General features: G+C 47.6%; 1 protein-coding gene across 2 annotated transcripts; it reads left to right on the plus strand.

Moving 5' to 3' along the window:
- The first annotated feature begins 8,743 nt into the window (after window positions 1-8,743).
- LOC135981239 (obscurin-like) lies at window positions 8,744-43,459 on the plus strand. 2 transcript variants are annotated; one of them, XM_065582598.1, is made up of 19 exons: window positions 8,744-10,290; window positions 10,977-11,037; window positions 12,733-12,810; window positions 12,968-13,140; window positions 14,086-14,112; window positions 14,741-14,893; window positions 16,566-16,611; window positions 17,761-17,838; window positions 19,203-22,413; window positions 25,734-25,844; window positions 26,041-26,208; window positions 27,347-27,469; window positions 30,392-30,562; window positions 32,542-32,659; window positions 33,923-34,162; window positions 35,490-35,713; window positions 36,533-36,608; window positions 39,052-39,201; window positions 39,356-43,459. In XM_065582598.1, the coding sequence occupies exons 1-19, from the start codon at window positions 9,995-9,997 to the stop codon at window positions 39,531-39,533; spliced, it is 5,682 nt and encodes a 1,893-aa protein (XP_065438670.1). In that variant the 5' UTR covers window positions 8,744-9,994; the 3' UTR covers window positions 39,534-43,459. The 2 variants fall into 2 exon arrangements, with proteins under 2 accessions (XP_065438670.1, XP_065438671.1); XM_065582599.1 differs by lacking the exons at window positions 8,744-10,290; window positions 10,977-11,037; window positions 12,733-12,810; ... (1 more) ...; window positions 14,086-14,112; window positions 16,566-16,611 and having other exon boundaries at window positions 14,752-14,893.
- The last annotated feature ends 17,489 nt before the right edge of the window (window positions 43,460-60,948 follow it).

Below are 60,948 nucleotides of genomic sequence, written 5' to 3' on the forward strand. Positions count from 1 at the left end.
GCTGAGAGAAGATACGATTATTCTTTTTAAATACATCAGGGTGTGAATTCCAGAGAGGGAAAAGAGCTATTGAAATGAAAGGACAATGTCTACTTTCAGGGGGGTCAGGGCATGAGTGTTCAAGCCTACAGGTCAGTGCAGGAGTCAGAGGCCAGATGCCGGAGTCAAAGAACAGAGCCAAAGTCAGAAGTTGGAGTTGAGGGTCTGAACTGGTGTATCAGGAGTGTGCCAAGGCTGGGACCAGAGCAGGAGACCAGGGTCAGAACCAGAGTCAAAGGCCAGATGTCAGAGACCAGGAGCAGAGACAAGGGCTAGGAACAAGGCAGGAGCAAGGCTGGTAACGAGCAGTTACCATAGCAGTCATGAGCAAATGCATTGAGCAGTTGCTAAACTTCTTGTATTTTATGGCATAGGAGACTCACATTCTCAATCGGTAACCACCAGGTGCTGGATTTCATGATATATACTTAGCCTCTCCCTTTTCCTGGTATTTTTAAAAAATTGTAATACTGAAGCCCATTTTCCTGCTACTCTTACTAGGTATTTTAGTATAAACTTTGTCTCTTTTAGCTGCCTGAGTTAATCAGACAAAAGCCCCTATCAATATTACACTCCCAGAGGATGCGATCCAATGTTTCTTTGATTTTGCATGTCTCACACAGAGATGTGTTTATTAACTAAGGGCGAGTTACTGTTTAAGCCAGTGCCCAGCAAGCATTCAGAGTAAAGCTCCCTCACTCTTTCTCTCCGGCTCTTGAAGTACGTCAGCATTTTTCATTCTAGAGGATACTTATTAAATCTTCCCCCCTTGTTGCCTTTGTCCATACTTTTTGAAGTTCCCTCCTACAGAAGTTTTCATTTAATATCTAAACCTCATCTTCCTCCCACCCCTGCCAGTACTCATGAGTCCCTTTAATTATTTTTTCCCCCTTAGGCAGATTTCTATACTCTCACTTTCACCATTGTTAACACTGTGGACTAGTTCTGCTAGGGCTTCTGCTTTTTCTTCGCTAGAGCTTTTACTCCCTTTGCCGTCTACCACGAGGCCTGGTATAGAATTGGCCTCACCCTGTATTGCATTCATGACCCTAAGCTGCCTATATGCCTCTAACGTTTCAGCATCTTTATTTATTTTTCCCTGGTACTTTCTCCAGCTTCCTTCTTTTACCTTTTGAGCAGTCATTTGTACAGTTGCCTTGTTTCTTTTATATTCCATTAAGTCCTCACTATTCATTGTATTTTTTGCTTTCTCATACGCCTTGTTACTTTCCTTAATTGCTTTTCTACACTCGTCATTCCACCGTGATACGTGGTTTCTACCTTTTTGCTCTACCTAAGATATCAAGTCACCCAACTTTAGTGCCATCATGATTCCCTTATCATCATGGTTCCCTTCATAACATTCGTGTTTAAATAGTTCCCAGTTTGCTTTATTTATATTCCAAGTAGGAGGCCTTTCTCCATCCTCAACATTGCATTTACTTCGATATACTGTAAGTACAGGGAAGCGATCCCTCCTCTGCATTGACTTCCCAGCTGCATTTGCTTGCTATACTACTTGACCCAATTCCCAGGTCTGAATAGGAGAGAGTTCCATTCAGAGGCAACGCCTTGGAGGGGCAGGGGGCGGGGGGCAGAAAGGTCACATGCCCCTCACTAGATGTCGGGGGGTGGGGCACATTCAGCAGGGAACTGCAGCGGAAAAAGGAGCAGAATGTGGGGCTGCCAGCTCCTCCAGTGCGGCTTTACCACCCTCAGCCCTTCCACGCAGCTGCGTCTCCTGGGGTCTGTACTGCCCCGCCGGAGGACAGGGCTGGGGGCAGTACCGGAACAGCTGTGCCAGGGAGCTGCTGGTGTGGAGCCACCAGGCGGCCCCATATTCTGCTCCTTTCGCCACTGAGGTTCCAGAGAGCCCTGCGGTTCAGAAATGTGTATCCGGCGCAGCGGGAGGACAGAGTCCCCACCCCCAGGTAACATAGGATGAGGGGGGGAAAAGACAGCGCGGGGGGACCAGGCTGGGGATGGGGACATGTGGGGGTCATTTGGAAAGGTCACATGCCCCCCTTTAGCTGGTGCTCCCCTTTTTGTCCCTCCCGTGACTCACCTCTGGTTCCATTGGCTGCATTAAACCTAGTGGATATACCATCATTCAGCATCTCTACATCATTTTCATCAATGAATTGTTCTAGACATTTGCCGTTCTGATCACTTTTTCCACATCCCCACAATCTGCTACGGCTGTTTAGGTCTCCACGTAGAATATAGGTGCCTGTTGCATCTTCAACTCTCTCCGTCCAATCCTTAATCTTCAATTTTCCACCGGGGTTGCATACATTACATAGTCTCAGAGATGCAGATTTATTTTGCTTTGGAATCTCACTAGCATTATATTCTATATTCAGTTACTCATAGACTCATAGACTCATAGACTTTAAGGTCAGAAGGGACCATTATGATCATCTGGTCTGACCCCCTGCATGCTGCAGGCCATAAAACCGTCCCTACCCCTTCCCTGGACTCTGCTGTTGAAGTCCCCAATCCTGTTTTTAGTGACTGCAATTGGCAGAGACCCTCCTGCTAGAGATCCCTGCCCCATGCTGCGGAGGAAGGTGAAAAACCTCCAGAGGCTCAGCCAATCTGCCCTGGAGGAAAATTCCTTCCCGACCCCAAATGTGGCGATCAGTAAGACCCCGAGCATATAGGCAAGAGTCTCCAGCCCGACCCCGTTAGCCATTATACTATTTACCCACCATTGCTTGGCTTTCCTTGACTACTATGTTTTACCATTAAACCATTCCCTCCATAAACTTATCTAACTGTATCTTAAAACCAGACAGGTCCGTCGCCCCCACCGTTTCCCTCGGTAGGCCGTTCCAATATTTCACCCCTCTGACGGTCAGAAACCTTCGTCTAATTTCAAGTCTGAACTTCCCCACGGCCAGTTTGTATCCATTCGTTCTGGTATCCACGTTAGTACTAAGCTGGAATAATTCTTCTCCCTCCCTTGTATTAATCCCTCTAATATATTTAAAGATAGCAATCATATCCCCTCTCAGCCTTCGCTTTGTCAGACTAAACAACCCAAGCTCCTCTAGTCTCCTTTCGTACGACAGCTTTTCCATTCCTCTGATCATCCTAGTGGCCCTTCTCTGCACCCGTTCCAGTTTGAGTTCATCTTTTTTAAACATGGGAGACCAGAACTGCACACAGTACTCCAAATGAGGTCTCACCAGCGCCTTGTACAACGGAAGCAGGACCTCCTTATCCCTACTAGATATACCTCGCCTAATGCATCCCAAGACAGCATTGGCTTTTTTCACCGCCACGTCACATTGTCGACTCATAGTCATCCTGCGGTCTACAAGAACCCCTAGGTCCTTCTCCTCTTCCGTTACTTCTAACCAATGCGTCCCCATCTTGTAACTAAAATTTTATTAGTCATCCCCAAATGCATCACCTTACACTTTTCACTATTAAATTTCATCTTATTTCTGATACTCCAATTCACAAGCTCATTCAAGTCTCCCTGCAGGATATCCCTGTCCTCCTCCGAATTTACAACGCCTCCCACCTTCGTATCATCTGCAAATTTTATCAGCCCACTCCTGCAATCGGTTCCGAGGTCAGTTATAAATAGATTAAATAAAATGGGTCCCAAAACCGAACCTTGAGGCACTCCACTAGTAACCTCCCTCCAACCCGACAGTTCACCCTTTAATACAACCCGCTGCATTCTCCCCAGTAACCAATTCCTTATCCACTTCTGGATTTTCATATCGATCCCCATGTTTTTCAGTTTAACCAATAATTCCTCATGGGGTACAGTATCAAACGCTTTACTGAAATCCAGGTATATTAGGTCCACCGCATTTCCCTTATCTAATAAATCCGTTACTTTCTCAAAGAAGGAGATCAGATTCGTTTGGCACGATCTGCCCTTCGTAAAACCATGTTGTAATTTATCGCAATTGCCACTACCCTCCAGGTCCTCAACTAGTTTCTCTTTCAGAATTTTCTCTAACACCTTGCACACTACAGATGTTAGACTAACAGGCCTGTAGTTACCCGGATCACTTTTTTTCCCTTTCTTGAAAATAGGAACCACATTAGCTATTCTCCAGTCTAACGGGACCACCCCCGAGTTTACAGATTCATTAAATATTATCGCTAACGGGCCTGCTATTTCCCGCGCCAATTCCTTCAATATTCTCGGATGTAGATCGTCCGGTCCTCCCGACTTAGCCCCATTAAGGCGTTCAAGTTTTGTTTCCACCTCGGATACGGTAATCCCCCATCCCGAATGCCCCTCTATAGTGGTGCTAGTATCCCTAATACCTTCATTGGCCTCATTAAACACCGATGCAAAATATTCATTAAGATATTGCGCCATGCCTAGATTGTCTTTAATCTCCTCTCCGGCAATAGACTTCAGCGGTCCCACTTCTTCTTTCTTTGCTTTCTTCCTATTTATGTGGCTGTAAAACCTCTTACTATTGCTTTTAATTCCCCTCGCTAGGTCCAACTCTACACGGCCTTTGGCCTTTCTCACTCTATCTCTACATTCTCTGACTTCACTTAGGTACATTTCCTTACTGATCCCTCCCCTCTTCCACTCTTTATACGCTTTCTGTTTTTTCCTAATCGCCCCTTTGAGTCGGTCGCTCATCCAGCTCGGTCTAAATCTCTTGCTTAGTAATCTTTTTCCCTTTTTTGGAATACAGGCCTCCGACAGCTCATGCATCTTTAACTTAAAGTAATCCCAGGCTTCTTCTGCTTTTAAATCCATTAATACGTTTGCCCAGTCCACTTCCCTTACCAGTCCCCTTAGTTTGTTAAAATTGGCCTTTTTAAAATTATAAACCCTAGTCTTTGATTTAATTCTGTTACTCCTTCCATGTATTTTAAACCGAATTAGCTCATGATCACTGGTGTAAGCAGAGTCAGGATGAGCTCTACCCTGACATCTGGTGGTGAATTATGGCGAGTGTGGAAAAGAACTCCAGGGGCTGATCTTGTTTGCATAGGCACACCCACTCGCCTGGCAGGAAACAACAGCAACTCAAAGTGGTTACTTTGGCTGGTGTGGGATCCCCAGTTTCTCTGTTATTGGGGCAGGAAGAATAAAGTTTTGTTACCCTGATTCTGTGAATCAAGGCCAGTGGAACTGGTGTATGACAGAAGGACTGAGTGAGTCATTCACCATTACCTAAGTAGCATCTGCTTGTCAAGGGGCATGGGTTACAAAACCCAGTGAATTGAGAGAGGTTGGGGGCAGGTATTGGTACCTGGTGGTGTGGGTCCCTTTTGTGGGCCTGAAACACCAATTGCACCTCCTCCTCTCTCCACTGTTGAATGTCAGAGCTAACTTTGATTCCCTTAGGAGTCTAGTTACAGACTGCTGAGCTGAATTCACTCTGGGCCAATAGTGCACCAGCACTGGGGCTCCCCTACTACTAGCTGAAATCACTAAGAGCTGAAATCACAAAAGAGCTAAAGCTATTTAAGAGCTGAGATCACTGAGGCTGTGTTAACTAGTGGGGGAGCCTGAAGCTAACTTAGCTTAGCGGGGGCGAGCGGAGCGGCTCACAGGTCGGTGAGCGGAGCAGCTGGAGGAGCAGCTAGCAGAGCAGAGCCTTGTGGGAGCGGCCCAAGGGACGGCTGGAGCGGAGCAGTGCGGCTCACAGGTCGGTGAGCGGAGCGGAGCAGAGCGGAGCGGCCTGGCTCACAGGTCGGTGAGCGGAGCGGAGCGGAGCGGCCTGGCTCACAGGTCGGTGAGCGGAGCGGAGCGGCGCGGCTCACAGGTCGGTGAGCGGAGCGGAGCGGAGCAGAGCGGAGCGGCCTGGCTCACAGGTCGGTGAGCGGAGCGGAGCGGAGCGGCCTGGCTCACAGGTCGGTGAGCGGAGCGGAGCGGCGCGGCTCACAGGTCGGTGAGTGGAGCGGCCTGGCTCACAGGTCGGTGAGCGGAGCGGAGTGGAGCGGCACGGCGCGGCTCACAGGTCGGTGAGCGGAGCGGAGCAGCTGCCAGAGCAGTTCGTGGGACGGCAGGAGTGGGACTGCAGGTGGAGTGGAGCAGTTCGTGGTAAGGCTGCGGTGGAACCCCACGGAGAAGCAGCCGGGTTGGCCTCAGATCACGTAAGGTGCCCCTTAACACCCTGCTCACACACACCCCTTTTGAACTCTGGGGCTGCACTGATCAGGGACAGAGACTTTGGGGGGTTGTCGGACTTTTGGGACTTTTGTGATTCTCGGGTTGCTGGACCCAAGAGACTTTGGGATCGGTGGACTTTTGGGACTTTGGTGATTCTAGGGTCGCTGGTTTCAAGAACCAACGGGAGAGGACACGGCCCAATTTGCTGGGGTGGGTCTTCGCTCATGGTTTGGTCTATGAACTCTAGTTGTGGTGTTTTCCCAATTTAATGCTATGTCGTTTACCTCATGTTATTAAACATTTTCTGCTACACCGAGGCTCTGTGCTTGCGAGAGGGGAAATATTGCCTCTTCGAGGCGCCTAGGGGTTTGTGTAAGATTTTCCCAGGTCACTGGGTGGGGGCTCGAGCTGGTTCTGTGTCACGCTGTTGGGAAGGGACCCCTATGTACTGAACCCGGCCCTTGCTGCTATCAACTTGGCCTGGCAGAAGGGTTACACTGGAGCCCAAATTGTCCCCTACTACCACTTCCTCAACAAGGTCCTCACTACTTGCCAGAATCAAATCTAAAATGGCCTCCCCCCTCGTCGGTTCAGTTACCACTTGATGGAGGAATTGATCAGCAAGCACTTCTAGGAACATCTGAGCCCTGTTATTGCTACTAGCGTTTGTTCCCCAATCTATATCCGGGAAGTTAAAGTCCCCCATAATTACACAGTTTCTGTTAGTAATTACTTCTCTAAACACATTAAATAGTTCCTTATCCATATCCTGGGTCGATCCCGGCGGTCTATAGCACACTCCAAGCACTATCCCCGGAGAGGCTCTAGTAGTCCTATTACCCAGTGTGAGTATTGCCCAGACAGACTCTGTGTTATCTAATCCATCCACTATTATTTCTTTACAGTTTATTTCACTATTGACATACAAGGCCACCCCCCCACCTTTACCTTTGTTCCGGTCTTTCCTAAACAGCGCATACCCCTCCATACCTGTGTTCCAGTCTTGACTGCCATTCCACCACGTTTCCGTTATTCCTACGATATCCGGTTTCAGTTCCTGGACCAAGAGCTCCAATTCCTCCATTTTATTACCTAGGCTTCTGGCATTGGTGTATAAACACCCTAATGTATGTCGTTTAGCCCGTCTCCCATTAGCAGCACTATATGTTGCGGGCCTCCTTGTGTCCGTCCCCCCTGTCCTTCCTATGTCCAATCTCATCTCCCCGGCTATGTCTCCTCTCCTTTTACTCACCTTTTCCATACTGGAATCTGGCATGGAGATTAACTGTGCATCTCCCAACCGTCTCCCCAAACTTCCTAGTTTAAAGCTCTTTTGATTAGATGAGCCAGCCTCCCTCCCAGAAGTCTATTTCCTTCCCTACTCAGGTGAAGCCCATCCCGCGAGAACAGGTGTCTGTCCCCGAAAGCCTCCCAGTGGCCATACATCCCAAAGCCCTCCTTATAGCACCACTCCCTTAGCCAACTATTTATTCTCACAATCCTATCAGCCCTTTGCTGCCCTTCCCTCGGAACGGGCAGAATCCCACTAAAGATAATCTGAGCCTCTATCTCCTTGAGCGTCTTCCCCAGCCTGGCATAATCTCCCTTGATCCTCTCTAACGAGAACCTAGCCGTGTCATTCGTTCCCACATGAAGGATTATCAAGGGGTTCTTACCTGCTCCTTTTAGGATCCTTTTCAACCGCAGGTCCACATCGCGTATCTTTGCGCCCGGTAGACAGCACACCCTTCTGTTCTCCGGGTCCGCCCTGGTCACAGGCCTGTCCAATCTCCTCAGTAAAGAGTCTCCAATTACATACACCTGCCGTTGCCTGGCAACAGTGCGATCTAGTAATCTAGTCTCCGATCCCTCTAGTCCTGACCTGTGCCTGTTCCTATCTTCCCTTATGCTCCCCCTTATGCCTTCCTGAATCCTCCTGGGGCCCAGAATTGGTGCTGTCTCCATCAACTCCTCCCCTCTCTCTCTTGGACTAGCTGCTCTTCTCTTCTTCCTCACCCTTCCACCTTCAGTCGCCACCTGCTGCCCCTCCACCTCGCTATCCACACACTCGAACCTATTCCTGAGTTCTATTCCCCCCTCACTGGCCCTTCTTTTCCTTGGCCTGCTTCTCACAGTCACATGCTTCCACCTCCCATGTTCTCCCCCCTCCATTCCCCTCTCACCGTCCTCTACCTCTGCCTCTACCTCCGCCACAGGGCATTCTCCTTCAGCCCCCCCTTGCCTTTCCTCCATCAGCTGCTCAAACCCCCGCCTAAACTCCACCAGGGTATCTACCTGCATCTGCAGCCCCTTAATCTTTTCCTCCAGTAGCACTATCAGGCGACACTTCATACACACATACCTTAGTTCCAGGTCTCCTGCTAGGACTATATACATACCACAGCTCCCACATGTCGCCATCTGCATTCTGTCTGCTGCTGCTGCTTGGCTCATGGCTGCTGCAGTCTCTGCCCACAACACCTGGGGACACAGAGCACAGAACACACCGCGCCCTCCTGCCTCCCCCCTTACCTCCCCCTGCAAACTCCCTCTCAAACTCCCCTGTTAGCCGCCCTGTTTGCTGCTGCAGCTTTTCTTCAAGGGACGAGGGGGAAATGGGGTAGCCCATTCGTGAACCAGTATTAATCCCAGTCTTGTGACAGGGAAGGTGTTTCCCTTCCACTCACAGGAAAATTCATATAATGCAGCTAATGGGAGAAACAAAGCAGAATACACGATGGTGTGAGGGGCTATGAAACCTGAGTCTGGAGTGACCACCTAACTTCTGAGAGGAGGCATGAGTGAATTGTGCAGGCCTTCCCAAACACGTGCCAACACATTCTGCGCATCACCCCAGGCTATCACTTATTTTGTTATTCACATCTTGTTTTATTCATTCCTATTTTTAGTTAAGCATCCAGGCTGCATTCAGGTTTGGCACAAGTGTGCAGAGCTCTCGTTGACTTTCTTCTCTTGCTGAGCCCACTTATGCCAGGACTTAATTTGACCCACCTTTTCTTTTTGCCCACTTTGCAACACAGTAAAACATGGCTGAAATCCTAATCCCAATGATGTCAATGACAAAACTCCCATTGACTTCAGTGGAGTCAGGATTTCACTCCATGCCTTTGGTATTGTGGGATCTCAGTGGCTTCCACAAGTGCAGTATAAATTCACTGGTCTGCATTTTTCCTTCACTTCTATGCATGCAACTGAATTGGATTTCACTTGAATACCATTGACTTCATTGGGTTTATACCCAAGTAACTGAGGGCAGAACTGTGCCCAGTTTTGTAAAGTTTTGACATGTCTAAAGCACGGGAGTTGATGGGATTGTCATCCCTGCTCCATGAGATTTTTTAATAAAGGGTGGAAGGGACGATAAAACAATCTCCGTGTGTACCCCAAAGTTGGATGAAGTATTACCATGTAGAGAAAACAGCGTTGATAGGCCATATTCTGTCTTTGGTCACACCCGTGCAATTCCACTGACTTGCTTTGACACTTGTGCAACCCTGTTGAGTTCAGTGGGGCTGTACAGGTATAATGGAGGGGAGAATTTTGCCCCAAATACGTTATTTTGGCATTATCTTGGTGTGACAGATCCATGAATGTGTACCTACAGACACCATGTCTGTCCACCAAGAGTGAGCCTGGGGCCTTCAGCACACGCCCCTAACACTGGAGCTGAATGTGTAACTGTTAACTGGCAGTGAAGAGCAGGCTGTTCAGTTTTGGGGGGCCAGTCAGCAGAGGGAGACATGATCTCACACACAATAAAGTCAGATCGTTACATTAGACTGCATTTAAGGTGAATGTGGAGGGAAGGCTTTGAGAGAGGATTGCATGGGGGTAGACAATGAACGCAAGCGTCGTGAATCTGACATGCAGGAGGATGCAGGGCAAAACCTCAATGTGGTATATTTTTTGATTCTGTACAGGGGTTCTTTCAGCTTTGTGAAACGGGTTGTGCACAAAGGGAACAGAGTATCCTGTGCTGCCAAGTTCATACCTCTGCGAAGCAAAACGAGAACCCAGTCCTATCAAGAGAGGGATATCCTAGCCACGCTCTCCCATGATAAAATCGCCCAGCTGCTGGATGAATTTGAAACAAGGAAAACCTTGGTTCTGATTTTGGAATTGTATCCTTTTCTTCCCTTTTTTTCCTCAGATAATGCAGGGAAGTGCCAGTTCAGGGAAACCCATGTCAATATAAATATAACCATTTATATTTTTCACCTGAGATAAAAGGACACATTTGCACAACATAAACATATTAAAGATTGTAAGCTGCTCAGATACAATGGGAATGGGGGCCATATAAGTACAAAAGATGGGTGGATTCACAATTGAAAAATCTGTTTTAGAAAAATACCTCTTGCACCAATTGATTATATAGCACCAAACACTTTGCTGAAATATATGAAAGATGAGGTCCTTGCCCCAATGGGATTATAGTCTGGATGGACAATGTGCAAGCACAGTGGAAAGATACTGAGGTGCAACCAACCAACATGACTAATGGGAGAATTTTAGCACAAAGCAGCTTGTTAATTCCATGGATTTCATTTAATTTTTAAGGAGCAAAGATTTTCAGCAGTTGCGTTTACCATTTCCCATAGGAGGACTGCCCTAGCTCCTTCTGGATTGGAGGTTTTTTATAACAGACCTTCAGACAATTCCTGGCAAAGAGAGAGGATTTAACATCACCCATGCTGCCCTCTGGGATCTGTTCTTTTTTATTATCAAAGATTGTATTTGTTGCAGAATGCTAGTAAATTATAAATAATAAACCAATGGTCTTTGTTTTCCTTAACGTCCTTGCTAGGTGCTCCAATGAGGAGCTCTTGGACCGTTTATTCAGGAAGAGTGTTGTTACTGAAGCAGAGGTACCAATTTCTTGTCATTTTAAAATTTCAAAGTACGGTAGGTGCACTCCAAAATTCATTCTGGTTCGACAGAATATGGCCGTTTTATTTATACTACCCATCTTAAGTCTAGGGACTATCTCAGAAACATGTGCTATCCATCAAGCCAGAATGAATTGTTTAAGTGCCCACCCTGAAACTTTCATTCCCAGTGATAGCTTCTCAACGGAATAAAATGAGAAGCCAAGGGCTTTTGATGATAAACATGTGCTCAGCCAAATTTTATATTTCTTTGTTGGACCCAAGAACATATTGTCTCCGTAACTCTACCACTTTCCCACACCACAACTTCTATCATGTAGCTTCCATGTGTTTTGACTCGTGTAATAATTTCATGTTCACTAGGCATTGTATTTTTCTTCACCTCCTTGCACTCCCCAAGCCAAGAACTGAGATGGTATCCTCTGAGTTTTTACAGTCCATTCTAGCTCAAAATATAAGAGCCATGTACTCTGTCTCTTTCTGGAACACAAGTCTCCTACATTCCAATGGCTACTTTTATTTTTCTCAGGTCTCGGAGGAATCATCAGATAAAACTGTAGAGGCAAGGCTAAATTACCTTCTAACTTGGCCTAGATATTAAATCCCCACCCGTCGTGAAATTTTACTCATATTAGGATCTGTGCCTGGTCTAAAAAATGGCTTTCTAACACTATTTAAAAATGTGTTTGCCTGGTCGACACAGACCAAACTGTGTTAGACAAGGGCCTGAGACGTAATGTTGAAATCTGGATTGGAATTTCCCCCAAAGTTTGGGGGTATTCATATCCCCTGTTAAGTGCATCTCTGTTTTTAAAGTTCAGGCTTCCTAACATCTGGAAAACTCTGGTGTGTGGAAGGGACCATTTAGGGTATGTCTGCACAGCCCATGTCAGCAAGAAACTTGTAAGCCTAGGAAATGGGGATGGGCTTCAGAAACCAACCTCCAGCAGGAGCTGCAACTACAAAGCTCTGTCTACACAGCTATTTTTAGAGAGCTAGTATGAGCCCTGGTAGACCAAGTCTGTCGACCTGTGCTGGGAGGCTTGTTGCCACGGGCTGTGTAGACATCCCCTTAGCTGCTGTGTCTGAATTCCATGTTCTAATGTTTGGTTCCCCGTCTGTTTCACATAAAATAGTCTCACTTTAAAAGTTTATTCCTTTTTGTAGAAGTGTTACCATTAGAGTTGGCTGGAAATTTTTTCACTAAATATATCCGTTTCTCAGATCTAGAATGGAATTTCACTGGTGGGGATAGGTCCATATCCAGGTCCCACTCCAGAATAGCCAGTAGACGAGAGGTTAGGACACTGATCTGGAACGTGGAAGACTGAGGTTCACGTACTCCCTCTGAGTAACATAATCACTGGGCTATTGGCTATTCTGGGGTGGCTGGAGCTTTATCGGTTATGGCGGGGGCGGGGTTGTGAAAAATTTCAAAAGGTCTCATTTTTAATATGCACAGGAAGGAAAACAACTTTTGAAACCTGGAAACTTTTCACAAAATGGAATTGTTTTCCAGTCAGCCTTAACGATCAGTTCAAGCTGTATTCCCCATATTACTTATAGGAAATATTTCTGGAATTGGTAATCCCACTGAAATGTGAATTAACTTTTTAAGTAGACCCACTGTACTATTCAAATGAAAATGTTTTGTAACTGATTTTGATTTTTAAGGTCAAATTATATATCAAGCAACTTTTGGAAGGACTCAGCTATCTCCATAACAATAACGTACTTCACTTGGATATTAAGGTAACCCACAAAGGAAAATCCACCTTATCTTAGCCATTATAGCTTGTAGGTCAGGAGACCGATGTGCTTTATTCAGACTATATATTAAAGATTTACTTATATCTAAAAATAATGCCCTTTTGCAAATAAACTTTCTCCATGTTTTCTGATTCATTAGCCTCCCAATATCCTGATGGTTTATCCTGAAAGAGAAGACATTAAGATCTGTGACTTTGGGTTCGCTCAAAAGATAAATCCATCTGTGCCTCAGTACAGCAAATACGGGTCTCCAGAGTTTGTCTCCCCAGAAATTATCTCTCAGTCACCAGTGTCAAAAGCCTCTGATATTTGGTAAATTGTCACTTTAAAAAAAAGTTATAGCACCTAACAACATAACTTTGGGGCTTCAGGATGAATTGATTGATACATTGGGAACATTTACTGTAGAGGGTTAAACACACTCTGTTGGAAACATGTATGTATTTTAATTTTGCTGTACACTTTTGCTCTGGAAGGGCCTTATCTTGTGAGTTGCTAAGCATCCTCAGTTCTGCGGAAGTCATGGTGGTGTACTGAATGTCTGATATGTAGAAATACACAGTGTTGATCATACACAAAATATTTCCAATGCAACATCTGGCTAATTGCTTGAAGAGGTAAAGAAATTGGGCTTGTAATCTATTTATGCAGTGTAAAGAAGTGTTGTTTTTTTTAAAAAAGGATGGTAGGGGAATTTCCACCAGTGCTTTACTGCAGAACTGGTACAATGATAGGGACAACGTAGAGTTAAAAATGAAAGTTGAGCAATTTAGAGGGTAAGGGGACTTGAGCCAGAATGTTAAGAACTCTGGTTTTTCTCTGTTTTTGATAAAATGTATTAAACGCTAATGGCAAACTATAAAACAAAATCTGTGTTTAAGAGATATCCGGTAGGTAGTCCAGCAAAGCCAGGGAAAGCCAGAATTGACATTCCTGATATGTTTACAGTAAAAAAAAATTATCATATTTCTTCTTTATACGTAATAAAGAAAAAAAATGCACACAAACCTGATTTTTAAAAAATCCTTCCTAAGTCACCTTTAAATAAATTGTGCTAAAATTGTTTCCTGTGCTGTTTAAAAGAAAAATCAGGACTAATGCAAAGGGACAGTTAGAATTTGCCTTTAAAAAGCTAATCCTTATAGGGCAGGTACAGTTATTTGGATTATTGTCACTTGAAATCAGGAAGCTATATGGTGAGGTAGGGGGAGAAGCAAGAATATCTGTCTGATATAAGTATGTTTCTTTTCTTCTCAGGGCCGCTGGAGTCATCAGCTATTTAAGGTAAACAATCTGCTTTAAGGGCCCTATTTAGCTTTCCTTAATCCTGACTCAGGTAAAACTTCCAATGACTTTAGTGGGAGTTTTGAGTGAGTAAAGAGTGAGGTGGTGGTGATTGTTATTTAGTAATTTATTTCATGTGTATGTTACCAACAGCATGTTAAGCACTTTCAGTTCTAAAGATGATGTCCCTGTTCCAAAGAGCTGACAGCTTCTATGAATATTATAGTCAGAAACCGTCAGTTCATAGCTTTGGGTTAAGTATTTCACAATGACCCATACGATCTTATGGATATGTATTTTGGCCTTCCCTAATGTAAAGGTATGTGTCCACGTTTACATAGCTAAGTTGCAAGGGCGGTTTTGAAAATCAAACCCTTAATTTTTCTGTTCTTCAAATGCCTTATCTGTAAAATGGGGATAAATAATTTTGCAAAGTGCTTTGCAAACCTTGGCTGGAAGATGTTATAAAAGTGCAAATATTATTATTACTTGTGCTGTGCGTCTCTCATTTAGAATCTGCCTCCTATTTTAAAACCTTTGTCATGCATTTATGCTTTTGGAGGGTTGAGCAGCAATCAAATACTTACAAATCATGTCTCCTTTTATTTTATAATGTTAATACAATAAGCTTAACCTGCAAGTCTCCATTTGCTGGGGAAAATGACAGAGCAACCCTTCTAAATATCCAGAATGGGACAGTTTCATGGACTATCCCTGACTTTGTTCACCTAAGTGAAGAAGCGAAGGATTTTATCAGACAGATATTACAGCTCTCTCCTGAGTGAGTACATTTCTATTGTTCTCCAAAAATATTGTCCCAGATGTTTTGGGGATGAGCTGCCAATTCTCAGCCGGTCAGACCTACATTCACTGTGAGAAGTACAAAATTTGGACAAGTTGGTATGGTCAGTTAGCGAATCAGCCTTTCACCTCTGAAGGCAGCTGGGTTCAAATCCATATTTATATAGTCACCAGAAAACTATCCTGAAGAGTTTATAATCGAAAGATAAGAATGTGTATAGCGAGTGAGCAAAGTGTCTTGTTGTTAAGTATCAGACGGGTAGCTGTGTTAGTCTGAATCTGTAAAAAGCAACAGAGGGTCCTGTGGCACCTTTAAGACTAACAGAAGTATTGGGAGCATAAGCTTTCGTGGGTAAGAACCTCACTTCTTCAGATGCCACATCTGAAGAAGTGAGGTTCTTACCCATGAAAGCTTATGCTCCCAATACTTCTGTTAGTCTTAAAGGTGCCACAGGACCCTCTGTCTTGTTGTTATGACTCATAGGCAGGTGGGTGTTCAGAAATGATTTGAAAGAGAAGCTGGTTACTCTGGTGACGAGGGCAATAGAAGAACCTAAATAGAACAGCACACCATGTTAATTAGGTTGTTCTAGAATGCAGCTAAATAATAATAATGTTCCAAGCATGGGAGAAGACAAGAAACTGGGCGCTTCATTTTCTGCTCTGCATGGCTGGTGCCTCCACTGTTTAGGCTTATCCCAAACAGGGCCAGTCAGAGGAGGGGGCCAGGAGGGCCATTTGACCTGGGCCTCAAGCTCAAAGGAGGCCTCCAATTTAGACACTTGTTACTTTTTTGGCATTTGATAAGTTTTGCAACTTGTTTTTATGCAAAATGTGACGCACGCTCTCAGCTTAGAGCTGCAAATTTAAGCAAATAAGAGATGGGATTTGGTAAAAGACATCCATTTTTTGCACAGAAAAAGGCTAGAAAAGCATTTGTTAACTAAAAAAAACATTCAAATTATGTCTCACTCTTTTTTTGGTGCCGTATTTTGTTTTCATGTGTCGTCATTTTTTATTTTTATTATGGTGAGGGGCCTCAAAAGCTGGAAGTGGTACAGGCCTCTCTGGACCTCTGAGAGGGCCTGATCCCAAATAGCTACCAATGGGGAAGACTAAGCCAAACCCACTGTTAAAGGCGTCCTCTGTGACCTGTAATGCAGCCTTCCTTATTAGAAACAAGTCAGTCATTTCTGTTTCGGCAAAGACTGCACTGCAGAGACTTGAGTCAGGTGCAGTGTAGACCCATGAAGCGTGGTCTTCCCCTGTGGTATCATGAAGGAAGGCACTGTAGGCCCTGCAGAATGCTGCGGTAACTTCCATAGTCCCTGACTTGAGGGACCTGCGGGAAGTATGAGCATTGAAAAACATACTATAGGTTGAAAGAGAAGACGTGTTTTACTGTTTAGGAGAAAAAATTGGCTTAAAAGGGATCATTCTGGTTGGCTTTACTGCCCCATAACAGAACCTGGCTGGTAAAGGGCAATCTGTAGAACCCTGCTGGTATTGTTTAAAGTGACTTCCAGCTCAGATGTCTTAAGGCTCTAGCTAGAGAGCCATCTGGGTGGCACTTGATCTGCAAGGAAGCTACATCCCTTTGGGTTTGTCATGCTGATGATGACAGCTGAAATGTGTCTCTCTTCTATCATCAGAGCCAGACCTAGTGCTTTGCAATGTCTCTCACACGACTGGTTCTTGGTAAGTTTGTTTGGATTTTACCCAATCTCTCTCCCAGTCAGCTAGCAACTGTGTTTCTCTTGTAGAGGCTATTTTGTACATATAGATGCTGGGAAACCGTCCCGCAGAAATAAGCAACGTTTTGGTGTATGGTCATTAGGGTCTTTTCTTTTCAAAACATGTAAAGAACTCCCATTAACATTAACAGGCAAAACACATTTGCACTGAGAGGAGATTATGCCCTTTTGTGGAAGGGGAAATTAAAATTCATATTTGGGTGCCTGGAACCCCTAATGAAGGAGAAAAGCTGAAAGGAATGAAGAATCGAATCATTGTGTGTGTGCACGTCTGTGCGCATATGTGTGATGACTGGGACATGGGCGGCCTGACCTAGTGGTTGGAGCATGAGTTGAGGGTCAGGAGGCAGGCTGGGTTATATATTGGGAGATCAGGGTTAGACAGCAGGAGCAGGTAGCACAAATGAAGCAGTCAAAGCAGGGGAAACCCAGTTGCACAGACAACTTCTTCTTCCTCTGCTTGGTTTAAATAGAAGCAGGGAATGAGTCGGGACCCCTAGAGTTCCACCAGTCAAATCTCAGCATGGACTCCTCTGTCAGTGCTGAGTTCGTAGTTCTGGCAACCATTAATAGGTCACTGGGTGGCAGGTTGGCGATTACTGACGCCTAAGCGCCCTGTGACCCTGCGTTTGGGACCTGCAATCCTTGACACTGTGTGTGTGTGTGTGTGTGTGTGTGTGTGTGTGTGTGTGTGTGTGTGTGTGTGTGTGTGTGTATATATATATATGAATGATGAGGGCCTGATTCTAGTCTCATTGGAAATTTGTTCCAGATGTCTTCTTATTGGTCCACAATGGGAGATAGAGCCAACACCAAATAAGGATTTCAAGATCTGGCCAATTGCAGTTAAACAACTGGACTCTTCCTTGAATTAAAATATGCTGTGTCCCCTGGAGAGTGAAATCTGACCAGGATTATCGGAAGGGGTTTCCTACAATAGCAGAGGACAGGATGATAGGAAGGGGTTTCCTACAATACCAGGAGGTCCCTTTTAGTCCTATGTACCTGTGTTTCTAAATCTTAACAAACGCCACTGAAAATATCATTGAGATTTTGTGACCAACATTTTTTTTCTCATTCTTCTTTTTTGCAGCGTAATCTCCCGCTAGAAGAAGCTCATTTTATTAATACAAAACAGCTGAAGTTCACTGTGGCTCGAAGCAAGTGGCAGGTCAGCAGACCTCAGTCTATTTTGCTCTTTCTGTCTAGTTATTATTTTTTAAAAAGTCTCTTCTTTTCAAGACTGCAGCACAAGTGCAGGGTGTGCAGCCAAGGTCTCCTTGGTGTGCCTCTGAGAAGGGAATATTGTCAAAGGGAAAAGGTTCAGTGGATGTGGCAAAAATAAGGTATCCAGGCTGAAAAAATACAGGTCTTCCAGCTCTCACCAATATTCTGCTTTCTGTGGCATGATCCAGCCTAGGGCACTGAAAGAGGGAAGCCCCTTCTGGACATTGAGTAAAGACACTGAGCCTGAGGTCACCAATGACTTCTGAATGTTAGATGACTTGTCTCGTAATCTACAAAAACTTTCTGTGCTTCGATGCACAAAATGCTGAGAATACTAAAGACCGAGAGTGAAATCCCCATACAAACATCAATGGGAGTTTTGCCACTGATTTCGTTGGAGCCAGGATTTTACCTCATCAATTTGGATACCTGTATTTTAATGTGTTCTTAAGATTGATCTGAGGATGGGGTTGGGACTCAGGAACTTCTGATTGCTGATCTCCTCTCTGAGTCTGATTTATTCTGCCAGTAGGAACAAGTTCTTACCTCCCAGCCTCACGTATTCCATTTGCATAAATTGAATAACACTGGCTATCTCAAGGGTATGTTGTGATAAGCTCATTAGCTGATAGGTGTAAAGCACCTTGTAGATTAAAAGTACTATGTGGGTGCTTATTATTATTAGCGGAAACCTCTGATAATCCGTCTTTGAACTTCGGGCCATTCCCCGATACCCCTTTGTATTATATAACACGTGTGGAATATGGGTATTTACATGTATTTAAATGTTTTATTCATTTTAAGGCCTACAATCAATAGCAATACAGAAACAAAAGGGTTCCCAAAGAAACAGTGAAGTACATAATAACATAATGGAGCACACCGGGGTCTGGCTTCTCTGCTGATATATATCAGCGGAGCTCTACTGATTACAGTGGAGTTACACCATTTTACTTCACCTAAGGCTCTGGCCTCGTATGTTTAATTAAGAAACTCAGTGAAACAATAGAAATAAGGGACCTGTGGCTAAATCCCCTGCACTGCTTTGAAAATGTCAACCAGCAGCCTGGTTCTCCACTCCCACAGGTGTAAATTAGCAATACCTCCACTGAAGTCAGTGAGTGAGAGGAGAGTTCGGCCCAGAATGAATCTGTCAATACAGAAAGAAATAATGCCAGTATGCTATGCAGCTATTATTTGTATGATGTTTCTGAGGATATATAGTGTAATTCTTGCTGTGCATGTTTACACCACTCTCATCACGAAGTTGCTTTTTGGTTATGTTGTATTTTTGTTTTCCTTTTTCAGCGTTCCCTCATGTGCTATAAGTCTATACTGGTAATGAGATCCATTCCAGAAATCCTACAGAGAACTCACAAAAACACATCGCTAGGCATCTCCCGACACCTGGTTGAAGAAAGTAGTTCTTCCACTACTACTGGCTCCTCTTCAGACAACGAGAATGCTTCCTTCCCCAGGAGAAGGCACTTTGGCTCTACACCAGAACTGCACTTGTCTGTGTTCGATGCACCGAGTTATCAAGAACCTCTAAGTTATGCGGCAGAAGAGAAACATTCCAAGGTCTTGGTGCCTCCAGTAAAACCCATGAGACGGAAATATGCTTTAGTGAAAAGTGAGCTGGGTGATAAGCCACCTACAGAAAGCAAAGTGCTAACGGCAGGTGCCTTTGCTCAGAAAGCAGAGGCGGTCAGCTCAGAACTCAAAGATGAAAGAGCAGTTCAGTCCCAAGAGGGTGATGCAGAGCAGCCTTCATTGGCGAAGGCAGCCACCTTAGATACATCGGACGTGGCACCGCCAAAAGAAAAAACAGGCACGTTATTACCTGACAAAGAAAGACTTGTAAAGGCTGGAGATGCAATGGAGAAACCACCTTTGTGTGTCCCCAGACAGAGTGTCATTAAAAGCACATTCTACAGCCAAGCGTCTGAGGCTCCTACACGTCTCCCTGTCTCACCGGGCAGAGACTACAGAAGGCACCTTGACAGAACAAGAAGGGCCTTCAGGAAATCAGGGTATTTAAAGGTACCCTTGAGTGGTCTACGGGAACCCCTTCTAGAACACTTTGAATTGAGAGAAGAGGAGGAGGAGGAAGAAGAAGAAGAAGGAATGTCTGGTGATGAAGAATATGGAAAAAGCAGAGAAGGTGCGACAGGCCCTCTGACCAAATCGGCTTCCTTTGATACTGCTAGGAAACCGTCACGTCACACCTTCCAGGTGTCCAGCAGAAGCCGTTCACTGGATGATTACAGACTAAGAGCCATCAGTTTAGCCAAGGAGCAAGACATTCTGGAAGAAGACTGTGATCTAACTTCACAGGGGAGTTATCCAGGACTAGCTAGCCAGCATGGCATATCTACTGACTCTGGCAAGGTTTGGCCTGAGGAGCATTCGATGGAGGAGGACTCAAGGAAAGCTAGGAAGGATTGTTCAGAAGAACAGCCAGTCCCTTCTGCACAGTGTGGTGACGAAGGATGTCCGGGTCTAGCTGCTCAACCACAGAAGGTCCCAGTGTCAGCCCACCAGGGTGAAAGTGAGGGGCGTTTACATCAAAAGACAAAACTTTCCATTGACATTGATGTGGAGCTTTCTGCTCTGGAAGGTGAAAGCCTGATTCTAACTGCTCAGCGACCGGACACAGCCCCAGTGTCAGCTCACACGTGTGAAAGTGAGGAGCATTTAAAGCTGACGCCAAAGCCTAGTGGTGCAGAGTTTTCACTTCTGCAGGGTGAAAGCTCCGTTTTGATGGTTCCCGAATCAGAGAGAGCCCCAATATCAGCCCAGGAGAGTGAAAGAAGAGAACATGCATATCAGCAGCCAAAGCCTTCTGTTCACAGTGCTACAGAATCTGCTGATCTACAGGGTGAAAGCCCAATTATCCTAGAGACTGCCCAAATTCCAGCTTGTAAGGGTGAGAGCCCAAGTATTTTAACAGCTCCACAACCAGAAACTGCTCCACTTTCAGTCTGCCAGGGTGAAACCCAGGGATGCTTACATCAGAAGCCTTCTGATTACTTGGGCACAACCTCCACTGTTCTGGAGGGCAAACATCCAGTGATTCTAACACCACCACCAGAAAGTGCCCCAGTTTCAGACTGTGACCGTGACCGGCAGGAACATTCCTGTCAGGCGCCGTCAGTTTGCTTTAAGGTGGAGTCTGCCGTTCTCCAGGGTGAAAGCCTATTTATTCTCACAATTCCACAACGAGAAACTGCCCCGCTTCCAGTCTATGAGAGTGACCGCCAGGAACAGTCACCTCAGGAGCCTTCCGTTTGCAGCGAGGTGAAATCTGTGGACCCAGAGAGTGAAAGCCTAGCTATTCTAGAGACTTCCCCTGTTTCACTTGGCGAGGGTGAAAGCCAGAAACATTCACATCAGAAGCCTTCTGTTTACAGCAAGGCAGAGTGTGCTGTCTTGGAGGACTTGGTTGAAGCGATGGTTTGTCTGTCTGAAGATATGAATGTTTTGGCAAAGTCCGTTTCTACCCAAGAGGGATGTGAGAAGCACTTCTCCCCTCCAAAGGAGATGTTCTACCAAGGTCCAGCTGGCCACGCAGCCGCCGGACGTCCCACTCATTTTGTGCCATGGGATAAAAGAGAAGAGGGCATTTACCGGGCTGATCTTACAGAATCAGCTGCACCAATTCCTGCAGCGGAAGATAAGTTGAGTATGCCAGCCCTGTTGAGCGTACTCACTGAGGACGAAAAGGTGGCTTCTCGTGAATGTGAACATCTAGGGGATTTAGCAATCAAAAGCACTAGTTCCAGCAAAGCAAGCATATCCCCGTGTGATAATTCAGGTTCTGGAAAAAGATCTAGTCATAGCTCTGATAGCAAGGAACCTGACAAACACTCTGAAGTTTCCTTAGTGAAGATTAAAGACCTCTCAGAAGAGATGCCTAGCATTGGCAGTGGGACTTCAAAATTTGATATATCTGAGGTAGAGCCTGCGTATTTGAACCTATCAGATCTCTACGACATTGTATATTTTCCATTTGAATTTATGAACGTCAAGAAGCCTTCACCCAGACCAACCGGTAAAAGATTGATGCCCTTCGGTGAAAAGGTAAAATTACCTCCTGCAACTAAAGAACATTTGCCTCAGTATAAAAGACTGTGCATTAGAGAGGACATTAAATCCCCTTCAGATAACTCACAAGATGCCACGACTGTGGAAACCAGGCAAAACCTATTGGACATTTCCGAAGATGTAGGGCAACCCCTTCGAAGGCTGGCGAAAGGTTCTGAGCCACCCATGGGGAAAGGAGCTGAGGGCCATGTGACAACTGAATCCCAGCCAATGTATGGCTCCCAAAAGGACTCAGGTGGTAAGCAGAGAAGCTCCACACACAGCAAACCAGGACTCTTTAAACCCTATGGCAGATTGCACTCAACGGAGCAGTCTGTAGAGCAGACTCTGAAGAAGAAAGTAAAAGCTTCTGTTGCCCATATTTCAAGAATCCTAAAAGGAAAGCCAGCCCCTGAACCGGAGCAAAGGGAAGGTAAAAATCTCATAGAGGGTGTAAATGGGCCTAACAATATAATGGGCTCTGTTACCCCTTCTCTCTCCTCTTTCCCCTCCACACTTCTTATATTCATCAGTTCATACATTTGACTTGTGTGCAGTAATCAAGTGCAGATGCAATTTAAAAGCTTTAAGCTAGGTTTAAGCATGAAATAGCATCAGCCGCTCCACTTATGTAGAGGAGTAATGCTCCATATCCTGATCCCAGTGGCAAAACACCCAGGGACATCAGTAGGAATAGGATCCGGCTGTACTGTCTAGTGGAGTTCCCGCCATCCTCTGTGGCGAAGTGTTTTATTCCAGTACAATATTCGGTATCCTCTCCTAGCCCTGAATGTAAAACGTGGGGCACAATTCTGAACTTAGTGACGTTGATGTAAATGTGAAGTGACTACACTGAAGTCAGTGGAATTGCTCCAGATTTGTGCCTATATCAATGAGACCAGAATCTGTCTATACTCTTGATTTTCCAGCACCTAGGTTGTGCCATATAATGTGTCTTTCTGCCACAGATACCTATCTTATAGACCTGGAAGGGACCCTGAAAGGTCATCAAGTCCAGCCCTGCCTTCACTAGCAGGACCAAGTACTGATTTGCCCCAGATCCCTAAGTGGCCCCCTCAAGGATTGAACTCACAACTCTGGGTTTAGTAGACCAATGCGCAAACCACTGAGCTATCCATCCAAGACACCAAGCCCTCATCCGCCCTACTACAGTTTAATATCATCCTAGTCCCAGGGCCTTTTATTAAACTTGCCATGACTTTTGGTATTAACTGACAATTCATAAATAAGAACCCCAGGGCATTTTTACTGCTAAACTAATCACATGAACCACAGATAATAGACTCAAAAAGAACAGGAGTACTTGTGGCACCTTAGAGACTAACAAATTTATTAGAGCATAAGCTTTCGTGGACTACAGCCCACTTCTTCGGATGCATAACACGAAAGCTTATGCTCTAATAAATTTGTTAGTCTCTAAGGTGCCACAAGTACTCCTGTTCTTTTTGTGGATACAGACTAACACGGCTGCTACTCTGAAACAGATAATAGACTGTAATTATTTGCTGCAATTAAAATGTCATTGATTTAGTAGACTGGCTTCTACTATTAAATTCTTTGAAACAGGCATTGAGAAGCAGGGAAGTGACATACCAGAAAGAGAGTCTCTAAATGGGGCTGCAGGATATTAAAACAGAAAATCAGGACTTCATTGATCCATCCATCCATTCCCTTCATTCTGAGAACATGAGCTCCCAGTTCGACGCTGTGGCCAAAAGAGCTAATGTCATCCTTGGATGCATAGACAGGGAAATCTTGAGTAGAAGTAGAGAGGGTATTTTATCTCTGTTTGGCACTGGTGCGACTGCTGCTGGAATACTGTGTCCAGTTCTGGTACCCGCAATTCAAGCAGCATGTTGATAAATTGGAGAGGGTTCAGAGAAGAGCCACAAGGATGGTTAAAGGATTAGCAAACATTCTTTATAGTGATAGACTCAAGGAACTCAGTCTATTTAGCTTAACAAAGAGAAGGTTAAGGGGTGACTTGATCATAGTCTATACGTACCTACATGGGGAACAAATATTTAATAAATGGGCTCTTCGGTCTAGCAGAGAGAGAGAGAGAGATAACATAATTCAATGGCTGGAAGTTGAAGCTAGACAAATTCAGAGTGGAAATAAGGCATACGTTTTTAAAATTGGGAGTAATTAACCATTGGAACAATACACAAAGGGTCATGGTGGATTCTCAATCTCTAAACTTTTTAAATCAAGATTGGATGTTTTCTAAAAGATCTGCTCTAGTAGTTATTTTGGGGAAGTTCTTATGGCCTGTGTTATACAGGAGGTCAGATCAGATGATCACAATGGTCTGTTCTGGCCTTAGAATCTATGAAATTATCAAGCCTCAAAACAAAGGAGAAAGGTATCTTTATGGCATGAGTTAGCAGTTAGTTTTATTGTGAAATATCACAGAGGAATATAATTGCACCAGGCTAGTATCTGAGAAACCGAGAGAGATGTAGCTTGCAAGATTCCTAAGAAGTGTGCAGAGGAAAACCTTGGTAATTTACACACACTAGCAGGAATTCCAGGAGTTCTCTTTGTTCCATCTTTGCCGCAACTCCATCACCTTGTGGGGCTTTCAGATGCTTAAAGTGTAGGTCTTGACCTGAAATGCAAAATCATTGTTTTTGATGGAAAAAATAACTGCCATGGTTTCCAGAGCTTTTTTAGATGAACACATTTCAGAGCAAAATGGCATCTAATGTTAAATGTCCTTTTGCAGAATATATGTCTACAAATCTAAGCCCAAATCCAGCTTTCCTTATTCAGGCAAGACTGCCATTGAAGCCGATGGAAGGTTTGTTTGGTTGTGGACTACAGAACAAGGAGACCATAAATGCCACAAAAGTTATGTTTCTAAAGAAGGGCTTCAGAGGGGCCTGATATGCCTTTTCATCTGTGAATTGTTTAGGAGCTTTTAAATCGCACAGTATTTTGGAAGTGGCAAGGTGGTGGTCAGGTGCCACTCAGAAGGTTCCTCCAAGCTGGGTAGGGGTAAATCCAGGACTTAAATAAGCAGAGTCATAGAAGTTTCTAGTTCCTTCACTGGACTTCATGAACATTCAGACTTTCAGTAGCCCTTCTTGGCTCTTTTAGCTTGTCCTCTAGTTTAGCTAGAAGACTAACATTAATTGTCTCCTGAGACATTTGAGGTTTGGCAAGGCTATAGGGAGGAAACTTTTGCTATTGCTGCCTATGGTATAGTTGCTGATGGATAAAGAGAGGACTTCCGTATCTGTCCGTCTGTCTATCTATCTATCTATCATCAGCTAATTTCTAGAGCACCCATCACTGTCCTATCAAAGCGATAACGTACTTCCAAAGAGCTGTTGAACTGATTACAAGTGCTACACTTACTAAAGAAAAAGTATGCGGCATATCACTAATATATCTGTGTTACCTTCTGAAGTTATTGGGTCTTCTCTAGGCAGCTTGCTTGTAATGTAACGTCCCTTCCCAGGGTCTGGGCCGGCACACAGTGAAAAGAGACTGAATGGTGTGCAAGACCTCTTTTTTGAACTGCCGCATTACTGTGTGGTCACTGGGGCCTAAAAAGAGGAGGACGGCATACTGAGCACAAGAGCAAGAAATGTGTTTGTTTTTTCCCTATTGGCGCTCCTTGATAGCCAGTCTGATTAAAGATGCTGTCTGGTATGTTGCTTGTTGTGATTTACATATGTAATTGTCTTAATCTGTCTGAAATGCTGCTTTCCTTCTTTCTTTCAGCACCTTCTTTTGTAGAAGAGCTCACGGATCAGGATGTTGCCCTGGGGCAGTCTGTGACTCTGTCCTGCCAAACGTCTGCCCATTTCCCGCTGCACGTTGACTGGTTCAGAGGTGACGTAAACTCTCATTTGACGACTTGGGACAATTTAATAATAGGGTCTGGAGTAATAGCACAATAAAGATGATTGAGAAGCTAAGTTCCAGGAGAAGGTTAAGGGGAGTGGATTTAGGGGAGTCTTTCCCTGGAAAAGAAGGGACTTTTAGCCATCTCAGTAGAATTTAAGAACGTATTCCTTTTGCCTTACAGATGGGGTGCCCATTCGCAGCAGCAGTAGGATACTGATCTCAGCCACACTCAAAAACTTTCAGCTTTTAACCATATTGGTGGTTACGGCTGAGGATTTTGGTATTTACACATGTGCAGCCAGCAACTCCCTGGGTACAGCATCCACCTCCTGTGTAATAAGGAAGGCAGGTAAGAGCAGGAATTAATTCAAGGAAGTAGATGCCTGGCTTGTACAGCTCCCACTCAAGGATTATATCCAGAATTAGCAGACATTGCATTATAGATTTTCTTCCACTAAAGGATACTTCATTTTCTGGGAACTCACAGAGATAGTTCCAGACGGGAAGGCAGCAAAGGGGATGTATCCCTCTCAGTTTGTTCTTTAGCCTCAACACCCCAATAGTGCTAGGGTGACTAGACAGCAAATGTGAAAAATCAGGACGGGGGTGGGGGGTAATTGGAGCCTATATAAGAAAAAGACCCAAAAATTGGGACTGTCCCTGTAAAATCAGGACATCTGGTCACCCTAAATAGTACAGATGCTTCAAGGTGCCTTGATGAAAGCTGATGCGTTGACCGTAGTGTAGAAACCTTAATTTAGATGGTTGAAACTGGAAGACCTTGGAACATAGAGGCTGGAAATACAAATACCATTTATTTATTTATTTTTAGCAAGTAAGATCATTATAAAAACGAAAGCAAGTGACACTCAGAAGTAAGGATAGGCAGCTCTTATAGAATTTGATGTTTAGTAAACTGATGTTCACAAAACTAGTTCACATTTGCATACGTTTTTAAACTCCTGGGTTTTTCAAGGATGATTCCGTTTTAGAAAACAACCAAAACATGTTTTTACCTACAGAAGAATTCACCTATCTCCCAGAACTAGGCTGGTGCAAATGCATAGCTTGTATTCATTGTATATACTGAGTCAGATTCTTCCATGATGTAAGTCTGTTGAAGTTGATGGAGTTTACATGCATGCATCTGACTGATTGTGTTTATATTTTCCATGGAATTTTTCTCTCTTCTCTATCTCTGCTCCTTATACAGAGTCTCTCTGTGTTTGTTTCTGCCGTGCTTGCTGTAATTTGCCTTGAGTTCATTCTTTCTGCTCCTTTTTTCAGAGTCTCTCCTCTAGTTTGAGTCAAACTTCCAAGTTTTTGATAGGTTTGAAATCAGGCAAACGGAGTTTACCATTCCAAAAGGGATCAGCTGTTTGGAATGGAAGAATATCTGCAACTATAAAATTACTCATCGGTTAGAGGGAGAGGGGTCTAAGCCTTCATGTCTGTCTATTGTCTAATTTTGCATGCCTCCCTCACAGAAGTTCTTGCTAGCCCCCCAGCCCCTGATATTGTGGAGGTGTATGAGGATGGAGTGCAAGTGGTCTGGAAACCTGTGGAATCTAACACCGTGGTTACGTATACTGTACAGTGCAAGAGCGAAGGTAAAGCAGAACTTGATAGTCTCCACTTCTCGTTATTGTTATCATGATTATCTAGTAGTAGTAGTATCGTAGTGTCTAGGAGCCACAGTCCTGCATCAAGGCCTCATTGCACTAGGTGCTGTACAAACAAAATAAAAAGACAGTCCATGCGCCAAAGATCTTACAGTTTCCCATTAGAATCCTATTGAAGAGACATCTGACTTTACAAGATCTGTGCAATGATAATCTCCTTGATTCAGAGATAGTTATACCTTGAGGGTATGTCTTCACTACTGGCCGGATCGGCGGGCAGCAATCGATCCAGTGGGGATCGATTTATCGTGTCTAGTCTAGACACGATAAGTCGACCCTTGAGCGCTCTCCCATCGACTCCTGTACTCCAGCGCCGCGAGAGGCGCAGGCGGAATTGACAGGGGAGTGGCAGCAGTCGACTCACCACGGTGAAGACACCACGGTAAGTCGATCTAAGTACGTCAACTTCAGCTACGTTGTTCACATAGCTGAAGTTGCGTAACTTAGATCCATCCTCCCCCTTCTCCTCCACAGTGTAGACCAGGCCTAATCATATATTATTTGGGTTGCCTGACTCATTCGGAGCCTGATGCAAAGCCCACTGAAGTCACTGGGAATTTTTCCATTTACTTCAGCTGGACTTGGATCAGAGCCTTTAGAGCCTGACCTCTCTGAGTTCCTATTATTAACAATAATATTAAATATTTATCTTGCAGTAGGACCTACAGGTCACAACCACATTGGGCCTACAGCTGTGCAACTAACGGATTTTTGATTACCTGGCAATTCTAAAAAATCAGGGGGAAAAGATCATTTTGGGTCAAGCCAAAGCAAAGATTTTTGAAATTTTGGGAGAACAGTAGAGTAAAATAAATGTAATTTAATTTCAGGACAAACATTGTTTTGGCATTAATTAAATAAAATGATTTTATTTTGACCATTATAAAATATTTTTTATTATTTTTTTAATTAAAAATGCTTAAAAATGGTCAAAATCAAATTTTGAAAGGCAAAATTGTTTTAAACAAAACTCAGCAGGTTTGATTTTGAAATGTTGAAATAAAATGTTTTGACCTTTTCTGATTTTTTTTAGCTTCTTTTCAGTTGAAACGGTTCAGTAAAATCAACATAAAGTCATGAAACATTTAGATGTCACCATTCAGCATTTTTTGGTCAGAAAAAAGTTTCGTCCAAAAAATTTCACCCAGCTGTAGTTGGGCCCAGTTTTCCTACATGCCTCCCTCTAGATCTGTGTATGATATTAGAGGTTTTCAAAGTGAGGGGTGGGTCCCCCTGGGGGCGTGGAATGTATTCTGGGGCGGGAGGGGGCATGAGAAGCTTTAGGGGGGAAACATACTGCGCACATTTTGCCCACAGCAATGAATAACTAGCAACGCTGATTTGTCCAGAATCACATCAGGTGCTCGGGTGGCACTGTGTATTGGCCTCTAGATGGTGCTGTGATTCTGACGGATTTCTGATAAGCGGGCACAGCATTGCACAAAGTCATTGCCATCTGTACATTAATCTGTTTGCTATGGCGCGGTGTGCCCATTTAATGGAAGGTAAAAGGGGATCTCTGGAGGGCTGTTTCAAGCATCCAACCCAGGATGGGAATTGCCGTCTTCCAAAAAATAGGCAAACCCATTACACTGGTAACAACAGTGTGATAACAGTAAGCAGTATCTCACTTAAAATTTACATTGCTATATACTTAAATGGCTCTGTTTGAATCAATGTCTTTCTGTTTTTAATGTTGAGTGAGAGTTGCATGTTGAGTTTTTTTTATCAGTATATGTACTTGTGTGGCGGGGTGTGTGTGTAAACTACTACACAAAGAAGCAGGGTGCAGTTATATAGGTTTGAGAACCACGGATGTATCTGCCTATGTAGTTCATTCTGGATAGCCATGAGCTAGGGAGGGAGTTGTTCCTCTATGAGGGTTTATATCTAAATAAATCTGTTCCTGTTGTTCCCTAACCCTGGGTCTGTGGTGTATCCATTTCCCTGGTGACACAACAATACGATATAACACAATGTGTAACTTCAGTATGCAAACTGGAATGTGTAAAAAGTAGAGTTGTGTGAAATGTTCTCAACAAAACTCAGAATCACACGAGACTCACCCGCATCGGGATTCCATTACAAATCTAGAGTCAGAGGGGTAGCCATGTTAGTCTGGATCTGTAAAAAGCAACAGAGAGTTTTGTGGCACCTTTAAGACCAACAGATGTATTGGAGCATAAACTTTCGTGGGTGAAGTGGGTATTCACCCACAAATCAAATTGAAGTGGGTATTCACCCACGAAAGCTTATGCTCCAATACATCTGTTAGTCTTAAAGGTGCCACAGGGCTCTCTATTACAAATCTAAAACTCCTACTGAAGTCCTTGAAAGGTCATTTGAGTTTCACAAACCTTGAGTGAGCTTGGGCCCAGGTTTAAATTATTCTGGGGATTTATTTATAGTTCTTAATTATAGTTGTGTGATGTTTTCAGTTTTGCTTGCTTTCATCATGAAGCGGAGTAAAATACAGCGGTTTTTTGAGCAGGGTTTTGTTTTGAGTTTGGGATTCATGTTTGAACCTCAAATCTCAAAGTGGAACTCAGGGAGGATAGATATGAAATTACATGAACTGAAACTACAAACGCATTCACGGCCAACTCCCTGCAAGGAACGTTGCATGGCTCTAATATAAAATACCTGGCTTCAGAAGTGAAAATGTGAGGTCACTACAAACATGACAAAGCAATGTGAGGTTATACTTTCAGCCCTATTTCTATGCGGCTGCTTCATTTAAATATGCCACCCATTTTCTGTACTCCCAGAACAGTCGTAATTGGCGGCAAAAAAGACAGCCGATAATCCCTAGAACAAGTGCTAACCTGTGTTTCTCTTTGCTTGGACAAGACGGTGAATGGAAGACCCTTGTTACTGACTTGGCTGATTGCTGCTACTATGCCAGTAATCTCTCCAGGGGCTTGGTTTACTCCTTCCGGACGGCCTGCATCAGTAAAGCAGGAATGGGACCTTACAGCAGCCCGTCTGCCAAAGTAAAGATTGGTGAAAAAGACCAAACAGGTAAGCTATTGGGTGGTGGTAGAACATCTACACTATTGCACCTTCTTCGTGTGTACTTCAGGGGAAGTGGAGCATCTCCATTGCCTCCAGTGTGTTTTAGGGTTTTGAATCCTAGGTGCTGTTGTTCACAGATAGTCCCTTAGCTGACAGCGGGATGAGTTGTAAGAACTCCTAGTCTTGGCATCCTGGGGTTGAAACTGTAGATTCCTTGTACAGGAGAGACCACTTAATGGGCTCTCCGACATGCTCATTTAATTCGGGTGCTCGCCAGGGAACAGAATCAGAGTAATGTGTTTCAGTTGTGTGACGTGTGGGCTTAATAGTACACCTATGGAAGTGGTGAAAAGTCCATTGAAATGCTGTGGCCCTGGTGCTGTCTACAAGCCTCAACTCAGTAGTTAATTGATGTGAATTGGTGTTTGCTTCTGTAAAATTCCCTTTGTTCATTTTGGGCTATTTCACTAAGTCAAACTTATCCCAACATAGTTTTTTCTCTATAGTTTAATGCTTTGCTTGTATTGTTGCTTATTTTTAAAGAAATCCATTAAATGACAAGGACTCTCCCAGCAGCTGAAAGCATTCCTCTGAGAATTGAGATAATGGCCTGTCTGGGATATCATTTCTCTTTCCGCCAATTGAAAGGATTCCACTACACCAGAGAAATAGCCCTGCCCATCTCAATGTAATTTACCAATCCTCACCCTGTATGCTTGCCTTAGGCCAGGGATTCCCAACCATTTTCATACTGTGGTCTCTCAATCTCTCCGGAGCCATGCTCCACATTTCTTTATGCCAATACACACAATGCTTCCAAGAAGGTGACATAATGGTGCATACGATGCTCCCTATTCCAGAGGAATATTCAGGAAGAACCAATTTCAAGTGACTTAAGACCATCTGCTTCAGCTGATGAAATGAAACATGGAGTTAGAAGCCGGTTACCAGTCCACAGCCAATGTCTTGCCATTTCATTGAGGGCTGTGACCAGGTGGCAGGTTGAGAACCAGCAGCTAGGCTAATATAGACTAATTGCTCGCCATTTGCAGTGAGATAGAGTAACAAGTTCTTCCATTAGATCCACTGGTCCTCTAATCTGACTGTCTATGTAATAGGCTAGACCAGAGGAAACTCTTCATGGGACATGTCTACACTGGGGCTGGAGGTGGAATTTCCAGCTCAGCTAGACATACCCAGGCTAGCTCTGATTGAGCTCGCGCGCTAAACATAGAAGTGTAGCTGCCGGAGCTTGAGCGGCATGACGAGCAAGCTGCCCTGAGTGCAATCCTGTCAGAGACCTAGGTACATACTGGGGGTGGCTTGTGCCGTGGCAGCTACACTGCTGATTTTAGTGTGCTGGCTTGTTCAGAGCTAACCTGTGAATGTCCACCCGAGCTGGACATTATACCTCCCGCTCCAGTGTCAGCAGCCCTGTGTTCAATCCTGAAGGTGTTTCTTTGCACTAGAACAGGGGTTCTCAAACTTCATTGCACCGCAGTCCCCTTCTGACAATAAAAATGACTACACGACCCCAGGAGTGGGGACCGAAGCCTGAGCCCACCCCAGCCCCACTGATCCGGGCGGTGGAGGGGGGAACAAAACTGAAGCCCAAGATCTTCAGCCCCAAGCGGGGGGCCTGTAATCTGAGTCCCAACACGCAGGGTTGAAACCCTCAGGCTTCCGCCTCGGATGGTGGGGCTCAGGCTTCAGTTTCAGCCCTGGGCCCCAGCGAGTCCAAGCCAGCCCTGGCAACCCCATTAAAATGGGGTCCTGACCCACAGTTTGAGAACCGCTGCACTAGAACGTGATTTGGTGCCTCTAGGGTGAGACATCTCACAAATGTGCCTGCTGGAGTCTGAAATATGGTAGCTGCCTGTCTGCCTCCCTATTGACAAGAAGATACCCAGGGATGACAAAGCAAGGATCTGAACTGAACCCAGTGTTGTTTTCTCTTCTACATCCATGTCTCTCTTTCCCTCTAGCGTTTCAATCTGCAAAGCAGATGTTCCCAGCTGCTACAGAGGGTGAGCGTGAAATAATGGCACCAGCAGAGCCTTTTCCAACCCAGCAAACCTACGCCTTCCAAACAGAGATCAAAAGGTATAAAGGCCAGAAACCCCCAGTTACACACTCAGATGTTCAGGAGAAAATGCTGCATGCGGCTTCAGTTTGGACCCTAAAACTCGGAAATGTCACTTTGATAAACTTACCGGCCACCCACCTGTTACCTGCCCACTTACCACTTTGTTTTAATGAAAACATCTCCAGTACCTCAGGATACTGGGCATTGCTTGGCTGCCCTCCTCTTGTCTGACTTGATATTGCCAACATTAAATGAATCCCAAGCCAGACCCTGCTCAAATGTGTACATTGCTCACTAACTCCATACACGTACTCACCAACCAGGGCAGAGCCCACTCCTTCCAGGTGGATAAAGCTCGCCGTTGAGCACGTGGGGTTCATAGCAATTCAAATCCAATAGCGGGACACCAATTGTAACAGACCCATAGGTCACCAGAATTTCATTGTCCTTATTGTACCCCACACTGTGGTAGAGGAGAGGGGCTTTCCAAGAGGCGGGACGGTGAAGAAGATGGGACCAGTCAGGGCTCACTCCAGGCAAGAGTCCCCATCACCTTGTAGAGGCTGCCCCCAACATTAGCCTATCCCCAAGGAATTTCACATCTGGGAATTAGCCAGTGTCCTAAAAGGTAAAAGACATTGAATCCAAATTTGGGATCTAAACACTGGATTCTTGCTAAGAAGCCCAATCATGTACAGCCCAGCAGTCCTCTGGGCTGGTAAAGGATTCTCTCTTAGGCTCCCTTTACGCTTGTGAGCTCGGGGGCGAGTCCCAGTTCACTGAGACGTATTCGTGCTAGCTGTCATCGAGCTCGCACGCTAGAATAGTAGTGTAGCCGGGGTAGCATGGGCAGCCGTGAGCGGAGTACGTACCCATGGAGTTCAGGCAGGTTTGTAGTCAGCATGGTTAGCCCATGCTGACACCGTTTGTGCTACTCCGGCGACACTGTTTTTAGCGTGCTGGCTCGGTCACACCCCCGGCTCCAAGTGTAATCACACCCATCATTGCACCTGTGCATTGCGGATATTATTCACAGGCATTAGAAATCAGGCTTTTGCTGCTGCCGTTAAAAGTAGCCATACACTTTCACTTTAAGGAGGTGCAGACTTACGGTCTCTCCTACCAGCCCAGCATGATCATGGTTTTCACCACAGGGTCTGGATGCAAAATAAGCAGTAGGATGCTGTTGATTCTAAGGTAGAGCAGAACCTGGCTCAGGCTACCTTGTTCCAAGAGCAGCAGGAGAAGTTTAACTTGCCCTTGTACTTTTGTTGTTCCAGGGGGCGTTTCAGCATCGTCAGACAGTGCAGGGAAAAATTAAGCGGAAATGCGCAGGCTGCCAAAATTATCCCCTACCGGCAAGAAGACAAGCAGGCTGTGCTCCAGGAATATCAAGTCCTGAGGAAGCTTCATCACACAAATATCGTTCAGCTGCAAGGAGCCTACGTGAGCCCCCGGCACCTAGTGCTGATCCTGGAATTGTGCGTGGGGCCAGAGCTACTCCATGGTTTGGCTGAAAGGTACGCATCCCGCCATACCTGCTTTGTTTGAGGCTGGGTTAGCTAGTGAGGCATCTGTACTGTAGATTTTTGCCCATCTCTTCATTCTGGAGCATCTTCTTCCGCCCACGTTTTCCCCCAGGCTAATCTCGTCCTATACTTGTGATACACCTCCTGTACTCCCCTGAAACTCGTTCGGCTCTTCGGCTTCCATGGATCAGCCACAAATCAGTACCTGTGGAGCACCACAGTCTCTTTCCCTCCGCCACCAGAGATGGAGGGCATCAATTATTTTAATGCGTCTGTTAGCTGCCTTGATTCCCAGAGCCTCTTGTTAAATCACAGCTCTCGAGTGGCCATAAAGAGGATTGGTTGGGGACTGGCCCTGCTTTGAGCAGGGGGTTGGACTAGATGACCTCCTGAGGTCCCTTCCAACCCTGATCTTCTATAATTCTGTGCTCCTTCTGGCTGAGCGTAAATCCTACCTTTAAGGTGTAAATGTACAATAGATGGCATGGGGATTGTGCGTGGTTCAGGCAGCCTTTCCACCTATTCCCATTTCTCCTTCCGCCTCCCCCTGCTGGCTGAAAACTGATCAGATGACATCTTATGAGTAAGAGGGCTAAGCCCCTGATCTAAGCACAGGAGCTGTATTCTGATCCCACTCTGCCACTGACTCCCTCTGTAGCCCAGTATCAGAGGGGTAGCCGTGTTAGTCTGAATCTGTAAAAAGCAACAGAGGGTCCTGTGGCACCTTTGAGACTAACAGAAGCATTGGGAGCATAAGCTTTCGTGGGTAAGAACCTCACTTCTCTTGCATCTGAAGAAGTGAGGTTCTTACCCACGAAAGCTTATGCTCCCAATACTTCTGTTAGTCTTAAAAGGTGCCACAGGACCCTCTGTTGCATTCTGTAGCCCAGTCACTTAATTTCTCAGCCTCAGGTTTCCATCTGTATCACAGGCATAGCAATAGTTACTTACCTACCCCCAGTGGAGCTTCGTGAGGACAGGGCTGCCCAGGGGGGGGGGCAAGTGGGGCAATTTGCCCCGGGCCCCACAGGGGCCCCCATGAGAATATAGTATTCTATAGTATTGCAACTTTTTTTTATGGCAAGGGCCCCCGAAATTGCTTTGCCCCAGGCCCCCTGAATCCTCTGGGCGGCCCCGCGTGAGGATTAATGAATAATATTTGTGAAGTATCTGAAGCTGATGAAAAGTGCTGAGTATTGTTGTTCCTGATCATGTTAGGACTTAATGGGAATTTTCCTATTGACTTCAGTGGAAGCAGGACCAGGCCGTTAAAATAGGCAGGAAGGAAAATTATGATTTTTACTGTTTCCTTTACCAGGACATCCTACTCAGAGGTGGAGGTCAGAGACTATCTATGGCAGATCCTCAGTGCAGTTGAGTTCCTCCACGCACATCACATCCTGCACTTGGATCTGAGGTCTGAAAACATGATCGTTACTGAACCCAACCTGCTTAAACTCCTGGACTTTGGCAACGCGCAGTTCTACTCGCCAGACAGAGTCATTACCATGGATAGGTGCATTGACTACATAGAAACCATGGGTGAGTACGGTATGTCAGTGCTACGTCAGCATGGCCTTGGGGCCCCGCTAGATGGAAGGTCAGACTGGGACAATGGTGGGAGCGACACTTTACAGATGTGTTTGAAGCTGCTCCCATTCATTGCCTGGCAGAAGCTCCCGTTGGTTGCCAGCTAACAGGAAATTGGGGTCAGCCTGCATTCTCTTAAATTATTCCCACTTGTGCTATAATGGCGGTTATAGAACTGGATGTTTTTGCAGTGCCCAGAATTCACCCTGAATTTCCTGGTCTGGATGATGCTGGAGTGAATTCAGGCGGCCTGTGTGCTAGCCCTGGCCTGCGATTGGCTGGTGCCGTGGGTAGAACTGAGTGGACACAGCAGCCTTCCCAGCTTGCTTGATCCGTTGAATTCAATGAATTGAATTGGTAACTCCTAAATCTCCCGGTGGTTGATTTAAAATGTGAGAGAACCCTTGTGAAGCACAATGTCTCACCATGAGCGTGGAGGGGCCGAGCTAGTGAGTGTACAGTGGACATGCTGCAGATAGTGGGCACAGTCCCTTCAGATTTTCACCAATGTAACTATTAACTTGAATGGGGTTACTTCTGATTTACACCAGTGTAAGTGAGAGGAGAATCATGCCCATCAAATGCACACAGTGCAGTCACTGCATGGGCAAAAGCAATGAACACAGCACTAGATTGGCAACATACACCTAGTAAAGACAACGCTTTTTAGAGATGCGTTCGTAGGTCTCCATTTGTTTGGCTTCTTAAATGACTCAGGATGTTCATGGGGTGTCATGCATCAGCTCCACTCACACCGCTGTGCCTTTGTAGCTCCAGAACTGCTGTCAGAACAAGGAGCCCTCCCGCAGACTGACATCTGGGCTGTCGGCATCACCGCTTTCATCATGTAAGTAGTTCCCTTGCAAAGAACTAGAAATACTAGTGAATAGTCACAATGACGACACAATTGGCATCACAGAAACGTGTTGGGTTCATTCACGACTGGAATATCGGTATAGAAGGGTATAGCTTGTTCAGGAAGGACAGGCAGGAAAAAAGGGAGGAGGAGTTGCCTTGTATATCAAAGATGTGTATATTTGCACTGAGGTTGAGATAGAAGAGGGAGGCAGACCTGTTGAAAGTCTCTGGATAAGGATAAAAGGGGTAAAAACCAAGGGTGACGTCATGGTAGGTGTCTACTATAGACCAACTAACCAGGGAAGAAGAGGTGGATGAGGCTTTTTTCGAACAAATAACAAAATCATCCAAAGCGAAAGGACTCGGTGGTGATGGGGGACTTCAACTACTCAGACATCTGTTGGGAAAAGAACACAGCAGGGCCCAGATTATCCAATAAGTTCTTGGAATGCATTGGAGACAACTGTTTATTGCAGAAGGTGAAGAAAGCTACTAGGAGAGAGGCTGTTCTCGATTTGATTCTGACAAACAGGGAGGAACTGGTTGAGAATTTGAAGTTGGAAGGCCGCTTGGGTGAAAGTGATCATGAAATGATAGAGCTCATGATTCTAAGGAATGGTAGGAAGGAAAACAGCAGACTAAAGATAATGGATTTCAAAAAGGTAAACTTTACCAAACTCAGAGAATTGATAGTTAAGATCCTGTGGGGAGCAAATATAAGGGAAAAGAGTTCAGGAGAGTTGGCAGTTTTTTAACTATCCCACTGTGTAGGAGAGATAGGAAGTATGATAAGATTATGGTAAGACACCACAGTGGCTTAACCAGGAGATCTTGGAAGTTTTTTAAAAACAAGTTGGACAAACATCTGTCAGAGATGGTCTAGATTTTCTTGGCCCTGCCTCAGTGCAGGGGGCTGGACTTGATGACTTCTCAAGGTCCCTTCCAGCCCTAAATTTCTATGCTTCTATGTATTAACAGTAGTGTTGTAAGCAAGACGTGAGAAGTAATTCTTCTGCTTTACTCAGCACTGATAAGGCCTCAACTGGAGTATTGTGTCCAGTTCTGGGCACCCCACTTCAGGAAGGATGTGGACAAATTGGAGAAAGTCCAGAGGAAAGCAACAAAAATGATGAATGGTCTAGAAAAGATTGGAAAAAAATGGGTTTGTTTAGTCTGGAGAAGAGAAGACTGAGGGGGGACATGATAACTGTCTTCAAGTACGTAAAAGGTTGCTATAAAAAGAAGGGTGATAAATTGTTCTCCTTAACCACTGAGGATAGGACAAGAAGTAATGGGTTAGATTGCAGCAAGGGAGATTTAGGTTGGACATTAGGAAAAACTTGCTAACTGTCAGGGTGGTTAAGCACTGGAACAAATTACCTAGGAACATTGTGGAAATTCCATTATTGGAAGTTTTTAAGAACAGGTTAGACAAACACCTGTCAGGGATGGTCTAGATAATACTTGGTCGTGCCTCAGTTCAGGGGCTGTACTAGATGGGCTATTGAGGTCCCTTCCAGTCCTGCATTTCTACGATTGTGGATTGCATCAGTGGAAGGCAGTTTTAAATCCACTAGGGTTTCAGAGGAGATCCACCAGCAGAGATGCACTAAGGGCCTACTGCATCAGTTCAGAATAACCAGAGTACAGCAGCATTCCAGCCGCATCCCTCCTCCCTGGCGCACCCCCAGAACCCAGGGTTGTGAAATAGAGTGGTTTAAAGCTGTCTGTGCTGACTCTACACTCCCTGATGGGCCGATGGGCTGCCTTTATAGGCCCTTTGCACAGCAGGATTGGTGTCAAGAGGCCATGTTGCAACACAGAATCAACCCACACCCACCTTTTGTATATGGCTCAGCTCTCCAATAAAACTCAACCAGCGCAAGCACATTAAAACTACACTAAGGGCAGGTCTACACTGCCCGCCGGATCGACGGGTAACGATTGATCTATCAGGGGTCGATTTATCGCGTCTAGACTAAACGCGATAAATCGATCCCCGAGCGCTCTCCCGTCGACTCCGGTACTCCACCACCGCGAGAGGCGCAGGCGGAGTCGACGGGGGAGCGGCAGCGGTCGACTCAGCACCGTGAAGACGCCGCGGTAAGTCGATCTGAGTACGTCGACTTCAGCTACGCTATTCTCGTAACTGAAGTTGTGTATCTTAGGTCGATTACCCCCCCACGCCCAGTGTAGACCTGGGCTAAGTAAAAAGGCAAACAAAGCATTCTAATTAAACCCTTCCTCCGATAAATCATCTCTTCTTCCATTTCCTCTTCCCATACAATGCTTCTCAGCACAGGTGTGGTCTGCTTCCTCGCGCTAGCACAGCACTTCCCAGGAGTGCCTAGAAAGGAACTGGGAACAGAAAATTGCATTTACAAAGAGGCCTTTCCCCTCACGTGTCGCTTTACCCTCCTTTTTTTTGTTAGGCTGAGTGCCGACTACCCCCTCAGTTCTGAGGTGGCCTGTGACTTTCCGAGAATCGCCAAAAAAGGGAAGGTGAAGCTTACCAGATGCTACGCGGGTCTGTCTGGGGGGGCCGTGACATTTCTTCAAAGCACGCTGTGCGCAAATCCCTGGTAAGAGGATGTTTGCTTTGCAGCATGCAAACTATGCAGAGCCCAGTTTCTGCTCTCTTCTCCCTTTCTCTAGCCAGCTACCTAGCTTCCTCTCACTGCATGTCTCCATCTGAGCCAGATGCTTGTTGATGCTCTAGCTCTCTTCCTATCCTAGGGGGAGGCCGTCGGGATCGGAATGCCTTCAGTTTCCGTGGCTCCAGGAGACGGGTTTGGATGATAGACAGCAAGCGGTGGTCACTTTCTCCACCGCCAAGCTGAGGCGTTTCCTAGCAGAACGGGAGAAGAAAAGGAGCCTGCTCTGTTCAAAGTATGGGCTGATGATTGCACAGTGAAACGGATGGGAACACGGTGAAGAATAGATTCCCCCATCTCACCCCGCATGCCCTGACAAATGTGTGCACTGGGGGTTTGGTACCTAAGTGTCATTTCTGGTTACAGACCTGCTGCAGTAAACCAGTGACCCTGACGCCTTAGAGAGAGATTTGGGTGAGCAGCTCCCATTCATGAGTGAATGGGAACTGGATCTCTGGGTGGCTTTGAAAATCCTTCCCTTAGTGTTCCAAGACTGCTCATAATACCGCTCAGTGACCTCCCCACAAGTTCCAGCAGCAGCACAGAGATACCAGACTCCCAGCCACTTCATGAGCCTTTCAGACGTGACTCCCTGCAATAACAGCAGCCTCCGCTTCTGATCCCCGGTGCTCACGTGATAGCCAGGTCTTCTAGCCGGTCTCTCAAAACCATACGGAGCCAGTAAAAGATTTCCCTTGGAATATAGCACTGAGTTGGGGCTGGGGTAGAGGAGGTCTTGAATGATAGTGCCCCAGGATGGAATCAGAATATATACATCTTCGCTGTTTAAAAAAAAATCCATTGTGTGGTTATCAGATGAAATGTAGTGTGTATGTGTGTGTGTGTGTCTTCTAGGCAGAGTTGTAGGTAACTGGAGCTATAAATAACATTTGTTCAATAGGGCATCTGATGTGTCTGTCACATAGTAGCCGGGGCTAGAATTCACAGAGACAATGATAGGGGGTGCAATGATAGCTCAGTGGTTTGCGCATTGGCCTGCTAAACCCAGGGTTGTGAGTTCAATCCTTGAGGGGGCCACTTAGGGATCTGGGGCAAAAATCAGTACTTGGTCCTGCTAGTGAAGGCAGTGGGCTGGACTTGATGACCTTTCAAGGTCCCTTCCAGTTCTAGGAGGTAGGATATCTCCATTAACTTCTTTCTAAAAATTTCTAATTTCAATCAGCATGCACCGGTGACTGGACCCAGTGTGTAACGTACCTTGGCCTTGTTCACCTATGGCTACCACAGTCATCCATGGGGACTGAACCCAAGACAAAACGCAGGCCTCTGCCACTCACACTGAGAGAGAAATCTTTCCTCTGGAAGTAGCAGGCTGCTAAGACAGCCACTAAAGGGAGGCACAATCACACTCAGTACAGGAGCGTTACGTGCACCATCTGCACATTACTACAGACGAGACTGTAACTGGGACTCTCATGGTGCATAGACAGTAACTGTCCCAGGTAAGCCTCCCTCTCACCAGGCCAGAAGGAGCCATGCTATGTTTGTGTCCAATAGAAGTCAGTCTTGCATGTACCTTGAACAACAGGAGATACAAGAACAGCCATTTGTGGCCATCTTCCTGCTCATGCAAGAGAAAAGGCACTGATAGAGTCTTGCTTTTTCAGTGGAAGTCCAAATTAGCCCTTTGTATGCTACTCCTATGAATGGCTCAGATCATGCCATCTCAGACACAAGCCAATTGTTTCTGCTATGTGCTAATAGTGTGGCAGAATGTATAGCATGTATCATTAAGGGGTCTACGCATGCCCCTGTGCATTGTGATATATGCAGCATTGACTAAAATCCTCTAAGGACTGATACTCACTGTGGTTATAACCACAGTGAATATGAGCTATGGGACATGCATTTAAAGTCTCCAGTCTTTATGATCAGAGGGCAAATATATCAGACACCTAGTAGCTTAAAGCAACCCTAACTTGCTTTATCTGAATCTGCAGTCTTAAAAATGCAAACCACGCTGTTAGGAATTCTATGCTGATTTTGCAGTACACGGCCTTGACATATTGATATGGGCTTCCGTAGGGTAGGTGGCCCCTGCAGACAGAGACTTGGCACAGTTAGGATTTTAGAGCAAGGCATTCTCTCACAGGAAGGACTCAAATGAGCATGCTCCAAAAGAAAACTTTTGTCCACACCTGAGAGAGACTGTTCTGAAGCTGCAAAGGGCCATACTTTGAGCCTTGAGGGAGTGGTTCACTGCAATGAACTCACTACTCTGCCTGGCTTGCTGTCGAAAGTGACCTGTGCATGCTACCTTTGTTGGCAGCACTGTTCTGTGTCTGTGGGTACAGAGGAAACGCCCACTCATTGGGTGTCTTTTGTAGGAACAGCTCTGCCGCTGGACAGACACCAGTTCCACAGATGCTCGGGGGAGATGCAATAAACCCAGGAATCTGCAGTGATGAAGTTAGGGTAATTTTTCCTTAATGCCTACCATAGTCTTTTTAATCAGCCACACACAACACACGCCTTTTCACTGAAGCAATCAAAGTAGCACAATGTTTTCCATTATGATTCTTCTACACAGCAAAGATCACTTATGCTAGACAGTTTGTTAGCCGTGCTTGCCTGCTGCTGGCTATTCCAGGTATGTCCGGGTGTCATGCACCTGCCATCCCGCTGAATGTACGAGACACATCCAGGCAGAATGTGCCTGTTATGCTGCTGAGAATTCTGGGAATATCTAGGTGGAGCACAGCTGTTGAATGTGCTTGGTATATCTAGGTAGAACACACCTGCTGAGCTGCTGAATGTGCCAGGTGTGTCTAGTTAGAATGTGCCAATTATGCTGCTGAATGTGCTGGGTGTCTCTAGGTGGAACACCTCCCCATGCTGATGAATGTTCTAGGTGCATCTAGATGGAACACCCTCATGCTGCCGAATGTTCTAGGTGTATCTAGGTGGAACACACCACTGTACTGCTGAGTCCATGCTAACTCTTCCATTATGAAAGATGTTAATAGAAAATCATCAGCCCAGCAGGTGCACTGTAATCCCAGTATCACATGAGGTTAACCCCTGCTTTAACTTAGGCTCCTGTTGGTACTAGCTGTACGGCAGTCAAAGGCACATGAAGCAACAAAGACCTTGACCTCATTCAGTACAGAATTGGTCTAAAGGCATTCTGCCACTTGGGCGCCTGGGCTGTTGATTTGTAGATCTTCTGATATATTTGGGAGATGTGGGAACAGAGTTATTGGAAAATGTATTTCAGTTTGATTTCTAAATAGAGGCCACAACATCTTGGAGCTTAGTGTCTTTCATGGTGTCTAAAACGTGTTGTGGATTATTTTCATTTATATTTGATGGTCTTAGCATTGTTTTTCTTGTGTGAATATAATCTCTGCGTTTATGTGAACTGACTCATGTATCTATTGGTTCTGGTGTGGTCAGTTTATTGCACCAAATACCATTTTGTGACTTTCATTACGAACGACGTTTTGCTCATAGTTCTGTATCCAGAACCATTAATGGGGATGGGGGAGGGAAATCCGTTCCTAATGTGCTACCGTTTCATAAGACCGTGAAAGTGTGATAGTGTTTAAATGGTGACAGCCTTTCCAGTCATGTTTAATGCACATTGGTAAGATCCTAAAATGCATAACGCTAAGGTTCCTTATGATGCCAGTACAGCAAGCAGCACAGGAAATGTGACTGAAACTGGAGGATGTTTAACTAGACTGGGGAGAGCAGACACAGATTCAACAGACAATGAAGCTTTGAATTTCAAAGTTACATTGTCGCCATAGTCCAGTGTAGGAGAGAGTGTTTAGGTCTTAGGGCCCAATTCTGAGTTGAGTTCCACTGAAGCTAGAGGAGTTACTTTGGATTGATATTGGTGTTACTTAGATCAGAATCTGGCCCATAGGTTTTCAGGATGCTGTCTTCCCTCCAACTTAATATCACAGCAATCAGATGTACTTTAGTTTGGTTTGATTTTTAAGGTGGAGAGGGGTCAATTTGTCAAGGACAAACCCATTTAAGAGTACAATTTTTAAGGTGGGTTAACAAATATCAAGACCTGGGCTCATATCCCCTTTCTCTTTCTTATGCAATTCAAATTAACTGAGTTTGCTTCTCTAATTTGCATGCGTTTTGAACATGTCAGAAGTCTTTTGTGCACTCAAGACTGTTTTGTTAAATAAACTATTTTGACAAAGAAGTTAGACCATATTTTTTGCTGTTATTCTTTTCCTATAATAATAGTACTGTAGCTTCCAGGTGTCTCCATCAGACTCAGGTCCTTGTGTTCTAGGCACAGCACAAACACATCCTAGCTGGATGCATGCTTAGTTCTTTCCTTGGGACGATTCCTGCCTTCAAATCATTTTGGTTGCACCTCTTCATATTCTTTCTATTGGATCAACATCATTCAGGTACCACGGTGCCCAGAGTTGAATGCAGCGTACTAGTCTCTCCATTGCCAGAGAGAGAAATACTACCAAGTCCCCATTGTGTGATGCAATGCCTTTGGACGCCAGCCCCAGACCCCATTGTTTTGTTTCATTTTCAAGTCACAGCATTTGCTTGAAATAAGGACTCATGCTCCTTTCTGGCTCCTTTGCCTGAGCCTGCAGTGAAGCCAGAGACCTGAGGACAATCTAGTAGCTAAAACTATTGTGACAGACCCAGACCAGTGGGGTACAGGAGTCTGGTAGAGGGCAAATATACTGGTCACTGGATGAGTAGTTTTCTGTTCCCTGAGTGACCAGAGCAGGGGCTGCACTAGAGTAATCAGGAACCTGCTAGAACCAATTAAGACAGGCAGGATAATTAAGACACCTGGAGCCAATTAAGAAACTGCTAGAATCAATTAGGACAGGCTAGCTAATCAGGGCACCTGAGTTTAAAAAGGACCTCACTTCAGTTTGTGGTGTGCATGCGAGGAGCTGGGAGCAAGAGGCACGAGGAGCTGAGAGTGGGAAGACAGATTGCTGGAAGACTGAGGAGTACAAGCATTATCAGACACCAGGAGGCAGGTCCTGTGGTGAGGATAAAGAAGGTGTTGGGAGGAGGCTATGGGGAAGTAGCCCAGGGAGTTGTAGCTGTCGCGCAGCTGTACCAGGAGGCACTCTAGACAGCTGCCATCCACAGGGCCCTGGGCTGGAACCCGGAGTAGAGGGCGGGCCCGGGTTCCCCCCAAATCTCCCAACTCCTGAACAGACACAGGAGGAATTGACCTGGACTGTGGCTTCTACCAGAGGGGAAGGTCTCTGGGCTGTTTCCCAACCCACATGGTGAATCTGTGAGGCGAGAAAATCCGCCAATAAGTGCAGGACCCACCAAGGTAAAGGAGGAACTTTGTCACACTATGTACCCTGGGAAACAATCCTCCAGTGGTAGGGAGGTGGGATGGGTGACATGATCTCCATATCCTGATTCCATAACCAAGTGTTTCACAACAGCCTCCCTACCAAAACGAGTAGTGGCTTTGCTAATGAGCAATCTGAAATGTGTTTGAACTACCCACCGAACCCATAGCTTGGCCTGGATATTACTGAGGGCAAGAGCTGTCTTCTTGACCCTCTCATATTAGATGTAACAGAGTACCACATAACTTCTTTGCCAGAAGCTGGGACTGAGTGACAGGGGATGGATCACTTGATGATTACCTGTTCTGTTCATTCCCTCGGGGGCACCTGGCACTGACCACTGTCGGAAGACAGGATATTGGGCTAGATGGACCCTTGGTGTGACCCAGTATGGCCATTCTTATGTTCTTATGAAGGTGGCTGACTGTGAGATTAGACCCTCTGAACATTCATAACTATAAAGGAATTCTAATTACAACACTAGAGGGTATTTGGAAAGAAGTTTTATGACTATTCTAGACACTCAGAGCTCTAGATTAAATCAACCAAATGGATCCAATAATGAGAGAGGCAATTTACATTAGTTCAGAAGGAAATATTTACATACAGGAAACTATAGGAGAAAAAGTCATAATTCAGACCTCACTGGTTCTCCTTCAAAACTGAACTACAAATTGTTGCATGATTAGACTCAATCCTCAATCGCTCCGCCAGTGTTGCCACGCAGCTCCCTTTAGTCCAGCAACCACACTTCATTCAGGTTTGATACACTGGCCTGCAATAAGGGAATAAGTCCCCTACTTAGTGCTACCCAGGATCTGTGATACCAGGGTCTCTACTCCTCTTTGCCAAGGTTCTTCCATACGCAACTCCTCCTTTCACCTAGAAGTCCAGCTCACCTGAGCCTGCTCCGTCATTGATTCTCAGTTTTGTTAGCAGACAGTTTGCCTCCTGGACACCATCCCCTCACAGATGCAATCCCATTACACCCTTGTGACAATGCCAGCAATTGCTTGCATGGAAAACCAACATTAGGAGAGGATTTTATGCCCTGTCAGCTGCACATCATGGGACACCCTTCACCCCACAAATGGAGAAACCCACTCATGAACCCAACCAAAATCCTTGTCTGCTGCTGATGTGAAATTCCTGGTGGAGACTGAAGGGGATGGCAGGTTTGGCATGTCTGTGCAGATCAGGCTGGTTTCTCTCGGCCTCTGTCATAGCAGTTTTCACTCCTCAAGCCTTATTTAAATCTACATACACAATTACGAGAATGTTGCTTATGCTTTATGCTGAAGTTCCATTTACCAACAGTTTATAAAATGTGTTAATAAATGATTAAAAGAGGTTTGAAAAAATGGGTCATCAATTGTTAAAAGAGTCCAACAGGTCAACAAGTTGCTTATAACCAGCTGTAACATCTTCTACAGATGTGCTTGTGAGTCCTCTCTAAGAGGCAGGATGGCCCAGTGGACCAGGTGTGATTCGAGAGACCCATGTTCAGGTCCCTACTCAGGCACAAATTCCACGGGTGGCTTAGGGCAAGTCACCGACTCTGTGCCCTCAGATCTACAGAATGGGGACAATAGCACTTCCCAACCTCATGGGGGCACTGTGAGGATAAACATTGTGAGTTGTGAGGTGCTCCAATAGGACAGGGATGGGGGCCAGCTAAGCGCCTTAGGGAGAATACCTGTTGCTCGTCAGCTCTGCGGGTCTTTTTGTTCTGCGTCTGCACAACGCCTGGCACAATGGGGTCTGTGACTGTGGATCCTAGGAGCTACCACAATACAAATAATAAATAAATAACAATATGATTGTGACATGTTAGTCACACACATGAGTCATTTACACCCTCTGTAAGCCATTCACACACACACAGTGTGACCAGAGTGCCTATCTCCATGCTGGGACAAGGGGTTTCACTTGGCCACAATCTCCTCTCCTCTAACCCTCTGCAATGGCCTTCCTGGTGCTCAGCACAGGCAGGGCTTCCCTGGTGTGCATCTTCTGGTGAGTGGTGAGGCCGGAGCAGAGGCCGAAGCGCCGCTGACCCTGGGGGCCCGCGAAAGGGCCGCTCACTGGTGTGGATGCGCCGGTGCCAGAAGAAGTTGGAGAGCTGACTGAAGCTCTTGGTGCACTGGCCGCAGCTGTAGGGCTTCTCACCTGTGTGGGTCCTCTGGTGCATCATCAGTACCCATGTCTGCAGGAAGTGCTTCCTGCACTTGAACGGCTTTCTCCAGAAGTGGAGGGTCTCGTGACGCTTCAGGTGGATCTTCTCCTTGTAGCTCTTCTCGCACACACCTCTCTCCTGACCCGAGCGGCCCTGTGCTACGTTTATTGAACTACATTAATTGCTAGCAAATTTACATACTCAAGCCACTCAAGAAGCTGATTTTCTTGGTGCTGGTTGAGTTGATTTTGAATGAAAGACATTTATAAGGTAGTTATTTTTGTCTGGACTGATCTGGGCTACAGATGTTGGGAGAATGCGGTGTTGCTTGGACAGGTCATCCTAACATCAAGAGGGTTGCATAAGGCCATCATGTTATATAGAAAGATAGCAAGAAATACATCTGCCAACTGTGGGGTTTCATGTGTTTTCCTTTGAAGCATGTGCGGTAGGTCACTGTTAGAGATGAGAGTCTGGACTAGACAGACCATAGTTCTGATCTTGTCTGGCGATTCCTATGTAAATATTCATCTAGTCTAGGAAATAAAGTGAGGATCCGTGAACTGGATCCACCTAGAGAAGGCTAAACTAAAGAAGAGTAGCTAGATTGGACCAGACCTGCTGGGACCAAACCCGCCAGGTAAGCCTATTTAACTTTGCAGTTTGTCCTTTGTGGGTTAGAGGTCTGTGGATACCACTGTGTATCAAAGATGGTTTACTTAGACACTGAGCGTGTTCCACAATACAGCTGTGTTCTCCTGAAATGTGTGCCTTAAAGACATGTGTTTCACTGTCGGTCACTCAGTGTGTCTGTATAGTGCAGAAGGACATCAAAGTGAAGTTTACTGCTCTGGGTGCGCAGGGGGGTGATTGGTTCCAACTCCCCTTTGACAGCTATAGAAATTATGCAGAAAGAGTCAGAAAACACTCTCGCCTCTCCCTGGCGGTGTGCTAGCAGAGCCCTGTTTTGGAAAGAGGTGGGTCTTGGGGAACATCCATCCAGGACAAACTGAAAGTAGGGTGGAGATGAAGGCAATTCAAGGCACACAGTCTAGCCGTTTAGGCTGAAAGTGCAGGTTGCTGTGGGAGCGAGGAAAGGAAAGTTACTGCCTAAAGGAGTTGAGGCATTTCCTACCCTAAAAGACTCCATTAGGGAAGAATACAAAATACCAACTCGCTCCCTACCCAGAAGCGCTTGCATGAAAAATGCCAAACCGCTTGGCTGGTTGTTTTTTGTTTGTTTGTTTGTTTGTTTTTCAAAATTCCAAAGTCTTTCAGTTTTAAAAAAAAAGGTGTTTTGGATGTTCCCTCCCCCCGTTCCCTCCCTCCCCCCGTTTTCTCTCTCCTCCCACCATCCCCTTTCCCCGGTGCTGCTGCCAAGAATGAAACACTGAAAAGAATTTGGCTTTTTTCATGGAAAAAACTGAAAATTTCAAAGCATTTTTTGGTTGAAAAAAAATTCCTGGTGACAAATTCTGACCAGCTTCTGTAACCCCACCCCCTCACTGAGCTCTCCTTCCACCGGGAGCCGGCACAGGGCTAGGCAAAGGGGCTGGGGGCTAAATGGGAGGAATGGTGTGCTTACCAAATCACAACAAACACCGCAGGGAGAGGCAGTCAGGATAGCTGCTCAGAGAGAGCGGCTGGTCGTCAGCTCTTAGCCAAGCAGCTTGGAGGAGGTGTGGATTGTTACTACTCACTGAAGGAGGGGGTTTCTGAGCTTTCTTCTTCCAGCGAGTCCTGCTGATCCTTGGCCCCTGGTGCTCCAGCCTGCTCCATTTGGGATAAAATGTTCAGTTTGGTCCCTGCATAGCCTGTTAATGGGGGAAAATCAGGCTACGTTGTGTTGCCGTACGGCTACCGCTGCTAGCGTCCCATTCTCCTTGCACCTCCCCCAGCTCTCTCTAGTCTGCCACTCTCCATGACTGTTAAACATGCTCCCTTAATCCTAATGTCCACTCTAACCTCCTTCTCCTCAGACAATCTGAGGCCACTGGGTGATGTTCTCTGCCCTGGGTGATGCAGGAGGTCACCCAGGTCAGAGAACCTCACCCAATAAACTGTCCATCAAGCCCCTAACTTCTGTCTGAGCTCTAGCATACCTCTTAGAAAGACACCCAGTCTTGACTGGATGACTTCAAGTGATAGAAAATCCACCACAGCCCTAGGTTTGTTGCCCGTAATGGTTAATTACCCTCACTGTTAAAAACGTGCACCTTACTTCTCAGCCAATACGTGAGCAGCCTGGACGTCTCTCCAATCACCTGCCTTAGGGCAATACTCTGCCCAGATTGCAGTAACCCCTTTCCCTCATGAAATCAGTGACTTGCTCCTTTCTGCTGCTGCTGATCCTCGGTGGCGTCCCGGCATCTAGAAAAGGCCCTGGGTATTTCAGAGCCCACACAACACCCAGGAAAAGGCGGAGGGTTGAGCTTTACCCAACGAGGTCAGGAGACCGTAATTCTCCTCCATCGTGTCCTGATACAGCGCTTTCTGCCCCTGCTCTAAGGGCTGGTCCACACTAACCCCCCAGTTCGAACTAAGATACGCAACTTCAGCAACGTGAATAACGTAGCTGAAGTCGAAGTATCTTAGTTCGAACTACAAGGTACTTACCGCGGGTCCACCCACGGCAGGCAGGCTCCCCCGTCGACTCCGCGTACTCCTCTCGTCAATGGCGAGCACTTCCGGGATCGATTTATCGCGTCTAGACAAGACGCGATAAATCGGTCCCAGAAGATCGATTGCTTACCGCCGAACCCGGAGGTAAGTATAGACGTACCCTAAGAGAGCCCATTCCTCCTAAGAGAAATAGACCGCAACATCATCAAATGTCACCGGGCCCGGGAATCACAGGAGTTACATACTCTCAGCCTTCCACTTCCATCCAGCCCGCTTTCATCCCAGCCCATCAGAGGTCGCGTTTTCTCCATGAACAATGAACAACAGGCACATGCCACTCTCTGTAATGCCAGAGTCATTCCCGGAAGACCAAGGGACTCGTCCTCTGCTTGGTATGTTGGACAAAGAGCCTTGAGGTGCAGGAGAGTGCAAGCACCAGCAGTCAGGAGGGCTAAAGCCAAGTCCCCTAAATCAAAGGGGAAAGCGTTGGTTTGCCAGCTCCAGGAATGACCCCACTGAAGATGCCGGCAAACCTGAGTGGGTCAGGGATACTGGAAGCACGCTCGGGGGTGGAGCCAATCGAAGATTCGATCCTGCCCCACTCGGCAGGCAACTAGGGCAGTCACCGCTTTGCTGACAGCTGGCGTGACAGTCACTCCCCAACCCTACTGCTCAAAAGCAACACACGAGGCTCTCCCTGCAAATATCCTACCTGAGCAGGAGCTGCCCCAGGCGTTCCCATGGGTGGCCCAAGCAGGGAGTCAGGAATCCCGAATTCTCTCTTCGCGCCCGTGCTTCATTCACCCTTCTCCACTGCGGCAGGTTCTGCAGGCCAAGAAGGAAGGGGGAGAAATGAGACAGTGCTAGCTCCGGGAGACTCTGCCGACAGACACCCAGAATGCCGCTCAGCTGACAGCTGGGCTGAGCCATCTCCCTCCACCCCCTGCTCATGGCCCTCACCTCCACTCTGACCCCGCCCACCTGCTGTGGGGGCCCATGAAGCTGGGCCTGCCCCCAGGAGGAAGCATCGCGAGGGATGGACACGCCACTGAAAGCAAGTGGCCGCTGAGCAGAGAGTGGAATGAGAAGCAAGGGGCAAGCCGACGCGCAGCGGGACTGGGGTGAGGGAAGTGCGGAGAGAGGGGACGGGCGCAGGAACGGACGGGGGTGCCAGCAAAAGGCTTGCACAGCAGAGAAGGGGGAGCGAGTTGGGGAGACATGGGGCAGGCATCACCATCACGGTTGCCATCCCCACTGACTCTTGGCACCTCGGGATCCACCAGAGCCTTCCTCATCCTACCCAGAGCGGGCCAGGCGGAGAGAATTGATGACACTGCCACCTTCACTGGCTTCCCCGGAATCCTGACCCGCACCTAGGCTATGTCTACACTACAGCTCATGTCTGCATGACTTAGGGCGCTGAGGGGTGAATAAACCACCCCCCTGAGTGACATAAGTTACACCAACCTAAGCGCCTGTGTGGACACAGGTACCGCCACTCGCAGAGGTGGTTTTATTCTGCTCTCCCGTCGGTACAGAGCGTCTTCACCAGACGCACTGCAGCAGCGCAGGATGTGTAGACAAGCCCTGGAATGTGAGGGTTGGTTCCTGCTCCCACCCGCGCCCTCGTGTGTCACTTTTCTTCCCCACCTGACTTCTCTTTCCTATCTCTGCTGTGTTGTCTTCTGTTTAATAAGGCTCTGGCTTAGCTGGCCAAGCCTGCACCCTTTGCTGGATTTCTGGGAGCCCGGGGCCAGTGAGGTAGCTAAAAGCAACGCCCCAAACAGGCTGATACATGCAAGTTTGCGGGGGCAAGAGTGGCTGATCAGACGTGCTAAGCCTGGGCTCCTCCAGCAGTGAGGCTGCATATAAGAGGTTGCAGAGGCAGACGCTGCATTTTCTCTTCGCTGTTCTTTTCTGTCCTCTGGGTTTTTCTTGGTTTGTTTTCTTCTTTCGTCAAGGAAATGGCAGTAGACTTGAATAACAGCAGCCGCTCCAGAACATCTCAGCTGATTCTTCTCTTTCCCCCCAAAAGGACAACCACTGTTTTAATACTATCTAAAAAACTATCAGACAGGGTGTAACGATGCTGGTTCTGGCGGGACCCAACTGAGAGTGTCAATTCAGGACAAATTGCTAAAACAGGGCAGTCACAGCCCAAGGCTGGGGTGTTTCCACCTCTAAGGCAAACCAAACCAGCCAGACAAAGAGGACTTTGGTCTCACCCCACTGGCTAACCACAAGTTACACAAGCAATTCCCTTAGACACTCCAGTTTCCCAGTATCACCACCAGTGCCACTCGTTATGGGGACAAATGGTTATGAAAACCAATACCCCAGTAAAAGAAAATAAGGTTCCCTCAATCCCGAAGGACCAAGCCCCAGACCCAGGTTAATATACAAATCAGATCTTACCCACAAATCATGCTGTTGCCAATTCTTTAGAATCTAAAAATCTAAAGGTTGTTCATAAAAGGAAAAAGATAGAGATGAGAGCTAGAATTGGTTAAATGGAATCAATTACACAAAGTAATGGCAAAGTTCTTGGTTTAGGCTTGTAGCAGTGATGAAATAAACTGCAGGTTTAAATTAAGTCTCTGGAATACATCCCCTGCTGGGATGGGTCATTCAGTCCTTTGTGTAGAGCTTCCATTTGTAGCAAAGTCCCTCCAGAGGTAAGAAGCAGGATTGAAGACAAGATGGAGATGAGGCATCAGCCTTTTATAGTCTTTTCCAGGTGTAAGAACACCTCTTTGTTCTTACTGTGGAAAATTACAGCAAAATGGAGTCTGGAGTCACATGGGCCAGTCCCTGCATACTTTGCTGAGTTACAAGGCGTATTTGCCTTTTCTCAATGGATCAATTGTATAGCTGATGGTCCTTAATGGGCCATCAAGCAGGCTCGGCAGAGCTACCACCAACTTGCCTGGGATGTCTCCCAGAAGCATAGCATAAGTTTGAAATACAGACAGTATAGAACCAATATTCATAACTTTAGCTACAAAATTGATACACACACATAGACAGCATAATCATAACCAGCAAACCCTTGTCTTAGACACCTCATTTGACCCCCTTTATACAAGATTTGGTGCCACTACAGGACTTTGGTTGCAACCATGTTCTATATGGTCCCAGATTATGTCAATAACGTCACACAGGGATTTTTTTTTCCCTTCTGAAGACTGTCTAGAAGGGAAAGACTAGAAGCGACATTGTTCAAATGAAAGCCTGACTTCATACTTGGCCAAATACTTTAACTGCCTTTCCTTCCTTCCTTCCGTTTTTTTTTTTTTTTTTTTTGTATCTTTACGAATAGGTTAAAGAGGTTTGTTGTGGTGGTTGGTACAATGAGAGTGGGCCAAAGACAACTTAATACAAATCACTGGACCACACATAGGTTTAATGTTGTAACAGTGACCATCTTATCCCTTGCTGGCCCAACACCCCCACCCCTTTTCCACACGGAGTATCAAGTGTTAAATGCGTATGAGTGAAAGGATGGGGTTCAGGTGGTGGAATGTGGGTTGAGGTTAGTTGGAGTGAAGAAGATAGGAAAGCGTTTACATGTGGATTTTATCCAGACAGCCCCTGTCTAGACCCGTTTACACAGAGGCCACTTTCTGTGCACCTGGCTAATCATCTCCGAGGCAGGGCCGGCTCCAGGCACCAGCCTGGCAAGCAGGTGCTTTGCGTGGCCGCTCCGGAGAGGGGCGGCACGTCCAGGTATTTGGTGGCAATTCGGCGGACGGTCCCTCACTCCCGCTCGGAGTGAAGGACCTCCTGCCGAATTGCCGCCACAGATCGCGATTGCGGCTTTTTTTTTTTTTTTTGGCTGCTTGGGGCGGCCAAAACCCTGGAGCCGGCCCTGCTCCGAGGAAGATCCTGCAATCCCACAAATCTGTACTGTGTTCCTGCTACTTCTCAGCTAGCCTCCAGGATGGGGGCACAGCTAACACCGCAGCTCCAGTGCGGTACTACTCCCTCCTTGCAGCATTATCCCAAGGCGCCCTCACGTGGCCAGCACAGTTCACGGCTAACCTGCCGTCAGGCTACATCCAAGTTTGCTTGGCACAGAGATGAGCTGGGACGTGCAGAAAGGCCATGCTCCCAGCCCTGAAGAAAGACTGTGCGCTGGGAGACCTACCCTGATCTTTGCCTTGCAGCGGGAGGACAGATCCTGGGCCAGGGAGTGAAGCCCAGTTGCACCAGCTGAGGGTCTGGCCCCAGAAGTTCTTGGATCCAGCCTGCCCTGGGTGGGCTGCTGCCCGGTTGGCGAGCCCAGTCTGAAAGCACCAGCTCTGAGAGCTTAGGTATATCTCCATATATATATATATATATATCTCTTAGAGCTGGAAGGGACCCCGAAAGGTCATTGAGTCCAGCCCCCTGCCTTCACTAGCAGGACCAAGTACTGATTTTTGCCCCAGATCCCTAAGTGGGCCCCTCAAGGATTAAACTCACAACCCTGGGTTTAGCAGGCCAATGCTCAAACCTCTGAGCTGTCCCTCCCCCAAGGGGCAGGAGGCCAGAGGATACAGACTCCTGCAGGGAGCAGGGGCAGAGGGAGGGGGAAGCCAAGTAGGGTGACCAGACAGCAAGTGTGAAAAATTGGGACGGGGGTGGGGGGTAATAGGAGCCTATATAAGAAAAAGACCCAAAAATCGGGACTGTCCCTATAAAATCGGGACATCTGGTCACCCTAAAGCCAAGGAACACAGGGGATCATGGGAGACAATAAAGGGAAGGAAGCAAGCGGGGTGCAGCCAGCCTGACGCCTCGGTCAATTTCCCTTCCATTGCGGAGAAGCGGGGCTGGGTTGCACAGGAGCTGCAGCCGCGGGAGAGCCCAGCCCTCCGCCTCGGACCCCATCTCGCTGCTGCACCCCGCGGGGCCAGGGCGCCCCCAGCCTCACCTGCCCAGGCAGCACCACTGGAGCTCGCGGGCAGAGGGAACCAGCTCCCGCCCTAGCAAATCCCCACCCTCCGGGGTGGGCATCGGGGCAGGGAGGCACCAGCTGACCCAGCTACGGGTCCCCGGTAGCACCAGCGCGGCTCCCGGACCTACTGGGAGAGTCTCTGCCAAGCCCTCCTCAGGTCAGGGCACGGCCAGGCTCAGCTCCCGGGCTGGCAGCCCACGTGCGCTCGAGTCCAGCCTCTCATCGCTCGCTTCCCCCTCGCGTGCAACCTCTTGGTTCGCTTCGGTTCCTGCTCCAGAGTTCCCCCTGCCGTGCCCCGGGGAAGGGCCCTGCAGCAAGTGGTGCTGGGAGAAGCACTCCTAATGCACCTCCAACGCACTGCCAGGGACCGGCCCACGGTTCCCGCCCAATCGCTGGTGCCGCATCTTCCCTCCCAAAGCATCAGAGATCACTCCGCAGGGTTACTACAGGAAGTGGGTTAATAACTGATCTAGTCCAGCTCTGGTTAAAGGCCATACCAGTCAGCCAGGTGACCTCTCTCACCTCGTCTCGCTAATATTTATTCCACCCAGGAATTGGTTTCCAGCGCATTCAAACGTGAAGGCAACTGGGAAACCCACCAGCCTGCAAAACCCCATTCAGGAATCCAGCTAATCAGCTCGCAGGAGTGGGGTTTTTTACCCATGACAGCTTATGCCCAAATAAATCTGTTAGTCTTTAAGGTGCCACCGGACTCCTCGTTGCTTTTGTGGATACAGACTAACACGGCTACTCCCTGATACTTACTCATATCGATTGACTCACATTCGTGCCACGTGACTGTTCCTTTCGCAGAGAGGTCGGGGGAGGGAGAAATCCTGTTTTATTTATTCAGACTTGTGACAGCCGGGGGCAGAGCACAGAAGCAACATAACAGGAAATGTCCATGCCAAGATAATGCACTCAGTGGACCCCATTCCAACCCCGCCCCCCTTCCATGATGCCCACAAACTCTGTCCCACAGCCTAAGCGCTGCGATTTAAAGGGGTGTGAGACTGGTTTTGAAATACAAACCCGGAATCTTTCTCAGTGGTCTCTACCCCTGGGGCTAGAGAGGCACCGCTGCAGGTTTTCCCAGGACCAACTCTTTTTTGAGGCGGCTGTTCTGGGAAATCGGGCTGGGTGCTCGGTAGATGCTGCAGCAGGGCCGGCCTTAGGGGAAATGGTGCCCTGGGCAAACTTATATTTTGGCACCCCTGGCCCCGTGGGCCTGGCTCCCCCATTGCCCCGGCCCCCGTGGGCATGGCACGCCCATTGCCCCGGCCCCCGTGGGCGTGGCACCCCCATTGCCCCCGCCCCTCATGGGTGTAGCACTCCCCATTGCCGCTGGCCCCTGCCCCTCGTGGGCGTGGCACTCCCATTGCCCCGGCTCCTGTGGGCGTAGCTCCCCCATTGCCCCTGCCCCTCGTGGGTGTGGCACCCCCCCATTGCCCTGCCCCTCATGGGCATAGCACTCCCCATTGCCGCTGGCCCCTGACCCTCATGGGCATGGCACCCCCATTGCCCCAGCTCCTGTGGGCGTGGCACTCCCATTGCCCTGGCTCCTGTGGGTGTAGCTCCCCCATTGCCCCTGCCCCTTGTGGGTGTGGCACCCCCCCATTGCCCTGCCCCTCGTGGGTGTGGCACCCCCCCATTGCCCTGTCCCTCATGGGCATAGCACTCCCCATTGCCGCTGGCCCCTGCCTCTCATGGGCATGGCACCCCCATTGCCCCGGCTCCTGTGGGCGTGGCACCCCCCATTGCCACTGGCCCCCGTGAGTGTGGCACCCTCTATTGCCCCTGCCCCTTGTGGGCATAGCACCCCCCATTGCCTCTGGCCCTTGTGGGCGTAGGATCCCCATTGCCCCGGCTCCTGTGGGTGTGGTACCCACCATTGCCCCAGCCCCCATGGGCATAGCACCCCCCATTGCCTATGGCCCCAGTGGGCATGGCACCCCCCCTTGCCTCTAGCTCTTGTAGGGGTGACACATCACCATTTCCCTGGCCCCCGTGGCCTCCCCACTCCCCATTTGCCCCAACCCCTACACTGTGTCCCCTTCACCCTAATCCCTGCACCCGCATCCTGCGCCCACGCGGGGAAAGGGACCTGGATGCACAGAGCAGCTGGCATTGGGGCTCGCGCCCCCCTCGAACGTTGCTCCTCCATGCCCCCCTATGGTGCTATGACGTGGGGAGCGATGTTGGGACTTCCTGCATCCAGGTCACTTTGCCCACCTGGGCTGCATAAGGGGAGGACAGGAGAGCAGCAGGTCCGGATGTCTCACAGCACAGCCCAGGTGGGGAGAGTGACCAGGATGCACAAAGCACTTGGTGTTGCTCCTCACTCCAACTCCTCACACACACACACACACAGCCCCATATGCCTCCGCTGGGAGAAAGCAGCTAGAAATCTGGGCATCCCCTGCACACGGCACTTCCCTGCCAGCCGGGAGCAGTTTCTGACTCTACACCAGCCGTGTGCATCTCTGCGCTGCCGCACGGCACCCCCTTGACCATGGCGCCCTGGGTGGTCACCCAGGTGGCCCACCTCTAAGGCCGGCCCTGACTGCCAGCTGTCCAGTTTTAGGGGCTCAGGATTGTCCCAGTTTTTTTGCACTGCTGAGATGGTCAGCAGGGCTCTGTTATCACTGTGCATGTGCCCCATGGCTTCTGCTGGCCAGTGGAGACTATTTGGTCCAGTAGCTGCTCACTCCACAGGCCACCAGGGGACAGCAAAGAGACAGGGAAGCAGCTGGGCTCTTAGTAAAATAGCCCAAATTTCACCCCAAGGAAAGGAATTTGTAGCCCAAAAAGTCACCAATCATCGAGTCGAGATTTTTTGTCGCCGAGGCCTCTCAAAAGTAGCCCAATCGACAAAAAAATCACTGAGGTTGGCAACACTGCACCAGACACGTTGCAAAGAAATCGATTCTTGTGAGATTCTCACTCCACTTTTGCAGGCACCAGAAGTTAGTCTAAGAATCCAAACTTAGGGCACTCAGCTAAACTCTTTGAAATTTGGGGAAGGGGGGGTCGTATTCATCCATCACTATCATAGAAATGTAAGACTGGAAGGTCATCTAGTTCATCCCCCACGCTGAGGGACCATCCCTGACAGGTGTTTGTCTAATCAATTGGTTCTCAACCTATTTACCGTTGTGGGCTGCATCCAATACTACCTGTATGGCCCTGAGGATGTCACATGGGTTGCAGCTCTGTGCTGATTGGGCTGCAAGCGGCCCATGAGTCGCAAGTTGAGAACCACTGGTCTAACCTGTTCTTAAAAACCCTTAAAAAGAACAGGAGTACTTGTGGCACCTTAGAGACTAACAAATTTATTAGAGCATAAGCTTTCGTGGGCTACTGCATCCGAAGAAGTGGGCAGTAGCCCACCAAAGCTTATGCTCTAATAAATTTGTTAGTCTCTAAGGTGCCACAAGTTCTTTTTGCGGATACAGATTAACACGGCTGCTACTCTGAAACCTGTCATTAAAAACCCTTGAGTGACTGAGATTCCACAATAGCCCTAGGTAATTTGTTCCAGTGCTTAACTACCCTGACAATTACAGGTTTTTTCCTAATGTCTAACCTAAATCTCCCTTGCTGCAATTTAAGTCCATTACTTCTTGTCCTGTCCTCAGGGAACAAGAAGAGCAATTTATCACCCTTCTCTTTCTAACAATCTTTTATGTACTTGAAGACTGTCATCATGGTCCTGACACCCCCCTCCCCCAAGACACCTCTTCTCCAAATTGAACAATCCCAGTTTTTTCAATATTCCCTCATAGGTCATATTTTCCAGTCCCTTAATCATTTTTGTTGCTCTTCTCTGGACTTTCTCCAATTTGTCCACATCTTTCTCAAAGTGTGGTGCCCAGAACTGGACACAATACTCCAGTAGATGCCCTATCAGTGCTGAGCAGTGTGGCAGAATTATTTCTTGGGTCTTGCTTAAAACACTCCTGCTAATACATCCCAGCATCATGTTAATTGTTTTTAACGTTGCCCATTATCCTTTTGAGTCAGACCCCACCTCACTGTGCTGTTAAAAAGAACATTCTTACAGTAGTGGTTTAAATCCAAGGGGTAAACGCTTTCTCTCATTCCCACTACGCAATACGGCAGCTCTGTTAATTGTTTCAGGAGCAGTTCAGCTCAGAAAACAGAACCTGTTTCTTCTCTGTGTAATTCTGTAGTGTTGTTGGGTATAAGGGGAAAAAATAACAAGGAGCTCTTACAATAGACACTGATAACAACATGGAAAAGATACAGCACGATCTCTGGTAGGAAAGAAACTGAAGAGGAAACAGGTGAAGGAAGAGAAAAAAGATTAACAAAAGCGAGAGGCAGAAAGTTGCATTTGTTAAAGAGCATGTTAATTGCCGCTATGGTCCAATTAAACATAGTGCACCTATGTGCTTGGTTATATTTTTGGAATGCACCAGATTTCCCTGCAGGTGATACTCTAGGACGGGTCGGCAACCTGTGGCACGCGGGCCCGCTCTTCTCCGCCCTCTGCTCCCCCTGCCCCCGCGGGGGCAGGGGGCAGAAGCATAGGGGTGCGCACAGGGTGTGCCCAGGCACACCCTGATGCAGGAGTGGGCAAATGGCCCCACTCTCCCGGCGCGGAAGCCGCAGGGTCGGCACTCCCGGGCCGGAGCGCCGGGCCAAGCGCAGCAAGCCGCCGGCCCCTCCCCCGCTTTCCCCCCTCCCCTGGAGTTATGCCGCCGCACGCGCAGCATTCTGAGGGACGGGGCTGCGCGTTCCCGCGGGGCAGCGTGTCTGGCTCTGCGCAGAGCAGAACATGCTGCTAGGAGCCTCGTGGTAAGGGGTCCGGGGCTGGGGGGGTTGGATAAGGGGTGGGGGCAGTCAGGGGACAGGGAGCAGAGTGGGTTGGAGAGGGAGTGGGATCCCGGGTGGGGTGGTTAGGGGTGGGGGGTCTCTGGAGGGGGCAATCAGGGAGCAGGGGGGGTTGGATGGGGCATGGGAGTCCCAGGGTCTGTCAGAGGGTGGGGGTTGGATAGGGGGCGGGGCAGTCAGGGGACAGGGAGCAAGAAGAGTCCTGGGGGGGGCAGTTAGGGTGGGGTGGTCTCTGGAGGGGGTGGTCAGGGGACAAGGAGCTGGGGGGGATTGGATGAATCGGGCGTTCTGGGGGGGGGCCTCTCAGGAGGCAGGGGTGTGGAGAGGGGTTGGGGCAGGCAGGGAGCGGGGGGGTTGTATGGGTCGGGAGTTCTGGGGGTCCTGTCAGGGGGCGGGGAGTGGTTGGATAGGCGTGGGAGTCCCGGGGGCCTGTCTGGGGGCGGGGGTGTGGATAAGGGTCGGGGCAGTCAGGGGACAGGTAGGTTCCTAGGGGGCAGTAAGGGGAAAAGGAACAGGGAGGCTTAGATAGGGGGTGGGGTCCTGGGGGGCAGTTAGTGGCAGGGGTCCCAGGAGGGGGCTAGTCAGGGGACAAGAAGCGGGGGGGTTGGAGGTTCTGAGGGGGGCAGTCAGGGGGCGGGAAGTAGGAGGGAGTGGATGGGGGCAGGGCGGGGCTAGGGCAGGGCTCCCTGGATGCACACCCTAATGAAATGTGCTGTGCACGCCTATGGGCAGAAGCTTGGTCCTGCCGGCTCCCCTGCTTCGCCTCTCCGTCCCTCCCTCCCTGCTGGCCGATCAGCTGATGGCGCTTGCGAGGGAGGGGGTCGGGAAGGAGCAGAGTGATCGTGCTCACTGCTCCCAGCGGAGGCAGAGACGAAGCAGGGGCAGGGCCTTGGGGAAGGGGGGGTGGAATAGGGGCATATCCCCTCCAGCCCCCTGCCCTACCCCCCCACACCTCACAGCCCTCTGCCCTGACCCCCCCTCACATAACCCAGCCCTGTGCCCTGAACCCTCCCACACACACACCCAGCCCTATGCTCTGAGCCCCGCAGCTCCGCACACACCCCAGGCCCGTGCCCTGAGCCCTGTGCCCCCCTCATACACACCCAGCCCTCTGCTTGACTCCTTCACACACACGACCCCAGCCCTGACTCTGGCACCCCCACACATACCCAGCCCCCCCTGCCCTGACACCTGCACCCCCTCACATGCCCCCAGCCCTCTGCCCTGACTCCTGCACCCCCCACATACCCAGCCCCCCCACTCCCCATGCACCCCCCACATCTCCCCCCTCGCACCAAATGGGAGCTCCTGCACACATACACACACACATTCCCACCTGCGCCCCTCGCACCAAATGGGAGCTGCCCAGGTAAGTGCCGCACACCCAAACCTCCTGCCCCAACCCTGAGCCCCCTCCCTCATTCTAGCTTCTGGCCAGACCCTTCACCCCCCAGCCCTGTGCTCAGTGCATTCCCACCCTCAGCTCAGTGCAGAGAGAGGAAGAGAATGGGCCCGAACCAGGGAGAAGGTAAGTACCCACTGTATGTGGGCAGGGCTGGGACCCCAGACCGGCAGCGGGCTGAGCGGGTCCGGCAGCCGGGATCCCGGCTGGCAGGAGCCGGCAGATGGAACCCCTGAGCGGCAGTGTCTGGGGTTCTGGCTGCCTGACCCTTGCCAGCCAGGGTCCCGGCCGCAGGCCCCACTCAGCCTGCTGCCGGCCTAGGTGAAAAGAACCCCAGACCAGC

This window comes from Chrysemys picta, chromosome 2 (assembly GCF_011386835.1).
Source record: "Chrysemys picta bellii isolate R12L10 chromosome 2, ASM1138683v2, whole genome shotgun sequence".
NCBI lineage: Eukaryota > Metazoa > Chordata > Testudines > Emydidae > Chrysemys > Chrysemys picta.

Excerpts from the sequence above, each read along its gene's own strand:
- LOC135981239 (XM_065582598.1), top strand. The coding sequence starts at position 9,995 with ATGGGGGTAGACAATGAACGCAAGCGTCGTGAATCTGACATGCAGGAG. Across the intron at positions 17,839-19,202 it reads TGGCTCGAAGCAAGTGGCAG|CGTTCCCTCATGTGCTATAA; the intron begins GTCAGCAGACCT and ends TTCCTTTTTCAG. Across the intron at positions 36,609-39,051 it reads GGCATCACCGCTTTCATCAT|GCTGAGTGCCGACTACCCCC; the intron begins GTAAGTAGTTCC and ends TTTTTTTGTTAG.